The 72089-nt window shown below is 44.1% G+C and overlaps 2 protein-coding genes across 2 annotated transcripts; both read right to left on the bottom strand.

Annotated features, from left to right (window-relative positions):
* Positions 1-12281: 12281 nt before the first annotated feature.
* On the bottom strand, positions 12282-67364 carry olfml2a (olfactomedin-like 2A). The gene is made up of 8 exons (XM_015971819.3): positions 65668-67364; positions 32999-33262; positions 30972-31079; positions 29957-30133; positions 27016-27259; positions 21389-21679; positions 21134-21319; positions 12282-14727 (listed from the first exon to the last, which is right to left on the bottom strand). The coding sequence occupies exons 1-8, from the start codon at positions 65734-65736 to the stop codon at positions 14123-14125; spliced, it is 1944 nt and encodes a 647-aa protein (XP_015827305.1). The 5' UTR covers positions 65737-67364; the 3' UTR covers positions 12282-14122.
* On the bottom strand, positions 43338-58772 carry LOC139063788 (histone-lysine N-methyltransferase 2D-like). The gene is made up of 3 exons (XM_070546604.1): positions 58422-58772; positions 48047-58379; positions 43338-48007 (listed from the first exon to the last, which is right to left on the bottom strand). Exons 1-2 carry the CDS (start codon positions 58770-58772, stop codon positions 57096-57098), a joined length of 1635 nt encoding a protein of 544 aa, XP_070402705.1. The 3' UTR covers positions 43338-48007; positions 48047-57095.
* Positions 67365-72089: the final 4725 nt, after the last annotated feature.

Here is a 72089-nt window from a genome sequence, read left to right as displayed (position 1 = left end):
TATGGAATATTACTTATTTGTAGTAATTTTGGGACATCTGTTATTCTCTGATGGGCTAACAGCAACACAACTCTACCACTGACTCAGTTAACCTCCTTATTGATATTTCCTGGCACAGTGGCCTTTATTATGGGGCTCTTAATTGGCAACTTTTCAGAGCTCCTAGTCCATTGTGAGCTCCAACGTTTCAAATGCAATATAGTGGCTCAAAGAACAGTTCCCAACTGTAAATCAGAAAGCTTTTTAGGACATCTTTAATCATTCGTACTTGTTTTTCACCATGGTGAAAAGCTGCAGGCCGTGGTCTGAGTTGGAAGTTTGTTTTTTCCTACTTCTCTCTTTCTTTGTCCGGAGAAATGAAAGTGTTCCTCTTTATTTAGGGTTTTATTTGTCAGCAGAGGAGGACATTCCCTCTTGGAGCACCACAGGATTTCTACACACTTTTGGCAGTTTTAACCGGATTCCACGAGAGTTGTGAAAGTCCTGGCGAGCCAGACACACGTTTCTGAGGAAAAAAGAGAAAAAATGTGTCAGCATGTGGCTGTTTGGAGATGATTAGTTGATTTTTCAAAGGCTATCTTAAAATAACCTTTTGCACAGTCTGAAACTAGTCTTTCCTTCTGACTCCCACTGGCATTCATCTTCTTGAGGCTGTGAGCCAGCGTGCTTGGGAGTGAGATGTTTCACTCACTTCCTGTTTTAGAACATGCACATCTAGCCTACATAGGTCTATCTTCTCTAGCTTCTAACAGAACAAATGATGTCAGCAGGGTTTTACAGGCGCCTGGAATCCTTAAATCATTGCTCTGAGCACATGACCTGTTTCTGTGTCCAAGGCTGAAAAATCTTGAAACCTGACCTTGCAGGTCCTTCTGGGTGTCAGTGTGTTTCAGCCCGTTGTTTAATAATCATAGACTCAGTCTGTTCTGGCTTCTGATCGGCAGGTAGGTGCTTTCGCTCTGAGCGAAGAACCTGCGAACCGGTTCTCTGATCTGTGTTAATGACCCGAGTCAACAACTGTCTGACTTACCGAGAGCGAGAAAACAGCTTCATTAAAATCTTTTGAGCACTTGAGCAGGTTAGGAGTTTATCCTGAAGCGAGGACTAACTAGATTTAAAGTTACAAAAACGCATTTGGCAGCCGCTGACCATGCAAGGTGTTCCACTTAAAAATGATCTGTAATTTGCATTCCTAGAACACCATACCCACGGTGAAGCATGGGGGTGGAAGCGTCATGCTTTACGGCTACTAAGGGACCCGGACGGCTGATCTGTATGAAGGAAATGATGAATGGAGCCATGTATGGTGAGATCTTTTTCCAGACACATTAGCCGTTCCGGATCAGCATGGAGGTCCAGCAGGAGTTTGGGTCCAAACTAGAACTGATGTGTTTTCAAAGTGTTCATTTACTCTTTTTCACTGAGGGAAAGGATGACAGACATGTTGGGGGGGGGGGGGGGGGGGGGTGTAAAGCAAAACCAACATAAACACCAAAACACCACCAGACCCAGGCACAGAACTGCAACATGATGGCAACCACAAACAAACACATTACAAGAATCCGAAGACCAGAACCAGAACTTTTCTTCCTTTCAACATATTTTCTGATTCATCAAAGAAACTCAACCTCCTGCAGCTTGTTCTTCCACACAGAGATCAGAGTTCTCATAGCTGACTTTATATTCACCTAAATATCCTGTAATGTTTATGTTATAGAAGCCAGGAGGCTGCTGATCAAATCTGACACCACGATCACCTTCTCTCCTGCTGCCATGTCCCAGCTCAGACAGGCCTTTGGTTCACGTTCTCGTCTCTACAGCTAAAATGCGGCCCACTCTGCCAACATCCGGCAGTAAATCTACTTTAATGTTCAACTCCTCACGCTCACCCCGCTGAGCTCTGCCACATGATCTCTGCGTTTGAGGGCAGCGGGACGGGACGGCCCTGTTGGTGCCGCCGGAAGTCCTGTCTCCATGGCTTGTCTGTGGAGGAAGAATCACGTCTAGTTTCATTTCTGGAGGTTGGATGAGAGCTGACAGCAGGAGATGTCTGTTTTTTAAGTTTTATAACCTAACCAATATCATGCCTACACCTATTTTGTAACTCGATGCTCTGCAGAGCTGAGCCACTACACATGTACACAGAGTCTCCCGTCTTGTTTACAACCTGTAACTTGTTGTTTTCTGCAGCTCTGCAGTCGCATCACTGCTGACTCATCATGTGGGAAAGGGAATTTGAGTAATTTCCATGGAGCTGGAGGCCGTGGGATCATTCAAATGGAGGGAAGTATTTTATCCCTCATGGGAACTCATTTAAAGTTCAATCTTACAGAACAAAAAAAGAATGAATAAAGTCTGATAATTCCTCAAAGGAATGCAAATCAGCCGCAGTCTTACATGTTACAGGATTTCAGCTGATGTGGAGGAAGGATGGAGCCATACTTGTTCTGCTGAAAATAGCTCACACACCCGGCTCCGTACTACTTATGCTTTGAAAATCATCCACATATTTAGAATTCCTCAGAGTGAACCAGGCCTGATCTAATTTCACACCCCGAGAAGAGCTAGCGTGGGTTTTTATGTTTTATGTTTATAAACAGAATGGTTCCTAAAACACGTGAAATGTTACATGTTCCCCATCAGGTAGCGTGTAGACTGTTGTTGTGACAAAGCTTCTAGTAAAAGCCTCTATCCTCAAACCGTCTTTCAGTTTGAGCCAACGGTTATGTGAAACCATGTTGTTGTTGTTGTTTACCTGAACCCACAGAGTGACTCGCTACTGGAGTCATCAGCAACTGTCTCTGGGGCAGCAGCACAGTTCCTGTGGGAATATCAGGATATTCCTGATGAATTCATGGTGTGATGTGGAATAAACGGAGATGTATGAATGAATGTTCCCATGACTCGCTGGGATACGGTAGACACGGGAGTTTTAATCCACTTTGTGACCTTTGTCAGAACATGAATCCAGTCCGAATTAAAATATTTCTTCCTCCATCTGCACTTTGAAAAGTCAGACGAATAATTTGTTTTATTACTAATAGACACATTCTTATTAATTCTGCATTTATTTGGTGTTTGGAAGTAATTCTTGAAACAGAAAGCACATAATTAATTTTATTGCTAAATCATCAGCTTCACAGCCCTGACCTTTTCTGTGACACATAAAATTTTTTAGATGTTTATAAAAAATAAAATAAAACGTTTCACAACCTTTCTAACCTCTCTTTGTGCTCTAAAAACTCCAAAAAAAAAAAACATTTTAAAGGTTTTAACCCTTTAGAATTAGAAAACAGATTAGATTAAATGCATCAAAATGTAGGAAACATTTAAATAAAACAAAGTTACATCATTTTAATGGATAGAATGTCACTTGGGGTTTTCAAACTTGAATATTTGATTCGAGAAGCAATTTAGCAGATGTTTGAAACAAGTTGTGACGCCAGCGTCACTTCGGTTCCTTAAGGGTTTAGGGGATAAGTCCAGGTTTGTGAACCAGTGCTCATCTCCTTCACACGTCAGCGAGCTGAAACAGGGACAGTCTGGTTTAGCTGTGCCTCAGGAAAGGAAGCAGAACGTTTGCTCTCTTTTCAAAACAGTTTTGACAGCTTTTCCTCAGATTAAAACACGAGAGTTAGTTTATGTGCAGAATCCCACAGAATATAAATGCTGTCAGCACATCCACTAAAGCTGTTCTTTCACACGAGTGAAGCCCGTGTGGGCCGATTTTATTCTGTCAGCACAACTCAGGAGGAGAAAACAGTTAGGATGCCTCCCAAAACACACACACACACACACGCACACACATACACACACACATGTGCACACATGCGCATACGCACGCACGCACACACACACACACACACGCACGCACACACACACACACACACACACACACACACACACACACACACACACACACACACACACACACACACACAAACACATGTGCACACATGCACACGCGCGCACACACTCACACGCACACACACACACACACACACATACACACACACACACACAAACACACACACACAGACAAATGTGCACACATGCGCACACACACACACACACACAGACACACGCGCACACACACACACACACACACACACACACACACACACACACACAAACATACATAAACACACGCACAGGCAAATGCTCACACGCACACACGCATGTATACATGCACGCACGCACACACACACACACACACAACATTTGATACCAGATCTTAATATAAACACAAATGTATTAATGACATAAAAACAATGACGCTAAATTATTAATGTGAATTAGAAGAGTTTTATTATATTGCCATATGTGTGAGAATCACAACATTAGGAAAACACACACACACACACACACACACACACACACACACACACACACACACACACACACACACACACACACACACACACACACACACACACACACACACATCCACACAGGTACAGGTATCAGGTACATTCTGAAAAATAGACAAAAATGACAACCAGATTATATTAAAACCTTCCTCCAAGACCCTCAGTGTCTACTTCTCTTCAGATGAACAGGACTAATAATCTCCCTAACCCAGTGTCCCGATGCTTGTGGATGATAATCTTTTAACTTGGATAACATGAGGCTATTAGCCAACAAAGATATAAACAGTCATGTTTGTCTTTTATCCAAAGAAGCATCCTCAGACCACTCCAACCAAAGCGGTCAGTAAGACACACAGAAGTTCCACAAATCTTGGAGAGCACATCGAAAATAGATCACCAATATCCTTGTCGTGTCAGGCAAGTCCCGAGCATGGAACGACGGCGTAGGGTTTAATACTGCTGCTTTTCAGCTGGATATACTACCTTTACTTATGACCAATAAGATGTGAACTTCTAGATAAATGTAGAATATCAACCTGCTCGGTCTTTGGAATCAGAAGATTCTAGGATTCGTTGCTTTTTCAGGGATCAAACACACTTCTTATCAATTCAGACAGTCAGGTTTATAAAAGTAAGAATTTATTTTCTAAACAATTAAAAACATGACAAGTGAACTAAGACTACTGTGATGGATGGATCTAAGTGGATGGGATGTGGTGTGTGGTGACTGAATGGTGTGTGTTTATCAGAACCTCGTATCTAGAAGATCTGAGTTCTGGGCGTGGAAAGAATTTGGTTTGCATTAAACTGTGAAGTTGGTTCTTATCAAAACAGCATCAGACGCAATCATGTGTGTCTGCCTCACCCTTTTTGGAGACCCTCTTCGCGGATCCGGAGGTCAGGGAGGTCGGATGACCTCTGGGCAATAAAATAAAACAATAATCTGTGCATCAAAGGACGTCTTTGTTCAATCAATACAGATGTGATCTGAAACAAACTTTAACATTTTTAAACTACAACTGACATCTGTTTGATGGAGCACACAATCCCAAAGATCTGTCACCACGGCAAAATGTCTTAATGATTCAAAACTAATGCCTTCTGAATGCTTTCACTTAGACAAGATAAGTAAATGTCACAGAGTCAGAACTGGTACACAGTGATGGCATTGGGCACATTCTACTGGGACCCCGACTCTAGCAGCTGGCATTCCTCAGGGCAGGGGCTTACCGCGGGGTGGAGCTGCATGTCAAGCTTGGTTGCAGCAAATTCATGACTGAAGTTTGATGACATTCTTTTTTTGCAGTTCCAGTTAAATTCAGTGTACCCTAGAGCAGCTGCGGCTTCGATGTAGCTCATCACCACCAGTGTGTGAATGTGTTTGTGAATGATTGTTTAGTAAAGTGCTTGCGCCTGGTTCACAACAGCTGTGAAGCACCGCCAAGCGGATTGCTCACGAAGTTTGCACACTGCCCGCTGCTCCTCTGTTCACATCAGGCAAGAATTTTCGATGAGCGCGACCGCTCACCCCCCCACCCCACCCCTCTGCCCTTGCTGTGTGTGTGTGTGTGTGTGTGTGTGTGTGTGTGTGTGTGTGTGTGTGTGTGTGTAACCAGTTTTCCCTGCTTGTTGATATCAGAAATTGCGCTGATCCTGCTGCTATTTCGTAGACCAGTTACTTTCTACATGGTTAAGTGGACAACCTAGTGTTTGTGGTGGTGTACAGTGCTATTGTACCTTTGAATTAAATGTTTTTGTTTATATTCACATTTATTAAATTCATCTTTTTCTGTAAACACTGGATTTAAGATGACTGAAACGCTATGTTTCTCCACAGGAGTGTGTGTGTTAGATACACAAAAATGATCACTTATCAATCGCAGTGTTTTATTTTGAAAAATCCCTTTATATTATTACATTTACTGGCCTGCTTCTTCTGTTTTGGTTTGACTTCCTCACAGAATTGACGCGGCTCATGAAAAAAATAGAGCACACGCCAAAATGATTGCCGCAAAGCGCGAGCCTTCGTTGCGTTTTGCGGCTGATGTGATCCCAGGGTAGAGTCCCTGTACTTGAGAAAGCATGATACAAGTACAGGTCGTTAACCATGAGAGAGTCCATCCTCTCGCAGGGCTGGGTTCCACAGCCCAGGTTCTACGGAAACAGCTTTAGCCTTTTTGGTGTTGCTTAAGCCCACATGGGTGTCAGTCTCAAGGATGGGACAGCCCACTTCCCAGATTACATGACTCTGTGTGTGTGTGTGTGTGTGTGTGTGTGTGCGCGCGGGCGTGTGTGTGTGTGCTTGCGTGCTCTATCTTCTCCATCCCCAGTGAGTCGTGGAGGATGGCTGCTTATACTGAGCCAGGATCCTCTAGAGGTTTCTTCCTGTTAAAAGGGAGTTTTCCTCTCCACTGTCGCTGCATGCTTGCTTAGTATGAGGATTACTGACATAAGTCAGTGACTCAATGCAATCTGTTGGGTTTTCTTACGTGGAAACCTTTAACTAATTGGCATAATGGACTGAACTCAGTTGGAATGTTGACTTTATGAAGCGCCTTGAGATGACAGTTCTTGTCATGAACTGGCACAGTAGAGAAGAAAGAAGGAAAGCTGGCGATGAGCCCAGGTAGAATTGGTGTCCTGTTTGCTGGACTGGGCCTGCTCAAAGACCAGGAGCTGAAACTTGATCAACAAGTGGTTGTTAAAGAGTGCCCCTCACAGGCCTCGCAGCAGAAGGGTGCCGTGGTCTCCCGGATTTAGAAGACATACTCGGTTGTTCGTGTGAGGCTCTGCTGAGGAATCATCTGTCCACTTCTGTAATCTCTGAGAAGCCCCTTACGGGAGCTGTTGGTCACAGAGCAAGAGGCGGGGCTAAATCTGAACATATTTACACACAAACTCACACCTAGGGTCCATTTGGAGTTATTGATTACCCCAATCAGTGTAGTTTTGATTAGTGGGAACAAACTGGTTTCACTGGATTAACACACAAGGAGACCTTCCAAACTCTAGTTGGTGAATTGGACCCAGGACCATCTTGCTGTGACACAAGCAGCTGCACCAATACAAAGTTGTCTGGTTCCCAAAGCTGGCCCTTTCCCACTATTGGCCCTGTTCCAGTCTTCTCCTCCACCCCCTGATCTGCCAGCCAGGACGTGTTGTCGATCACGCACAAGGCCTGCAGCTGATGAAATGTTTGGAATACTTGAATCAAATAGAATATAGCGGGATGAAGAGAGGCCCGCTGGACACTCCCTCTGGACAGTTGGAACATGGAGCCACAGGGGGCCACTGGGGTAAATACCTCTGTCCCTGATTTCATCTCCTCCCTGGGCCCTTTGCCAGTGATTCACCTGCTCAACAAATTTCCAGAAGGATCTTTGCCAACATGAGAGACAAAAGGGATGTTTCCCTTCATACACTGATGCTGAAGTACTGACTGAGAGTGTGCTGCAGGTAGAGCAGGATTTACCTTCACAGCATGGAGAACACAGAAACCACTGACTGGAGGACCAGATCTGGGGTGGCAGCTGGGATATGAGACATGGCTGAATGCTTAATCAGCTTTCCTGTATTCAAGGATAATATTTTACAATCCAGATGCTGTGTGGCTCCATTGTCTGTTAACAGACGTATTTCCTGACACAACAGCAAACAAACGGGGCATCCTTCCAAAATATCTTCATATTAAAAGAGACGGATGGACTCCTTTTGCGTTGTTCCCTGCAGTTTTCTACCTGTCATCTGTTATCTGATAGGACAGACATCAGAGTTAGAGCGAGCTTTGTCTCACGTTCATAAATGCTCTTTGTCTGGATTTGTTTGGGCCCTGCAGTCTATTGGCTCATTCATGTGCCAGAAGCAGTGGGTGGCTTGTGAAGGATTAGTCTGTGCCTCTGCTACAAAATACTGATGTGAGGTCCTGACACAGCAACTCTGCCCTGATTATTTCCTAAGGACTTCTTTGTATTTCACACAATGGCCGTCTTTGGTGTCTGCCTTGGTCGCTGGCCCAGACATCAGTCAGGAAAGCCCCATCTGCAAGGAGCATCGCTGCGTGCTTCTGAGACACCCTCAGCCTAAAAACACCAAAAACACATTTCTTTTTTGTGTTAGAACGTGTTTTACTCATGGGACGTCACACGGTTCAGGGAAGTGTTGCTGCTCCGATGTCCTGCTCAGCTAGAAAATCCTCCTGGCTGACTGCCCCAGGAAATAACTCCAAAGATCCTAACTGAAGTCCTCTGCCTTTGCTCTGCACAACACATGAGCTGTCCCATTCCCATTTCCGCTTACACATACTTCATTGTGTTCTCTGCCGGCTCTGCAGGATCAGGGTCCCAAAAGCCAAACTCTGCACATGCGCCCTAAACAAGTCTCTGCCAACGACGCCTTTTGGATGGATTTTTGGAAAACGGGCTGAGGTTTGACTAAATTAAACAGACATCATCTAAGTCTTCCTCCTGATCATTTTACTGGATAAGACATTAGCCCGCTGCAGAACAAAGGCTGCTCCTTTGATGCTAGCCTCCTCTGGGGTGAAGTCCTTCATTTCCTGTTTACAGTTTGACTCAGATGGGTCTTTAGCTCCAAACTGACCCACTCTAAATGTTTCTGTTGCGATTCCACACAGCAAATTAAATCAACCTCATTCTCTCAGATTCACTGAGATCAGCTGGTTTACATACTTGTGTGTTGTATAGCATACAGGAAGTAACGAGAATAAATATTTGAATTCTGCTCATCCCTCTTGAGTGTAGAACGGCTCACACAGCACATTCACCAACATGTCTGCCAGTTCTGTGTTCACGCACGCGGCCTCTTTTTGATTTGACACCTTTCCCTGCACACAGTGGCAAGGATTATCAAGAAAACGTGTTTGCTGTTCATGTCATACTAAAACAGATCTCCAAACCTCGGTTCACTTCCTTCCTTCCATTCTTCTTCTTCCTCTAAGCCCCACTAAACACCAGGAAGGCCGTCTCTCTCTCTCTTCTTTCAAATCACTGCTAAAAACCCACTTCTTCAAATTGGCCTTCCCCTAATACGAACCCAGTTTTGTTCATTATTTAACATTTTGTTTCATGATGTGTTCATTGCCTTTTCGTGAAGTGTCTGAGAGACCTAAAAAGCACTATATACGTTTGATGTATTATTATTGTTATTATAAACCCATGTGTGTTCTCCTACAACTACGGCAAGCCTCGGGGACAACAGACATCAGCGACTAAAGTATTCTGGGTTTTAGGACTCGAAGGTCTGGTGTGTTGCTATGACACACACAGTGTGCGCCTGGCTCAATAGTGAAAGAGGAGAGAGGGGAACAAAAGGAGACTTGTCTCTTCTGTATTGGAGCAAACTGATTGGTGTAGCGTTAAACCTTCAGAGTTTTGTTTGAGCCTGCTGTAGCGTTAGCAGGGGTATGCTGCCTGTTTTAGATGTTCTCCTGCTTCCACGCTGCATATTTGATTGAAACGAGTCATTAGCAGCTCCTGCAGAACACGAGGAACAGGGGCGCCTCCAGAAAAATTTGACAGGGGTGGCCAGATGGGGCCAAAGAAATTTTTGGTGTGGCACACCAAATTGGTCCTTGTGGTTACTGTGGGAGAATTTAGCCTGTGGCGATGTGTAGCATTGCTCCTTTATTCGTTTTATTTTAGAAAACAGTACGTTTCCAAAACATTAAACTTACATTTTACAAACACAAACATTTCAGAAAAATACATTTAGTTATATAAAATGTTGTTTCAAATGTAATTTTAAAATGTATTATTTTTCAGTTTATTTAACCCGTTGCTGTGTTCACAAAAAACTATGAAGAAAAACTTTTTTTAAATGGTGAGCAGCAGAAACATATGTATTTTTTTTATTCTCATTATTTCTTTACTCGTTAATTGTATTATTTTTATTTTGATTTACAATTATGTCTTCAATAAATACGATTAATTTACGGTTTGAGTGAACATTAATATGATTTATTAACACTGCCCTTTGGGGGGGGGGCAGCAATTTTCTATGGGTGGCCATGGCCACCCCTGGCCACCCCTTGGGGGAGCCATCGATGAGGAATTGGATTGGATAGGGAAATAACTCAGCAGTTAGAATCAGGTGTGAATGAGCAGCAACATGCGGATACAATGTCCCTCCATTAGCGCTACAATGTTAGCATGCGTGGTGTGAGGTTAGGGTTATGATGTTCAGTTCCTTCCAGAAGAGGAGGTGGAGCTATAATCTTCTCCTACTCTCCTTGATGATGGCATGCTACAAACCACAGCTTTAGCATTTAGCTAGGTGGTTGGCTGTTGTTTTTTATCATCCACCACCAAGAAGATAGAGATTCCTGTTCTTACGTGTCTGTGGGTTCATTTTCCAGCTACTGTTCTCACAAACCACTGAAAGGTTTATAATGAGTAACCACTGGATGAGCGTCTACAACTCAAACCCACTCAAGATGGCCACCATAGCTAATCAACATTAGCAAATGCTAAATGCTCAATTCTACAGATGTTTAGCTAGTATCAGATCTAAACCTGCCAACATGTCATCGGGCTCTCAGAGTTCAGGTCTGGTTCTAAAAGGCTTCTGTTGCTTCCATACCAGCCCGATCAGGGCTGGGGGGCGTCGGGTCCCGCACAGGTTGGGTTTCTTCACGCACGCTTCTCATGAACATGGAAATCTCTGAGCATGTGGGCGAGGCAAAAGATGCAGGAAAAAGTCTGTGGTGTCTCCCTTAAATCAAACAAAGGTGGCCGTGAGCAGTGTTGCTTTTGGAGACTCTGATATTGCATCCAGTGCCCTCCAGACAGACTGCTTCAGTCAGGTGTTAACTCCACAGTATTCAGAATGATAATAAATTATGTATATGGGAAGCCCTCGCTGGCTGATTCTACCCACCAATTGGAGGCCCCCCCTATTGGTTGGTGTGATATTGACCCAGCCAATCAGTCGGCAGCGGGTGTGTTGGGACATTTTAGCCTGAAGTGGACCACCTTGGGAACGGGGCTGAAAAAAATCACTGGTAGAGCACAGAAAAAACCCAGGCTTTCCAGATGTGAACACTATCTACCATACCTGGGAGGAGTGGATGTGGAAGCAGCCATAGTTTGCTGGAGGACATGCTGGCTCTGGCTCCTGAAATGACTAGATCTAGGATGGGTTGTGGCAGAGCTGAGTAGGCGACCCATGCATCAAAGAGAAGGCCCGTCTTTAGACTTCACTGATGCGGCGTCTTTAATGCTTTGCATGCTGATCACTGAGAGGACACGGTGGTACATGATGTGCACTGCATAAACAGAAGGCCCCACTGATGTGAACTGAGTGACAGCTTTGTGTTGACCCTGAGGTTCTGGGACTTAGGCAGCATAGGTCGTGTGAATTGTCAGCATTCATCAGTGCAGCTCATCAGAATGGGACTTCCCTGCTGCAACAGCATGCAGCCGTTTCTCCACTGGCCATAGTTTGTCTGTGCTCAAAGCCTTAGTTTCATTTCCCAGCTGAATGTAACACACCTCTCAACTACAAAACACTCCCAGCTTGTTTTATAAAGGACAGATTTAAGTCAAAATAAAACCCAATGTACTGACTCAGAGGTACCACGCCCTCTGTTCAACTGTGGCTCTTTTTCTGTCTGCTTCTGCAATCGGAACATTTTGAATCTGCCAAGATGCATCCTTGCCTTCATTATTATTGTTATCATTACCCCAGGCTGCTCAGTGTGTATTTTTAGGATGGCGATCAAGCAGAATGCTGAGATCTTAACCTCAGAACCAAACAGCTCATGAGAACTTTGCTGGCCTAAAGGCAGAAGATCTGACTCACTGACTCTTTAACACAGAAGAGACAAAAAGAGAAGCAGCATCAACCCAAAATGTTCACTGGGTCTGACCCTTGGCACAGCTCGCATCACAGCACTCTCTTATAACAGAAACTTTATTTCATGGCACAAGCACACACGTTTTCTCCCAGCGCTACACTTTCTGGCTAAATTTCTTTTTGACATGACTCAGAAATATGTTTAAAAAATCCTCCGGATATTTAAAAAAGAGCAAATACTGTATGTTTATTTTGCTGACTCACGTCGAAACCAGAAGCGATCTAATGTATGTAAGAGTAAAAGCTTCTGATTCTCTCTTGAGCGTGAACAAGGAAGCAAACAACTAGCTAGACATGGACTGGTCCCAAATGTTCAAATGCTCCTTTGTAACACATGCAGTGGTCATTCAAATGGTATTAATGTGCTGCAAAAGTCATAAAAAACTCATTTTAAACAAGAATAATGCATTGATTTACAGAAATAAAACTGTTGTGTACACAGGTAAAACATTTTTACAATATATTCATTAGAGCCCTAAAAACAAAATCAGTGATGAAAGAGAGTAACGCGAGGCTGGGTCGCTGCAGACAGGATGGAGAGATAGTAGAGCTCCTTTCTCAGAAGCCAGCCTCTAAGTGGTAGGCTGGTGATTGGTCCAGGTGTGGCCCCGCCTCTCACCTGATGACTGCTGGAGATGAACACCAGCTCGCTGAGAGCCTGGACTACACTTGAAGCAAAGCTGTGAGGGTCTGTTTAACATTTCTATGGCCTACTCTAACAGGACATCTATTGCAGGGTACACCAACTCCATGCCTCCAGAGCTACCATCCAACAGGTCTTCCATGGTTCCTGCTCCAGCACACCTAAAGACAATGGTTGGATCACCTCCTCACCTTGTTGAGTTTGATGGAGCCCTGTTGTTGATCACTAATTCCTTTGAAGTTCACTGAGAAACGGTTTTATACTTGTTGTTTGGGGAATTAACACGCAGCCTGAATGTGAAAATAGTCTTTGACCCCAACATTTGCCGCTGACAGACGAGGAGATGCTTGGTTTAGAAAAGCCTCTAAGATCAAAATCACACTGGAAATTTGCATTCATGGATTCGCCCATTTTGGCTCACGACGGGGACGGTTGTTGCTGGAGAGAGCAGAGAACGTCCTGACTAGTAGAAGCTAAACATTAGCATTAGCGACTAAACAACGGGGCAAACTCCTTCAGGCTTGAGTTATTTGTGGAGATAAAACATCAGCGTTGCAAAGCAACTGGAGTCAGTGGTAGAGTCATGTTGCCGTTAGCCAATCAGAGGAGAGATGTCCGAATATCAGGAAACAAGACTCCAAATCCTGCCGTCTGAAGCTGACCTCTCCTCTGGCTCAGTTTCCTGAAATAGGAGTGTGAGAGCTTTCCCCCTTCAGAGACCGACTCAGAAGGCATTCATTGATACTAGAGACCATAGCAAATCTGATGAAAAAACATTGTGAACTTGGTCTTTAAATGTGTTGGAGCTCAGCTCAGACCTGCGGTATGGTCGCCCTCGGACACCGGATCATCCTGTCAGCACCAGCAGGATGGTAATGAGATGGTCCAAATGAAACCTGAAAAATCTTTTTTTTTTTCAGTGTTTTCTTATTTAAATTTTTATGTGAATTTTAATTATCAATGTATTGTCTGCCTGCCAACAGAAATCCGTTAATGTCACAAAAATTATTTTCTTTAAGTTCAACTCAACCTGTGAGATTACTTCAGTTATTCTTGTCCATTTTATGATCAATGTACAATCATATTTCAAAACAAAAGCAAACATGTTCATTACAGCTAATTGAATGGCATGCGTTGGTACTAGAAAGCTGGTTGGCTGCTTAAAGGCTGGCAAATACTGAGAATGCTCTCATTGGGTACCTTACTGGGTGAGAGCTCTGTAGCAAGAGGTAACTGTTCATTCGTCAACAAAGTTCACCTGATAGGTTAGCTGATGGCCATTGTCCCAGGCATACAAAAGCTTTTCCTTGGGATTGTAGTCTATCTGGGTGGTAAACGAGTACTCGTTGGTGAAAGGCAAGCGTGGGATTGCTTCAGTATTTGTGTGGGTGTCATATGCAAAGTTCACTTCACCTTCTTTCTGGTTGTACACATCAACGGCATACAAGACACCACAGATAATGAAGCAGTTTCCATAAGACTTCCTCTTGAGGCTTGTCCTGTAGGTCGTTTCCTTTTTCAAGGACAGGTCGCCAGGATCCAGTTTACTGATCACAATCACCTCTTGCTGGCTGTAGTCGTAGTCCGTGGATGGGTAGATCACCCACAGGCCACTTTCATCTACTGCAAAGTCAATGTCCGAGTGGCCTCTCCACTTCCACGGGGTGGTGTCCTCGTAAACCACGTCATGAAGAAGGGTCCAGGCTGCAACATATCTCATTCTGAGATCGTATTTGATGATGTTCTTGGTGAATGCCCGGTTGTAGTAGAACGCTCCATTGTAAACCACGTGACCGGTTCCAATCCAGTTGTAAGGCAGTTTGTAGAGGTTGCTCCAGCGCCCTAGGATGAACAATGGTACAATTTTAAATAATGCTTTTTTAGAACAACCTACCAGTGATACATCATTTGTATTTCACTCAAAGGAACAACATGACACTTGAGATGTGGTTTGTATGGGTATCATCTCCTCCGACTGAGAACGGTATTGCAGCTTTCTCACGTCGTCTCTCCACTGCTAGGGGGAGTTGCTAATGCTTCCTTCTTTCATTTTCACTCTCTCTCTTTCTTTGCATTTTTTATCACAACTGTCTAATTTAGCTTATTTTAAAGACATTTTAAATCATTTTTTAAAATCTTTTTTAAATTTAAAATATTTTGTTTTTGTGAAGCACCTCATGATTTTTATCTTGAGAGGTGCTATAGAAAAGATTGTTTTATTTCATCCATCCATCTTCTGAACCCGCTTTGTCTGTGTGGGGTTGGGGGGGGGGGGGCTGGTGCCTATCTCCAGGGGTCAATGGGCAAACAGGCGGGGTACACCCTGGACAGAGAGCCAGTCCATTGCAGGGCAACACAGAGACACACAGGACAAACAATCATGCACACACACATAAGCCGGAGTACCCGGAGAGAACCCACACATGCACAGGGAGAACATGCAAACTCCATGCAGAAAGATCCCAGGCCAGGAATCGAACCTAGGACCTTCTTGCTACAAGGCAACAGCTCTAACCACTGCGCAGCCCTCTTTCTTTCTTTCTTTCTTTCTTTCTTTCTTTCTTTCTTTCTTTCTTTCTTTCTTTCTTTCTTTCTTTCTTTCTTGGCATGCTGCCTCCTTAACGTGTTGTTGGTAGGCTGTCCCCACAGGGTAAGAGCTGCACAATCAACACGATGTAAAACAACCAAACACCTCTTTAAAAAGATCTATGGGCACAGCTACTCATTCTAAATGGGCTGTGTGTCCACTCAACTGGTAATGTCCATTTCCAGCACCGAAATACCTGAAACATGCTAAAGAGTAGGGCTGACATTAATAATTTGATTAAACTGACACTAAAAAATGTTTGATTTATATTTTGTAAATCATTGTTTTTTTTAGTCATTCCCGAGTTGTATGATATCTTTCTGGTGTGATTTTGTGGTTAGGTGACTCTACACACACACACACACACACACACACACACACACACACACACACACACACACACACACACACACACACACACACACACACACGCACGCACGCACGCACACACACACACACACACACGCACCTGTTTTGCAGCTCCAACAAGTCATGCAGTTAGCAGAGTAAGCAACAGGGTGAAGTGATGACCACACCCAAAGAAAATGCCAGAAAGTTCCCGAAGAGCAGGAATATTTCCATCTCAAGCTGATGGACAAGACTGCTAACTAGTGTAAGTCTAGTTAGCATAACTCTTTTTAGCCTTGGCCTCCAAAATGCTTTGGAACAGCCCTGGGTGTGGGGCTGAGTTTTGAAGGTGATCTAAAATAGTATCAAATATATTACATGCTTATAAATTATTATTTTATATAGTTATTAGTGGGGATAATTCTACATACTTTATCTTTTCCAAGCAAAAGGGTTTGTTTTCTTGTTTTGATTTGACTCTTATCCAGTCCTTTCTGTCTGTCTCTGAGCTTCCTGCATTTTCTCTCAAAGCTTTAGTAAAAACTGCTGCCTGGCTTCCTACCTTTTCACCTCACGAGTTAAGTTTGAACCAATCAGATCAAAATAATCTACCGACTACAAAAATAGCAGAGTGCGCACTGCGCTAGTGAGGTAAATCACTGGAGCACGGGTTTTGAGCTCCGCTGCAGCACAGCTGATCAGGTACATAAGACAGAAAAAAAGTACCAGAGAGTATGAGCGTACATCATGGTCACATGTTGATATTCTACGTGCTGACGCCAGCCTGGAACAAACACACCGGCCCTAGAGAACGCTGGCCGTTCTGAGGTTCTCCAGAACTCACAGATGGCCAGTCTGCCTCTGCACACCACATAGAAATATCTGAGAATGTGGAAGTATCAGGTCAATGTTGGCCTAATTAAACTTCCAGGTGAGCCGGGCCTAAGTTGAGTTGGAAGTTGGATACTTCAGTAAAGAGGATCTGTTTAAGGCATAGCTAGATCACCATGGTAACAGAGACTTAATTGTGACAAAGGCAGTTTACAGAAGCGGTTGTTTACTATCCTATAAATCTAAACAGACGGTAGCAGAAGCAAAAGGATTTTGCTCGGCATGTCGGTCTAGCCACGCTCCACTGTAGCCTCAGCAGGTCTACAATTGGCCTGAGCAGTCTCGTGACTTGTAAATCACAGCGCTTTGTCGATTTGGTGGGCGGGATTAGCACCAGAGCTGCGACTGATATCTGTAGTGGTGAGTACATCACAGTGTTCGTTGTCCAGTAGCATGTGGGACAGTTTGAAAGACAATAGTAGATCCTGCCCCATGACTGAGATCTGTCTGTGGGTCGTGGCTAGACAATTTATTCGCATGTATAGGATGGCTTGCCAGGCTAGTTCGTTACAATCCCCGGGTAGGAAAAAAAAACAAGATTTAAATGTTGTCATAGTTAGAGTTAGGGTTAGGTCTAAACTCCACCGTCATCCTCTGAACACAGCACCGAGCTTTATCCATGCTGCTCTCGAGTCTGTCAGTTCTGATCCAAACTGAAAATCACCCCGTTTAATCAGAACTCACATGATTTTCAGCTTCACAAACATATGTGGAAATTTAAATCCACTCCGAGTCCCTGGGAGTGGATTTAAAAAAATCAGAAGTACAGACGAAACAGTTAATAAACCCTCAGAGTTTTAGTTTAAACTGGTGATTTTTATCGTTAGCCTGTTAGTGTTCTAATATCAGACTTAATGCATTAGAGCCCTGAACATCAGATTTAAGGAACATTGATTTATGTGATCAGTAAAGTGATTAATGAGACAGAATCAGTTTAAGAGATTTATTCTTTTTGTCTCTCTCTCCTGTAACTTTGTACAATCAGTGAATTTAGAGCAGTAAAAACATTAAATGTGTTTTTATGTGAGACTCAAGCTGAAATCCTGAGTTAGAAAACCTTCTTAATCATTGTCAGAGCAAGGTGGGGTTTCAGGTTTTCGTCGGACAAGAAGCAGAAAGCTTGTGCTTCGTACTAGAGCCACCAGGACTAGGCACCACTGGTGCTGTTGATCAGACAGGATTATTCTAACCCTAACTCCAAAGACCCTTTGGGAAAAACTGGTGTTTAGAGCTGGCTTGTCCCTGTCCACGGTTTCTGTCTGCTAAAATGGACAGACTGTGATGGGTAAGGTCCTTATTATGAAGAAAATCACTCCCTTCTGAACAAGAGATACGTTTTGTTTTACTTCCTGAGTTGCAAACATGGAGTTGCTCTTGCTAAGCCGGAGTTTTGACAGTGCCAGACTGTATGCGCACTAGCTTAACATGACAGCAGTACAGTTTGTGTAGGATTTTCTCCCGAGCAAACAGACTTTGTACATGCTACCTGTTATCTTAACCCTCCAATCTCAGGAAGTCTGATGTTGATACTGAAAAAACAAAACAACGCTGAAGCCCTTCCATCTCACATACCCCCCTACTCACACACACACCCCCACTAGCTGCTCTCCTAATCCTCCTCTGCTGTCCTCGGGTCAAAGGAAAGGCCAAAGCACATGTCAAGGAGCGGCAAGTATCACTGCCGTCCTCAGAGAGCTGTGAGCTAGCTGCACCACACGACACCTCACATGGAGCTGCACTTGGTAAGCCCACTGTCCAAACACGTCTAGATCAACAAGCCCAGTCCAACAAGTACAGCTCATCTGGACTATGGTCAAGAATGTAATTCAATTCCTCAGCTGATTTAGATGTGGAGGGCATGACCCCCCTCCCCCCACTCCAACAACAGAGCAGTCTCACACTTCTCCTCCATCTCACGGAGCTGATGAGTGGTCAGAGCCACTGATGTTATTGACGTGTGTGTGTTTCTTATCAAGGTGATAAGAAAGTCCGACAAATGATTCCTAGGCACACATCAGGAGTCATAGTGAGGACTCCAGAAGATGTGATGAAGAAAACAAAGCTCCTAGCCTATTTAGACATGACATAGGGCTTATATGTCCACGATGATGTATGTTACACGTTGGTACAGGCGTGGACCTAACGGTAATTAATGTAATTTAACGTTTCATCGCTGGCTGAGATGTATCTGTGTTGGTTTTACAGGAAGCCTTGGATAAAGGGTGAGAATAGAGTTATAGAGTTGGCTTACAAAGGCTTAGGGCTGTTATTGTAACTGGATCTGATATGAGCAGACACCACTCTGCTTTCCTTACATTCACATTAACATGCTTGTGTGTTGGTACCGGGCAAAAGCACGGAGAGAATCCACAATCTGCTCTTCAAGTCCGTGGTTTGAGTCCATGGACGTTTACTACATAAGTATTCATGTTTCCTAAATGTTCCGAAGCAATACGAAATACAGCCCAGCACCTACACAGTACTTACAAAGTACTTATGAAGTAGAAGAAGAAGAAGAAGAAAATATCATTTCTATAGCGCCTCTCAAGATAAAAATCACGAGGTGCTTCACAAAAACAAAAACAAAAAATATAAAAAATTGTAAAAAATATAAAAAAGCATTTAGAAAATGTTTAAAAATATATTTCAAATGAGCAAAAATAAGCAATTAGGATTTAAAAGAAAAAATGTTAAGAAAGAGAGAGAGTGAATAGGAAAGAGGGAAATCAGTGGATCCTGAGGAAGGTGGAATAGGTGGGGAGAGCAGAATAAAGAGAGAGTGGTGAAGAAGGTCACACAAAAGCCAGCTTGAACAAGTGAGTCTTCAGCTGCTTTTTAAAGGAGACCACTGAGTCCACTGATCTCAGGCTCAGGGGGAGAGAGGTCCAGAGTCTGGGGGCCACAGCAGCAGATGATCTGTCACCTTTGGTCTTTAGCCTGGTGCTGCACAACCAGTAGGCTTTGATCACTGGACCTCAGGGACCTGCTGGGGGTGTGGGGACTAAGAAGATCACCAATGTAAGATGGTGCTTGTCCATGTAAGGCCCTATAGCCCAGAACCAGGACCTTGAAATGAACCCTGAAGTTGACTGGCAGCCAGTGAAGCTGGAGGAGAAGCGGGGTGATGTGGGTGTGTTTGGAGGACTTGGTCAGAAGCCGAGCACAGGCATTCTGAACCACCTGTAGACGGTTCAGGGAGGTTCTGCTCAGACACGTGAAAAGAGAGTTACAGTAGTCTACGCGTGAGGAGATGAAGGTGTGGAGAACTGTCTCAAGTTCAGAGCGGGACAGAATGGGACTCAGCTTAGCAACGTTCCTGAGATGGAAGAAGGAAGAGCGAACAAGAGAACTGACATGAGAATCCAGGGTGAGAGCTGGGTCAAAGGTCACACCAAGATTCCTGACGGAAGGTTTGGTGTGGGAAGCAAGCTGACCAAGAGAGTCTCTGACTTTGGGAACCAGCTTGTCTGGGGCACAGATGAGGATCTCAGTCTTATCTTCATTCAGCTGTAGAAAGCTCCCAGCCATCCAGGCTTTGATAGAGTCTAAGCAGGTGTGTAACAGCTGCAGCTTAGACATCTCATGGGGCTTAAAGGAGATGTACAGTTGGATGTCATCTGCATAAAGTACACAGATGGTACCTGCAGGGTACTTACTCGGGGCCTTTAGCGCGGCCAGGTGACGCCTCCTTTAGGCGCACAGGAAGTGTGGGTGGAGTGACTCCAGCAGGGGTGACTTACTCTTTAAATATCTTCGTTTGTTAAATACTGCTGTTAAAGTTTTTAGACCAAAACATTGTGACTGGCCTGTGGTCCAGTTCCTCTCATCAGGAGACGGGCCACACGATCAGACCATGACGACTATTTCTGCTCTTACTGAAGGAGGAACAGTTTCCATCCAGGTAAAAGGCTGTCACGATGGATGAGTAAATAAACAGATAAATCACTGCATACATCATTTATTTCCATTTGTTTTGTCTGTTTAGCAGGTCGACTCTTTAATAAACAACTCAAGAAAATCTCCTTAGTTAAAAAACAAAGTTAAACTGTTTCAAATCCACAAAAATAATCATTTGACTCAAAATAACGGAATAAGGCATGTTTTGTTGTGTTTTCAGGGATAATTTAAGATTAGGATTGATCTGTGATCATCATCAATACTAAAGCTAAAATATAATATACGGTATAGATGATTAAGCAAACTTATTTTATTCTGAAAACACACTTTCTACTGTCTTGTATTGTTTCCATGGCAACCTCTATATTCCCAACACGGCGGGTGTAAGGTGTCCCCCTTTTTTTTGTCCCTCGAGTGTCACAGTGAGCTCAAGTTTACTTCCTAAGACAAATAGTTACTACACACTGACTACATGACAGTCCCATCAGAACTAAACGTGTTATTACACGGGAATACGACACACACCTTGTTTGAAGTTGTCCAGATTGCGAAACTCCACAAGGTTGTTGCCATAGTAATAGTTAGTCACATAGATCTTGGAGTCCTTGGCAAGAGGATCCTTCATCCAGGCTCCCTCGTTGCGCCCATAACTGTGTTGCTTGACGGGCTGCTCGATGGACGCCAGCGTTCCTTCACAGTTTAGGATCTTCCCTAGAAGAGAGCAGAACCTTCAAACCACACGTCTGGGAAAGCCGCACCTGTTGGACGTCGCGCCCATACCTGCTCTGTGGAGACTGGGTCGGCTGTTGTTGTTAGAGTTGTCTAGAACCAGTATGATGGTTGGAGCTGGTCTTTCAGAGGCTGGTGGGCTTTGGGTGGTGGCGGGTCTGGTAGTGGTTGTGGTTCCGATGGTTTTTGTGGTGGTGGTGGTGGTGGTAGCAGTAGCAGTAGGAGCTATGGTGGTGTCAGTGGGCTCAGCCACAGTGGTCTCCATGGTTTCCAGGATCATCTCAGCATCTTCATCCTCAGACTGGGTCTCTGTGATGTGTTCAACTGTTTTAGCAGACTGGTCTAAGAAGGAGCAGATCCAGACAGGACAGGAGAGAAAGCAGAGTTAGATCAGTCAGAATAAGTACAGCTGGATGTCTGGAGCTCTGGTGAGTCAGCGTGATGCCAGGGTCAGGTGGTCGGTCCTGCTGGCAGGTTTAAAACACTGTTCTACAGGAGCTCACGTTTAAGAACGTCTAAGGCCTTAAACTCTCCTGTCTAGGTGACCGTTCACCAATCCTGAAAGCTCTTAAAAGAAAAGAGAATTAGCTGATTTCTACATCTCTTTATAGATGAGTTCATGAAGAACGTAAATGAATTTCCTTCTCTCTAGAAGGCAGATGATTCATCTTCCTCTAATGAACCTCGTTGTAGACATCAATAAATAACAGTGAGAGAACATCCAAACAGCTGTGGCGTCCAGGGACTGGAGCTCCAAGCGTTAGTCCAGGAGAGCTGGAGGTCTGGAGCTCCTGGTGATGACGTGGTTCTGATGGTGACTTCAGTCATCAGCTTCTCTGAACCTGGGGGGATTCTGAGAATTCCTCATGGATGGACATTTGAGAAGAGGACTAAGGACAGCAGAGACCATGAAGAGTAGAACATCAGCCTGTGTTTCGCCTGCCCTTCAAAAATGTTTCGTTACTTAAACATTCTCATTACTATTTCAAGTCCAGACTTTATCTCTCACGCCTGCAAATAGACCTTCAGTTTGGGCTGAACCCCGTGGTGCCCAGGCTGACGCTACCTTCAGCTCATTTCCCTCTGTCGGGACTCCTCATAGCCCATCCAGGGCCGTTAGAACATGGGCCTGGTGGCTAACAGGACTGAGGTGGAGACGATCAGAGAAAGGAGCAGTTTTGTAAAAACTGAAGTTTTAGAAGACGTTTACAACTTTTAACAGAAGTTAATCTAAGTGAAGCTTTCTCTGGTGGACTCTGGTGGTTCGGGGTTCAGATGTTGTATCAAAGGCCATCTCAGACTGGACTAAGCTGCCAGGCAGATGTTCAGAGAGGTTCCAGCACCGCATCTCTCCACATGGCCTCCATAAATCTGGTAGAAAAACTCTATTATTTCTACTGTTTTTCACTCTGATCTGTTTGGTTTGGAGTTAGTTTATGGATACGAAATAAATTTACAAACTAATTACAGGAGAAACCAGCTGTAATGTGGAGCTGCTGAGAGACGGCTATATGAAGCATCAGCTGATTGTTGGTGGATGAAGCATCCGTTTGTCGTTAAGCACACATGGGATGCACATTTTAGAAACTCTATTTAACCCAATAGATCAAAGACTGTTTGAATAACTGTTGATATTGTGATAAAGTCATTTAAAGAGGGGCGTTATTCCTCCTGATTTGTCACACGTGTACAACATTCCAGCTGCATGACTCTTGGATTTATATTCTGTGTTTAGTAAAACACGTCTGATGTGGATTGGATGTATTACCTGTAAATACATTTATACTCACATGTATAAAATGGATATAAAAATCTAAAAGTGTAAAATGTTTAAAAGGAAAAATGCAGATGTATGCAGCTTGAAGTCACCTGATTTCTGAAGCACACGAGGTATTGTTCGTCTGTGCAGGGTGACACGTTCCTGCTGGATCTACTCCTTACCATTAATTCATTAAGTAAAATGAAACGTTAAACACATCTTATGGTGCTGCCCTCCAGACAAGGCTGCCTACTCTCACTAAACGAGTGTGAGACACACACTTTCACACGGCACCTCCAATTTCTCCAGCTGAAAAACAAAGTTCATCCAGGAGGTCGCGCACCATTAAGACCTGCTTCTCCTCTAAACTCACAAAGATATTGTCTGTTGACAATTTGGACTGAGGTTTTATTCAGAGATCCATCAGAATGTCTGTTGTCTGCCTGCAGGCACCGTTACTGGTCTGGGACCCGGAAACATTTTAGGTTAGATGATGTGTTGGTGTCGTAACGTTTGTGCAGCACTAAAGCACTCAGATGACATTCTGCTCTAACAGTGGTTTATTGGACTAGTCCAGTATTCACTATTATCATCACAATATTCATGAACCATTACCATGTTTAGAAATGTTTTCCGATGTTTCATAATAATTCCTAATAATGAGTCTATCTCTTTGGGAAAAAACGCATTTCTTTTGTCAGGAACAAGAATTCAGCGAGATGAGAGGAGAGCTTCAGACGACAGGATCTGGAGTCTTACTTCCTGATATCGGACACCTCACCTCTGATTGGATAACAGCAACTTGCCTCTACCACTGACTCTGTTTGCTCTCCACCACTGATGTTTTATCTCCAACACTAACACAAGCCTGGAAGAGTTCTGCTGTGTGGTGGAGTTGCTAATGCTAATGGTTAGCTTCTACTAGCTCATGCTCTGCTCTCTCCTGAACACTAAACCAACAACAGTGTTCCTTGTCACAAGGAAACAGGGGTGAGTCCAAGAATGTTATTAGGGAGTTTGTCTCCCCCTGCAGTCGGCTCATAAGTTCCCCGACTGAAAAATAATAAAGCAAATTATTTTCTAAACCACTTTGCCTTACGCCCTGAATCACACATATGCTGTACTTCAATTTGAGATCTCAGGGGTGAGGTGATGCTCACTCCTCACCCCTGCCACGTGGACCTCAAGGGATAAACATCAACCCTGCTCATTGGTCAACTTTCCTGGCGGGGTCACCCATGAAGACAATGGGAGGGAAACTTTTCTCTCTTGAAGGATTTGTTGTACACATCACATAATACCGATACTTGGTTAACCCCAAGATACACCTGATTGTGCAAAGTAAATGGCCTGTATTTGATGTAGCGCCTTCTAGAGTCCTGGAACCCCCCAAGGCGCTTTACAACACAATCAGGCATTCACCCATTCACACACACATTCACACACACATTCACACCAGTGGCGGCTCCAGAAATGTTTTTCTGCAGGTGCTATGAAGGAGCTAGTCTTTTTATTGAGGGTGCTATGAAGGAAGTGGTCATGCGTACCTATTGTTCTCTAAAACACCTTCAACACTAGCAGATACACATGCGTGCACAAAACCTCAACAACACCTGAAACAATCATTAATATACATCATAAACATATGAACAATCGCTGACTTTTCCATGAAATCATAAACACACACAGCCACACAGAAAACCATCTATAGTGTTGCAAGGTTAGCTAACGTTAGTGTTAGCATTTCCAGCGGCTAAACCCTGGACTGCTGCAGCGCCGTCGACTCTCTTCATCCAGATCCGTAGGTTTTTGTGGGTCTGAGATCCACGTCCAAATATTCTTTCCTTTCTGACTGAACCCGTGGAAATGTGGGCAACAAAAACCGATCCATTTCACCACTAGCTCTACCTTTCACTCGTTCACAGGTGGAAAATGAGGTCAAAGGTTAACATCAATTTCCTTTTTTGGTTTAAGTTTTTATAATAATAATAATAATAATAATAATAATAATAATAATAATAATGCACTGAACTTATATAGCGCTTTTTTAGACCCCCAAAGATGCTTTCACACACTCTCACATTCACACACTGCTAGTGATGGTAAGCTACTTGTAGCCACAGCCGCCCTGGCGAGGTCTGAAAGAGGCGAGGCTGCCATTTGGCGTCGTCGGCCCCTCTGACCACCACCAACACAGGCAAGTTGGATGAAGTGTCTCGCCCAAGGACACAACAGCAGGATACCCCTGGCGGGAGCTGGAATCGAACCCATGACCCTCCGATCATGAGGCAACCCGCTCTACCACCTGAGCTACTGCTGCCCCCTTTACTATCTATATGAATATTTACTGATTATTTTTGTTTTGTATGTTAAATATTATCACATCCACACGTTAGATTAAAATTAAATTGTAAAAACAAATCTAATATTTTCTTGGGGGTGCAATGACTAATCCAGGGGTAGCTATAGCGCCCCCTAGCAGCCCCCTGGCGCCGCCACTGATTCACACCCTGGTGTGCAGGTGCAAGTTCAAAGCCAGTCGTTGGCCAGAAAAGTGGTTTGGTCGTCCGCTCCTAGTGTTGAAGGTTTTTACTCTGAAAACGTAGAAGAGAACATACACATTGCTCTGATGTTTAGATCATTGGCTCATGCTCCAATTCAGGCCTCCAGAGGCTGTAAAGAAAACAAAAAGCAGTTCTTTATCTGAACATCTGAATGAGCCTCCTGATCTTTTCTGGGGAAAATCCTGACCCAGCATGCAGGCTTTGAGCTCATCCATGTCAGACCAAATCTGGGCTGTCGGTCTTCCCATTGTAGCGCTGATCCTGAAGCGTTCTCATGCTTTTGAGTTGGCTGCTTATATGTGTCTTTCTGTCCTGATTCTCTAGCATTTATTAGATTTTCTGTGCATTTAAAAGTTTTTTATGGTGCTAGCCTTTTCAGGCTGAGCAGAAGAACAGGTGCAGAGATTTAATAGGATGGCCGGTCTGTTAGATTCACATCAACGGCAGAACATCCCTTCTGACAACATTACGTCCATCTGCCCTCTTCAGACCTATTCACTCATCTAGACTCAAAGGGGACTGGAAAGAGTCAGGACATGTTTTCTCTGCTATGGTGAGTCTCCGTTTCAGGGGTGAAGCAGAAGCATGTCATGGACGAGACGGGACTGCTTTCAGACCACATTCCATTAGCTCCTGGCAGTAAAGGGTTCACATTTCCTGCTCATTACACTGACCAGCAGCCAGTTCCCTCATTAGACCAGCTACAAAGCATGTGAGCACCACCGTCTATCGTGTTCTTCACAGTTTAGAGAACAACTCAGATATAACGCATCACAGGTTTCTTGCCTTTTTTTATAGCGTCACTGTGAATAAACTCCAGAATATTCTAGAAGGATCAGATGGATTAGATTGAATTACAAAGTCCTTCTTTGACATAAAAATGAATTATATAAAAAAATCATCTTTGTTTGTAAAGAATATAGTGTCCCAAGTTAGGTAGCGCCACAATGTCCAGGAAACTCCCCAGACCTCAATCCCACTGAGAACTTGTGGTCCAACCTCCAAAGGCAGGAGAGCAAACACAACAGTGATGATGAAGAATGAGCTCCTCCATCAGTCAGCATCTGGACCAGCAGCTGGTTGCCAGCAGGTCAGGGTGAACTGTAGGGGTCTAGAAAGACCAACTCTGAAGATACGGACTGTTTCCATCAGCAACCTGCTCGGATGTTCTGATGAATGTGTGTTCTTTGGGCTCAGAGGAGATCACTAAATAAACAAATCAGGGTCATTTTTATCACACAGAAGTGGGCGAACATGTGAGATCATAAATTCAGCTCATGGATGTCAACTCTTTAGTAACATCCCACTTAGACTTGGAAGTCTGGGATGGTCTGAAGGAATCCCATAGCCCTCACCTGCTCGTTGTCCATCTTCATCCTTCTTAGAGGCCTTGTAGTAGGTCATGCTCTTCACCACACCTGGCTGATGGCCTCCCACCTTAACTTTAGCTGTTGGATTGGGTTTTACTGGTTTTCCAGGTTTAACAACCTCTTTTTTTGGCTTCACTGCCTTTTCTTTGTTGGGTTTGGGAAGGGGACTGGCAACTGGAGTCTTTTTGTTTGGCACCTTCAAAGTCTTGGTTTTCACATCACGAGTGTCCTGCAAAGACACATGCCAGCAAATGTGGCAAGAGAAGAAGATGCCAGATTGATAAAAACTACTATTTCATACAAAAGATGCAGTCATGTCCAGCAGTGATTCCTATCCACAGGTGCATACCCCCTAGTGGTCCGTGAGCACATTACGGGGGTTCACCCAAAAGTTAATATTTCGTTACCCAGACGACAACAACATTTGGTGTGCCATGGTAAAAACAGAACATCGGGCTGCGATGTGTTATGCTTAACGAATGCTCAAATAAACTGATGCACATTGATATATGGTTGATATGATGTTACCAATTATCAGTTTAGGCCAATATCGACTGTGTATCAATTCTGTCAAGCTGTAGCAGCTTTGGACTAGAGGCGAAGTGGATTAAAGAGATTACGGACCTGGTTTGGGTTTTAGGACCTGATGCTGAACAGAGAAAAATCCTCAGTAAATAATTCTGGTGACAGTGAAGTCATATCTGTGTTAACAGCTTGTTAACACGAATTCCTTTCCTGTTTTTAGCACACGATGAACTCAGAATTTCAGAACAAATAAGAACAAATTTCCATCCGCAGATGTTTCTTTCATTAATAACGCTCAAATTTTGTGCAGCATCTCTCTCTCTTTCTCTCTCTCACTGTGGCCGGTGCACGCCGCGGGTCTGACCTCTAATAACCCTAACCCTCAACCAGGGGCAGAGACCAAGGATAAACCTCCAGCCTTATTTAATACTGCCCATGAAAAACAAAGCAAAGCATCATTTTACCTGCAGTTATTCACTAGTGAAGCTTAACTTAACTTCTATGAGAAAATGAAAACCATGAAGTGATTGAATCAGGAAGAAATGTTTTTGACTTTGATAATTTTGTGTGTTCATCTAATTTAACGTTAAATATCTTTATCCTTATTCGTTTTATTAGGATTTTTGTGTTGCATTGTTTGGAGAACGAATCACAACGCAACATAAAAACTACTTGAAATGTAGAATGTTTAGAAGTATTTGTTCTGCTGGAATTCAAATGGTGTGAGAATGTAAAAATAAACTGTCATTTTGACATCAATGAATAAATAGAAGAACATAATATGATATGATGTAGATCTTAGGCCATGCAGCTCATTCTTACCCAAATGAATAATAAACCAGCTTTTATCAAATGCCCTCCTGTCCTGCATGGTTTCCATGGCCGTTACTTGTCCAAACTTGTGTACTAACGTCTTTGTGAAACGTCATCAACGACGGCCCAACGACTGTTCCAATCCTAAGTATGCATAATGGCAAGTTTGCTCAGGGTCCCTGGATGTATTCTTGCTCCGCCCATTGATGCATTCTTCTGCGGACTTGGGACAGCAAAGTTTCTCACAATGCATTGCGTCGCAAAAACATCTAAATGTCAGAGGAGAAAGCTAATAACTGTAATGTTTTATATTAGAAATGTAAGTTCAATAATATAAAGTTGTCTGTTATTGTAAATAATCGTGAGCAAACTGTAAATTTTGCTGTGTGTGTTTGGGTTTTACTCTTCACGATCCTTTAAACAGCTAATTAGCTAACCCACTATCAAAATAAAAGCATCGTAGCTCTGTTCTGATGAAAAATAAAGTGTTTTTATCCATTAAAGAGCGGGAAATATGAGTATTTAATAGTTTTGATCAAAGGTGGGTCAAATATAATACAAATAATACATTTTTGTTGTTATTTTGTTATTTAAGGAACAAAGTAGACTATTATTTTTATGTCAGGTCGTTTTTTAACTGTTGCAAGAAGCAACGCTTGTTGCCAGGGCACAACAGAGTACGGTTCTGTTCCAAATGCTGTCCTCATCCTCCCCTACTCAGTAGAACAGACTTTCTGGTGTCCTTGCCAAGAAGATACTTTTCTAGTACACAAGAACGTACTTTTCTAGTACACAAGAACGTACTTTTCTAGTACACAAGAACGTACTAGCATCCTTGAGTGTTGAGAAATTACCCATGTGTCTGTTTCACATGGGCATCTGTCTGACTTCCTTATCATATCTGCAGCGCCTCATCAGGAGGACATCAAGTGCTGCAGAAACCTGAAACTCACTCATTCATTTAGATAAGTGGTGTGGCAGCAGGGTAACACCTAAAACATGAAGGACCCGGGGGGGGGGGGGGGGAGGGGGGGGGAGGAACCAGGATAGGAAACACTATGAAGGAAAAACCAGAGCAGGGCTGCAGCTGCTACTGAGAGAGGGTCTGCCTCATTCACACACACACACACACACACACACACACACACACACATGCGCGCGCACACGCACACACACACACACACACGCACACACACACACACACACACACACACACACCTATCTACAGTTACACATTCGGATCCATAACTTTAAAGGCTCTGTTGAGATTTTCTGTGTCTGAAGCTAACTGGTTTTCACTTTCAGCTCAGTCGGGGTCTACAGACCTGCGCAGTCTGACCTCACACAGACTGAAACTCCAGTTTTTATGAACTCACAGGATCCTTAAGTATGCTTTCACTGTCCTTCTTCAGTCAGACAAACATGCAGCTGTGTTTTAACACCGTTAACTACCGATCTAGACTCTAGAAGTTTGCAGAAACGTTGTTGTGTTCAGAAAGTGATTTTTGGTTGATTGGGGGCGGGAGTGCATCAGAACAGAAAACAACATCTACAGCAACATGATGATGTTCACTGTGGTGCCTCAGACCTGAGCTTTGTTCTCTGAGGAGTCCTTCTGCAGCAGCTGTAGGCTGAGACTGGAGATTTCCTTCTTGATGCTCATCATGACACTTGAGTAGTTCTCATAACGCTTGAACTGGTTGGTAAGGCTCATCAAGCTGTCCCGCACAAATTCATTGTCTCGTGTAAGATTTGTCTTGATCGTCTGTAAATAAAACCACAAACATTTATGCCTCTATATCACCCATGTCCTGATAAACATTCTCCAAACATCTCTTGACTAGGGGTGGGAATCGAAAACCGGTACTTGTTGAGAACTGTGTCCAATTGTTTCAATTCCTAGGAATCGTTCGCCACCTTTGCAAACGATTCCCCTTATCAGTTCCAGTCGGCACAAATGACTTCACCACTCACGTTGCGTAGCTTACAGAAGCAAGAAACAAGGCGTCTATGCGGCACATATATATTTTATAAGAAACGGTGTCAACAGGGTTACTTGCAACAATTGGAAAGTAGATGTTTCATCAAAGGAAGGAAAGTTAGATAACTTAGAGTTAATGTTGTGTTTAACCCGCTCTGGACTGGTGAATTTCAACGAAGCAACAGCGGTGACATTTGCACGTCTTCTCCTGTTAATACTGCAGGTAACTGATCAACTAACACTGCCTATCATGCTAGCGTCGTTAGCCGCATATGCACACCTCCACACTAGCAGACTCCAGCGACTACAGTCTGATCTGTGGTGAGACTTTTCCCACTCTGCAGCAGCAACACTGCACCGAACAAGAAGACGACTCTGCCTTCACATGGATCTTTCTAACCGACACAGGTACAACTGGTTACTTATCATAAATAAACTGACACTTATAATGCAGGAGGTCGTGTGCCGTTAGATTTTTCCACCTGTTGAACTTCTCTGGAATTGATAAGGAATTAGACTGATGGACTGAATCTACTACACCACTGATGTTGATAACAACTTAACAATTCCCACCCCTACTCACGATCCTCAGACTCTGGTTAGAAGCAGTGGGTGTGTTTACCTCCTCTAGAGTGTTCATCTGAGAGACCACCTTGTTAATGTAGGAGTGGATCTTCAGCAGATCCATGCTGTAGAGGGTTCCCTCAAGAAGGTCCACCATCGACTGGAGCTGGTTATTCAGGTCATAGAAAGAGATGGCATTATTCATGTCCTAGTCCCATAGCATCTAGACCCAGACCATCTAGACTCAGAACATCTAGACCCAGACCATCTAGACTCAGAACATCCAGACCCAGACCATCTAGACTCAGAACATCCAGACCCAGACCGTCTAGATCCAGACTATCTAGACCAAGAACATCTAGACTCAGAACATCTAAACCTAGAAAATCTACACCCTGAACATCTATACTCAGGACATCTAGACTCAGAACATGTAGACCCAGATCATCTAGACCCAGAACATGTAGACCCTGGACATCTAGATCCAGAACATATAGACCAAAAACATGTAAAACCAGAACAAATAGAGCAATAACATCTAGACTTAGATTATCTAGACCCAGAACATCTAAACCCAGAACATATAGACCCAGAACAAATAGACCCATAACATCTAGACCCAGATTATCTAGACCCAGAACACCTCGACCCAGAAAATCTAAATCCAGAACATCTAGACCCAGATGATCTAGTCCCAGACCATCTAGACCCTGAACATCTAAACCCAGAACATATGAGGTGTTTGTCAATGTCAAGCAGTCTGGCCTTGCGAGGTGATGTCTTGAGGCCAGGCGCCTTGCTTACGAGGACGCTGTCCTTCCTTGGTCAAAGAAAACGATTAAATGGAACGGACTTGCGCGGCTTCCACGGCGGTCATGTAATGTCACGTGACAAGGGAAATAACGTTATTTTTATAGGTATTAGTATCAATACAAATATATAACTAGCCTTTAACTTTTTAAATTGTGTATATATTTGTTAAATTCAAAATATAAGTGAGTTACTACCCGCTAGCCACCGAAGCTGCAACTACTAAGCAACTAAACAACCATAGATGACTTCTTTGGATTAAAAAAAAAACATTTTAAATTAGTTGACTTACTTTTTTACTTGAAATTTTCCCCAAAAGTAGCTGCCGACTTCTAATCCGCCATCCTTTTGAAAATACTGCGGTGTGTTCAGGATAATTTTTGACCATGATTAGGCTACAAGACACCTCTTGTGTATCCTCGCTCAGCTAGCTAAATGACTAACAAACGGAGAACACACGCCTCGGTAGAACATGAACATTGGAACATGTCTTGGCGGCCCCCGATGACGTAACTCCTAGGCAACTTGGGCGGGGCCAAGACATCAAGGCAAGGTTCCGTGGTATTGAGAAACACCCCTAGACCAAGACCATCTAGACCAGGGGTGTCAAACTCATTTTAGCTCAGGGGCCACATTGAGGGAAATCTATTCCCAAGTGGGCCGGACCGGTAAATAAAAAAAAAAAAAAACTTCAGATTGTTTTCTTTGTTTTAATACAATCAATATGAAACAAGGCTGGAGCCTGAAGACAGTGTAGTACAAGTACAACACCTGAAGCGTACTTGAAAATTTGAAAAAAAAAAAAAAAATCAGTACATAATAACAAATTCCTTAGTGATTCAAAGAGCTTACAGATCACATGGCAAGATCAGTTTCATGCAGCACTTTAAGTATATTTGACTCATTTTACTTTACATCGTTTAGCTTTCACCAGCACATCAATATCAGAAGTCACATCTTGAGTGGCGGCCAACTTCAGGATGGGATTCAAGTTCTTGTGTGAGCCTTGAGCGCAGCTTTGTTTTATTTATACTCATTACAGAGAAAACTTGCTCACAAAGATAAGTTTATTTTCGCTCTACATTGTAAAGTATGAAAATAAAGTTTTCACAACCATCTCGCGGGCCGGATTTAACCCGCTTGCGGGCCGCATCCGGCCCGCGGGCCGCATATTTGACACCCCTGATCTAGACCCAGAACATGTAGACCCAGAACATCTAGACCCAGAACATGTAGACCCTGAACATCTAGACCCAGAACATGTAGACCCCTCACCTTTAGCAACTCAGGAGCCTGCTTCTTCAGCTTCTCCATCTTCCACTCATTTTCACAGGGGTTGAGGGAAGAGGGCGGAGTCGTGCAGGAGCACTTGCAATCCGATCCAGAGCTGACTGTCTCTACGGTATAGAAGTCCTCCACTCTCACGCTGCCACTCCGCAGTCGAAGGCAGGCATCCTTGCTCAGAGGACGCATGATGCACTTGCAGCGGCAGTCGGAACCTTCAGACGTCATGCGAACCGGCTCGGTCTCCCCAAAGATCTGTAAGAGAGAGACCAGATCCATCCTCTGAGATGTAAGGTCACATGTAGACCCAATACCCTAAAGAGCTGAATCTGATCTCTGTAAGAGTGTGGGGGTGCTGTGGGTCTGTGAGGGTGCTGAGGGGGCTCCCCTTAGCAGCCACTGAATTGGAACCTGTTTATAGCACAAGTACATTCTAAAAGCATGGCGTAGAGATATCTCTACATTATCCAAACACAGCGTTAAGATGCACCAGAGGGTGTGAAATAAAGAGTTCTGTTCCTTCCTCCACAAATACAACTTGAGGAGATTTTTTCAGCCATCCATGATGGGAAGGAAAGTGATTTACAAAACTAAACACATGCTTCCTGTTCTTTTGAATGTTCACTGGTGTGACTCAGAGGAAAACCTCTGAAAAAAAAAAAACCTCCCTCGCTCATCCACCAGCTGCCTCCGGGCTACCATGTACGATGACGGGGGCTTTGGCAGGCCGTGACTCTTCTCAGAAACAGGATGGCACAGGCTGCTCTACACGCCTCTCATCCAAGAATTTGGGCAGACAGATTTATTATATCACCCAGAATAAAGAAAGTGTTCAGGCTGGGATGAGTTCTGCTGGAGAACTCCTTAGATTTCTCCAATTTCCTCTGGGTTTATGTCCCAGGCTGAACTCTCCTCTGAACTCTGATAAGTTGCAACTGCTAATAAACATTTCTGTGCTTTACTGTTAATGATGTGGAACACTCGTTAACTCAATACATCTGCAGTGGTCTCTAGCAGGAATGAATGCCTTGTAAGTTGTATTCTGGGGGGAAAAAGCGCTGGCGCACCTGTTTCAGGAACTAGAAGTGAGCCATATCAGAGCTGAGATTCAGACGGTAGGATCTGAAGGCAAATTCCCTAATATTTTAACATCTCTCCTCTGATTGAATAACAGCAACGTAGTTCTACCACTGACTCCATTTGTTCTGGAACATTGGTGTTGTCTCTCCACAAATAACACAAGCTTGGAGGAGTTCTGCTGTGTGGTGGAGTTGCTAATTCTAACAGTTAGCTTCTACTAGCCAAGACGTTTTCTGCTGTTTCCTGGATGCTAAACCAACAACAGCCTTCTGAGTCGTGAGTCAAGATGGGTAAGTCCATGAATGTTAAGTGACAGTATGATGTAGATCTGTCAGGACTTTCTAATCCTAGAGTTTCTATTTTCTATCGGAGGCTAATGCAGGAGATAGGTGCAGGCAGGGGGGCTGCCAGAGATTTTGGGCCCCAAGAAAATATATCACGTTGGGCCCCCTGGCGGCTCGTCCATAGGGGGTGCTTTGGCTCCGCCCTCCCAGATGTGAAGGGAGAAAAAGTAAAAAAAAAAAAATATATATATACTTTGTATTAGTGTTTAAGTTTAGCTTAATTAAGTATGTCTACATGTATTCTTACTCATTTACACATCATTTTCACCAGTTGTCTCTTAAACTGTAATATTCCTTCAACAGAATTAGCAACATCCCTCCTCATCATCTGAGCTCTCCCACTCTCTCCCTTCTTCCTTTACTTCCAGTCTTCATCCTGACCAAACCTAACATTAGGAGAGTCCAGGCTCTGTACATGATGCACATGATATATGTGTTACAATCTAGGCAGCCATTTGTGATAAAATCATCATCAGAGTTACAACAGTCTTTAAAATTAATGCACACCAGGGAAAAAGCAGCACAGACTCCAGCAGGATATTAGCTGTAGTTCTCCATCATCAACACTAGAATTCATATTTCATTGTGTTCAGTGTTATTATATGAAGTTTATTTATTACGATTATGAAACGATTTTGTTTCTTTTTTGATCTGTGATTTTTGGTTTGTGTTTTAAACAATACATAAACAAATTACACCTTTAAAACCACCCATTTTTCAGGCAGCTTAAAACATTTCATTTTAAGGTATTTAGTAGAAGAAGAGGGTTTTTCTCTTATGGCGCCTTCAAAAAGGCACTTCACGGTAATAGTAATCTCACAGTAATTTCTGTAACATTAACAGACCAAATAACAATGCTTCATCCTGCCCAGCAGCCAAAACCACCTGTACATTTGTACTGATTGATTTCTATAATTCTCACGTGGAAAAACAATGTGCTTACCACCAAAAATAGCCTTTTTCTATTCCTTTGTAGTACGGATAGAGGAAAGAGACAAAATGAGTCCCACAGACCCCCTTTACTGCTAGCTAACATCACCTTCTTGAGGTTCATTGAGTTGTGAGGAGACACTTGTTGACATATCATCAGCTGCTTCTGGTTGGGACAAGGACAACAACCCATTTACCATAACTAGTTGAAACATAGTTCCTCTCACTGTGGATATCAAAGCTAGCAAAAAGGTTGAATTTAACCACTCAAATTAATTTGTCTAAAAAAAGTAGAGACCTCTGAACAAATATACTTTTCATTAGGACAAAAAGATTGTATGTTTAATAACTTATACTACAAAAAATACTGCTAAGTAAAGTACTTATTGATTTTTAAACTTTTTTTAAAATTCAAGTATGAAACTTTTTTGCACCCCTGACAGCCATGGGCCCTTAGAATCATCCTAACCTTTCCCCCTTTATGGCGCCCCTGGGTGTAGGAGACAATTTTCACAATCAGCCTGCATGAAAAACTCAGAGTAACAGAATAAAATCAGAAATAATCATTAAAACCTGTTTTTTCAGTGTTCGACACCTTTAACATATTCTTACGGCAGCTTTCCTTCAGATATTGTGAGATGAAGTTTAGCTCAGGGATCTTCTAGTGCAGCTCTGGGGCCAAATGTGTCTCTTCAGTCCCTCAGAGAGAACTTCTTTAACATCCACCTGACTCAGGTGACCTGAGTGATGTTCATGAGGAAAGGATTGTTTTAGCAGGATGACACTAATATTATAAGCTGTTGTGTTTATTGGTTTCAGAACCAGAACCTACATATGTTAACAAAGTATGTTTTAAAAGCAGAGATCAGGTTTACTGCTCAGCTGCTAGTTTGATAACTCCCGACACAACTCTTCTACAGTTGGACGTCTCTGGAGAAAAAGTTTACAATAAGGACATACAATATGACAAACTAAAACCACAGAGCTAGAAAATTACAGAAAAAAAGTATTGTTTGTTAAAATTTGGTACCTCTGAGTTATTTTTGATAGTTATTTACACATGTTACACAAGCAACTTTTCCTATTCTATAGGTTTGTCTCTAAAGCAACTTAATGTTTTATCTTATTAACTAATTGATCTGATCATTTGACCCAATGAAAGGATATGATAAGTGATAAATGATAATTGATGAATTACCCGCACTTGTATAACACATTTCAATGTCAGAGGACTCCAAAGCGCTTTACATTATAGTGTAAAGCAGTGTGTGACCTGCTTTCATCCGTTCACACACACACATTCACACTCTGGTGGGGACGAGCTACAATGTAGCCACAGCTGCCCTGAGGCACACTGAAGGAGGCGAAGCTGCCGAGCACAGGCATCACTGGTCCCTCCAACCATCACCAGCAGGCTGGGTGGTCTTGACCAAGGACACAGTAGCAGAATTCTCGGTCCAGAGCCGGGATCGAACCTGAAACCTTCCGATTAACGGACAACCCGTTCAATCTCTTGAGCTATACAAGGATACATAAGTAAAGTGTACTGGACCAAGCACCAAACCCAATCAGAAAAAGTAAGACTTGAACCAGCTTGCCAATGTTCCCTTGATCCCAGTATTACGTTCAAGCATTTTGGTCAACACGGCCAATTATTGTGCTGCGATTTACCATTCAGCATAGACACCAGGGGCCTCATTTATAACTCTTTGCTTAAAATCCTCACTAAAACTACTTAAGCTCAGCATAAAGTACTTACACAAAGTATTTTTCCGATCTATAAAACACTGCATACACACAGCTGCACGCAGTTCCTGTTTTATAAATCACAATCTTTCTATAACTGTGCTCAGGTGTTTCTGGAAATACTTAAATGATACTGCCCATATAAATAAACTGAATGGTTGATTGCAATCACAAGTAGGGGTGCTCCGATTGATCGGCCACAGATAATTATCGGCCGATTTTCCTGCAAAAGTGTGTGATCTGTGATCGCCGATCACTGCCTTTCATTTCCGATCTGGCGCTGGCGCTTACTCTTCCCGGCCGGTAGTTCACCCTTCCGCTTGTCCCCGCTTAGTGCGCATGCGCATGGCGGCAGACCCGCAAAGACAAACATGTCTGCCGTGTGGAACTTCTTTACGGTGTGCAAGAGTGATATTAAGTTTGCGTCTTGCAACACTTGCAACGAAAACATACCCCGCGAAGGAAGAACTTCAAAAAAATTCAACACAACGAATTTGATCTGACATTTAAAGACCAAACACTTGGCGGAGCATGGTGAGTTTTTGAGGCTCACCGCAGACAAGGAAAAGAAGCCTGCTAATGCAGCCACAGTCAGACGGCAGCTAACGCAGCCGACGCTTGGAAACACTCGCCCATATGAGCGTGACAGTCAAAAGGCTAAGCAAATTACCCGTAAAATCATCGAGTTTATTGGACTAGACGACCAGCCTTGTTCAGTTGTGGAAGACGCCGGATTCCGCCGACTACTAGCCCACTTGGAACCTCGCTACATGCTACCGGGACGTAAATATTTCGCCGACGTAGCCCTTCCAGAGCTCCACCAGACAGTGTATTCTTTCATCGAGGGACCCCTTAAAGAAAGCGTCTCATCCTCTGTGAGTTTCACGAGTGACATTTGTAGCTCAGATGTCAGTCCTGTGTCAATGCTGAGCTTAAAGCTCACTGGATGTATCTGAATGTATCCTTGGTTACTTAATTTGATTTAGGCGGTGATGTGATATTGACTTTTTTTGCACTATTTGTAGCCTAAAGAGAGCCTTAATGTTTTCAATTTCTTATAAATTGTTACTGATATTACATAATTTGAAGTGAAGTAAAACCATGTTTTTTCTGAATTAATATGTAACACATGCATTAGAACTCACCATAGCTAAATGAACAATTTACAGCCAATCTATGTCATTGGTATCGGTAATCGGCTGATCGGCCATGATCGGCCTCTTGGCTGATCGGTATCGGTGATCGGCAGATTAAAACCTGATCGGAGCATCCCTAATCACAAGGTCTAGAAAACACAGTTTCACTGGGATTGAAATCGGGGTGCTTGTGAGTGACGAAGAGGCACAGAAAACGTTTTTCCTGCCATAGAGCAGCGCAGCATTGTTGCAGTAGTGATCCGTGAGGCAAAGCCACAGAGCAGCAGACAAACAGTGAAAAAAACACACAAAAGAAGTGGTCAGATGGAGGCAAAGAAGAATATGGAAATAGTTACTGATGCATCTAACCCCAGCTGCACACTGAAAGCATCAGCGGCGCGGAACAGCAGCGGAACGGTTTACTCGCGACAATCACTGCACTCAAGTGCACACCGGGAGATCCTCAGCAGCGAAGCGGCTTCTCTGCCACACGCCTCGCTCAACTCGCCATATCACAAAAGACTTCCGCCAACCTCCTCATGAGATCATACAATCCCTCGAGACTTCAAAGGTTACAGTTTATTTATGCAATCCGCCATTAAACCAAAAAGAAGAAAATCACAGTGTTATTGCTATTTTCTCAACTCAACTTCACTTTTATTTGTATACACGTATATAGCTCCTTACAGGCAAAAAGGCATGCCACCATGGCGCTTCACAGATCAATAAAACATAAAAGCATAAAACACATTGGGTCAAATAAAAGAAGAATAAAACAATGGATGAGATAAACAGAGGAATTTGTTTGTCCACTAGGAGCAAACAATACAGCCTCTGTCTTCTGATCATTGAAGCACAAAAAGATGTTCATTCATCCAAGTCTTGATCTCAGTCAAACATTTCATAAGATTACAAACTGAGAGATCTCCTGACTTATCCATAGGCAAGTACAACTGGCAATCATCAGCATAAAGGTGTAAGTGAACTCCTAAATTATGACAGATATCACCCAGGGGCAAGATGTAAATAGAAAACAACAAAGTCCCTAATATCGAGCCCTGTGGTACACCCCAAGGTATGTTTTATGTCAAATTTGATGTTCGTCTCCACAGTCGGGATTAAAGCCATGAAAACACATTGCTGCACTTCTGGAAAGATGCTGTGAGCAAACAAACCGTTGGGTCGCACATAAGCTTCATAAATATTTAATTGCATAGCTGCAATACTTTTATTTTGAAAATTACTGGGGACTTTACACTGAAACTATATGTGATTTCACGCCTAGCCCTTTGTTAACTGCTGTAATTGATGCATCTCAGAAGCGGCTCAAGGAAAAAATAGAACCCAATCATTTCTTTAGCGGAGCGGTGTGCCGCTTCTGGGAATGCATCTGACAATTGCTGTGTCGCGGCTGGTCTGTTACACTCCATAGACTATAATGGATTTTATTTGAAGCTGTGCCGTTTATACCGTTCTGCACCTCTGTTGCTTCCAGTGTGCAGTAGGGGTTAGCGTCTGTGTTGAGATGTTTTTTCTCTTATCTGAGTGTTCCTTTCTGTGGCCGTCTCCAAATTTTGGTCTTCTTCCGCCTCCCTTGCCCATGGTGTCCCAAAAGGTTCTGTGCTGGGGACTCTAGTGTTCCACCTTTCGCTGCTCCCTCTCCAGCACTTGCTGTTTTATTTTTTCTAAGGAATCTCCTACCATCTTTAGGCATATGACATCCAAATATGCATCTTTATAAGCCTCATGAGATGTCTAAGCTGCAGCTGTTGCACACTTGCTCAGATTCTATTAGGCTGTAGAATTTAAAGCAACATTTCCCTGTTGCTGTTGAATAAAGACAGCTTAGGTGGTCAAATGTAACATGCCCAACAGTTAAAGCTGCTTGTGACCTGCTTTCTTTGTGAAGTAGAAATGTAAAAAAGGGAAGAGAAAAACTCCTGTTCTGAGCAAGGCTGTGATAACACAACACTCCTGCTACATTTACATGTTCAAGCCTACTTCAGCGTTAGCAGCATTTAAATGCTAGTCACAGCAACACAGCAGAGTCACAGTAAGCCGAGCCACTGTTAGCACCTGCCTGAACTGTTAGCTTCAGCCACTAGCTACAGCCTTATTGAAAGAGAGAAAAACAAGCATCACCACTCAGGTTCCAGAATAAACTGGTAAAATCCAGACTATAAATGAATGCCAGGTAGATCCACAGATTACGGTTCTGTACAATTCTTTTCTTTCTTGTCTGTTTGAGACCCACCTACAAGCAGCTGGATGTCACACTCCCCTTCTCTCACCACTCCTCCAGTCAACAATTCACCAACCAGAACTCAATCTCCCATCAGGCTCAGCGCCCCACATCATCACGCAAGTCTATAAACGGAAGTCAACCTATCTTCTCTCCCCTCAGTCATTGTTTCATTTGATGAATGCCATGAGTACCGAGCTCCCAAGCTCTTCCGACTGATGCTAATCTGACCAGTAAGTCTTTTACTTTCCAGACCACTTACACAATCCTGTTTCCCTTCAAGATGCACTCAGGCATTCTTAGATCCAAGCCATGTGTCCATTTCTTCCAGCGCTAGTACTTCTGCGTTTGGGTCTAACGCAGGCTAAAGCTCCACACCACTCAACACTACTGCAACTTGCTTTTCACGTGTCTGAGCAGAACCTCCCTGAACCGTCTGCAGATGGGTCAGAATGCTTGTGCTCGGCTTCTGACCAGATCATCAAAGTACACCCACATCACCCCGCTTCTCCTCCAGCTTCACTGGCTGCCAGTCAACTTCAGGGTTCATTTCAAGATCCTGGTTCTGGTCTATAGGGCCTTACATGGACAAGTACCATCTTACATTGGTGATCTTCTTAGTCCCTACACCCCCAGCAGGTCCCTGAGGTCCAGTGACCACAGCCTACTGGTTGTGATATAGAGCCCTGCACGGGCCTAAAATCTGAGCCCGTGTCCGGCCCGGCTCGAGGGGGTGGAGCCCCAGCCCGACCCGGCCCGAAAAGGTTTTCAGGATTCTCTGGCCCGACCCGAGCCCGGCTTTTTTTTTAACCAACTAAATGAAAACAAAGTGCGTCAATTCTGACCAATGTGTTAAAAGACGTGCAGGATCCAATCAATTTGTTTTTCCCTCGTTTACCGTCACGGAGATGACGGCGCACTGGCTCTGGTGGTAATCAAGTTAAATTTGATCTCTTTCCAACAATTTTCACAAGAAAACAGAACAGCTAAAAGCAGGGCTTGTGTTGTGTTGACCGGATAGTTCCTGTGTTTGACCGTTTCTTTTGACGGAGGAAGAATAGAAAGAATTACCCCGACGCATGCAGACGAACTGACATTTTATTCTACGCACATCGCAGATGTAGCTAAATCACCCAAGAAAAGATTTCCATCTGAACATCTGAGCTGCTCAGCACAGCTTGCTGTCAGCGCATGTGTGCACAGCGAGCTGAAGATGTGGAGATTGGCTTGGAGCGCGTCGCAGAACCAGAGCGCATGCGGGAAGATTCCTCCCACTGAAGCGAGTGTTTTCCAAACCCTGTCTCTCAGAAAGACTTGTCACTTAGAAAATGTTCCCTGATGATGAAACTTTGGCTGAATACCGTTTGTTCCTGTCTCCAATGTGGCGACACATCCAGGAGGAGAATCCCAGAATCTCTTCAGCTCAGAAAGCGCCTATGATTACGCACAAGCGTGACGCGTCAACCCGGTCTCACAGTAAGACCGGTTGGACCTGTTCAGGTTCACGCAGACAATCTTTACATAGAATTGATTTACAGATATAAAATTAATTCAATAAAATATAAAGCATTTTATTTAAATTTCCATTCATTATTTTACAAGCACAGAGACCCGCATCAGATGGATGGAAGAGCTGCGGGTTGTGACATGTTTTCTCCAGGACCAGAGAGGACGCAAACTCAATACATCTCTTTTATTGTGAGGTAATAATTTCTCCGAGTTTTGGTGTTGCAGGCGGGAGTGTAACACACACGTTGCGGTTGCAGGCGGTAATGGTCAGAAATTCAGCGGGAGCGGGCAGGAGCGGGATGAAGAAAACAGGGCTCTACTGCTGTGTTTGTGTTTCAATTTTTTTTATGAATTAGATAAAAAATAAAGGCGCCCGGCCCGGCCCGTGTCCAAGGTAATTACACAATCGTTGGCCCGAAGCCCGGCCCGAGGGCCTAGGGCTTCAGTGCAGGGCTCTAGTTGTGCAGCACCAGGCAAAAGACCAAAGGTGACAGATCATTTGCTGCTGTGACCCCCAGACTCTGGACCTCTCTCCCCCTGAGCCTGAGATCAGTGGACTCAGTGGTCTCCTTTAAAAAGCAGCTGAAGACTCATTATGCTCCGGAGGCCAGAGTTATCTTCCCCCTCCTGTTCTTCGTGCTGAGTACTGTGGGGTCTGTACCCAAGTCAGCATCATGACTTCAGTTATTATCCAGTCCAGCAGACAAGCCCATTTGGGCCCACCATGGGTTTTTGTGGGCTGTGACTGAGCTAGTGTGGGCAGGGCAAGCACACACTTACCCCGGTGTTCACCTACAAGGATCTTGTGTATGGTTGCATGAATGGGGCCCATATATGTTTTTCCATGTGGGCCCCTGTTAGATTTAATTAAGGGCAACCCACAGATTAATCTGCCCATATCCACCCCATGCTGAGCCCTTGTGGAGTGCGCTGGACCAGCCCAGTGGTTGTTTGCAATTGGGCATTAACTTTGATTATTTCTGTGGGCACGTCGCATTGGGATCGGCCCAAAAACTACCCACAGTGGCCCCTTTGGTGTCAGCCCGTGTGGGGAATCCAACAGTCTTCCCAGATTAATCTCTCACAGTGATTTCTATGTGCCCGAAATCTACCCACAGTGTGAGTGGGTTTTAGAGTTAACCTGGGCGGAGTGCAACACACCATACCTCTAAAACCAACAGCTAAGCTTTAAGAAGAGTGAAGACAAGAAAAATGTCCTCACATTGTTGGGAACAAAGAGAAAATGTAGCACGCATGCACATACACACACACACACACACACACACACACATACACACACACACACACACACACACACACACACACACACACACACACACACACACACACACACACAATAGTCTGTAAAATTGGAGGAGTAATACAACTTAACAATTGCTGGAATTTCTGCAGCACCTTCAGTCATCTCGTATCATCTGGATCTGGGGCTGGACAAGCTTCGTTAGGCTGGATTAAATACAATGTTACTGTTTTCTGCACGAAACATGAAGCTGGGAAACAGAACAGGGACGCCCTGAAGTCTGGATTCCATGAGAGTCCTACTGTCCCACCAGAACTCACCCATTAAATAATCAACATATGTAGCCTTTTACAGCCACTGAGACAAAACACTGAGCAGCATTGTGGGTAATGAAGCCTTGTTGGTGTATTATTTGACTTGTTCCCAGTCCTTGCTATGCTTTTGGTAGGGCAGTTGCAGGCTGGTAGGAGTTATGATGGAGGCGAAGGTGGTGGAGGCTCATTAGTGATGGAATGCAGGCAGAGTGATGGGTGGAGGGGCAGGGGTGTGAGGGGGCTTTTCCCTCTTACACACTAGGATGTGCGTGTGTGTGTGTGTGTGTGTGTGTGTGTGTGTGTGTGTGTGTGTGTGTGTGTGTGTGTGTGTGGGTGTGGGTGCGTGCGTGCGTGCGTGTGTGTGTGTGTGTGTGTGTGTGTTTTGAGTACAGAACTGAGCAAATCCTGACCTGAGTCAAGTGAAAAACAGCAGGTTAACAAATGTTCCAGCTGGAAAGATGGAGGATTAGCAGATTAAACTTCTTCAGATGAGGCTCCTCAGACCCGCTGAGCTGCTGGGTCTGGAGTCGGTCCAGGTGGAGCCAAGAACGACTCCGGCTCGCTTGCTTGTCTGCACAACAGAGATGTGGCAGCGGCTTAAAAGTGATAAATCTGAATCCTGGTGAGAATCAGAGCACTGTCAGAACAATAAGCCCTGGTGTGCAGAATGGATAGACCTGCTTCTCATGTGAAGCTGACCTTGCAGCAGGACAGCAGGCAACACAACAGCTACAGAGTATTTAACGCATGGTTTGAAATTTGACCTCTCAAGTGAAGTCAAGTTTTAGGTCAAAGAAGAACATGGCTCAAATGTGAACTCATGTCTGTGCAATTGGTGGAAGTGAGTCTGGATGCCACGGAGAGCTTTATTAGATCAACTGCTGCAACCATTAGCAACTAACGTGCCCTGACAGCGAGAATGTGAAACCCAGTTCTGTTCAGAACCGGTAAAATCAAGAAGTGAGCTACACACAGGCTCCTGGGTTCACCACTCCTTCATGTTTTTGAACGTCTGACCTCAGGGAACCTAGCCCAGTGGTGAATGCAGGTTCTGTTCAGCTCAGTTCTACTAGAACCTGCAGATTTCTGTTAGTTTCTAAAAGTGTCCAAGGTTAGATCATCAAACAGGACATTTTAGAAGATGGACAATCTATTGAATTTCACATCATTTCCTTCCAAAGACCAAAAGCAGCATTCCAGTCAACGGACTCCATCCGACTTGTACAGAACACATTGAACAGAACCTCTGATGAAGTCACACCATTGTCTGACCCATCCTGGAACTGGAATCTGGAGTTGTGACCTGGAAGTACGGAGTCTCAGGTGAAACCAGAAGAATTAGCACAGAGGTGATAAGAATCCCGGCACAAAGTGTTTCAAGTACTCGTTGCTTTTAGGGACACACATCTACATTCTTGTGGAGTCTGTGTGTGTGTGTGTGTGCGTGCGTGCGTGTGTGCATGTGTGTGTGTGTGTGTGTGTGTGTGTGTGTGTGTGTGTGTGTGTGTGTGTGTGTGTGTGTGTGTGTGTGTGTGTGTGTGTGTGTGTGTGTGTGTGTGTGTGTGTGTGTGTGTGTGAGTTTTTTGTCACTTCAGTAGCAAACAGAACAAAAACTCTCCGGCTTCATATTAATCTTCAAACTAACCCGAGAACGGAATAGAAGGATCCCTGATTGCTTAACGAAGGAAGGAAGAGGTTCAAACCGAATCCTGGATTACAGAAAACCCAAAGATAGGAATCAGGCTGTCGGTACGACTCCCTAATAAAAGCCACACTGTAAAAATCCACTCATAAGCACAAAGAGACACTTCTGTAATTATTAGTGTGTGTTTGTGACCTCAACTATGAGGGGAATGAGGGATGCTGCCAATGTCTTTTCCCCAGATGTGTTTTTGTGCAGATGTTTATTTGTGCTGATAAAATGCTGCAGAGCTCATCACAGCTCAAAAACGCAGTGCCTGGACCCTTAAGCCTGTCCTCGTGGATCAATAAAACACTGACTACAAAAACGTCAAAGACTTTTGGATGACTGATGGTGCTGATAAAGGCTGCTTGTCAGAACAAGGTGGGAATATTTGGCATTAGAATAGTTTTTATTTCCATAAAGAGGATCTGTCAGCAGCCAGAGGCAGGTAGGTACTTGTGATGATGCTCAGCTCTCTGATTTCAATCTGCTGTCTCTTATTGATTTAGTCACTCTAAATGATTAATCCCATTTTTGGATGGTACTGGAGCCAGTTTGGACCTCAAGATGAGCCAGAGCCAGGTTCTCTGAGTTTCTGTAGATGCCTTCAGGAAAACACAAGGTGGAAGAGTTTCTTTCTTTTCCTCCAAATGGTGACTTTATGCCAGCAGCCAGTTATAAAAACTGTTTCCAACCACTGACCAGATATTTATGTACACTGCTGCAAAAGGGATTTATTGGATGACCCTAATCACCTGCTTCTAAATGCAGACCAGACAGTGGTTGTGGTTCTCCAGACCTGAGCAGCTCAGGAACATCCCAATTACCCGTTTGCTCTGGATGGGTTGACCTTAGTCTCCATTCTTGAGAGTTACCTTCAAGTTGTTTTGAACAAAGATCTTCCTTCAGCTTCCATTACAGCAGTTCTCTATGGACTCCTTTTGTGTTAAATGTTGCCAAAATCAAGAATATTTTGTCCAAGAGGACAAACAGGGTTCGTGTGATTTGTTATCCTCCGCATGTCAGAAATGTTTTATGAAGGCACCAGCTGATCTCAAGAGCTGCTGTCAGAGTCCTAATAAGGTGTGGAACATAAATCACATTCCTCAAGTTTTACTTACTCTCTATTGACTTCTTAAAATTTAAAACTCACTATCATCATTTCTTCATGTTCACCAACACTACAGATGTTCACTAACTCTCCAGATGCTCACAAACACTACAGATTTTCACTAACTCTCCAGATGTTCACCAACACTACAGATGTTCATCAACACTGCAGATGTTCACAGACTCTCCAGATGCTCACCAACACTACAGATGTTCACCAACACTACAGATGTTCACTAACTCTCCAGCTGCTCACCAACACTATGTTCACCAACACTGCAGATGTTCATCAACACTACAGAAGTTCACTAACTCTCCAGATGCTCACCAACACTATGCTCACCAACACTGCAGATGTTCACTAACTCTCCAGATGCTCACAAACACTACAGATTTTCACTAACTCTCCAGATGTTCACCAACACTACAGATGTTCATCAACACTGCAGATGTTCACAGACTCTCCAGATGCTCACCAACACTACAGATGTTCACTAACTCTCCAGCTGCTCACCAACACTATGTTCACCAACACTACAGATGTTCACCAACACTGCAGATGTTCATCAATACTACAGAAGTTCACTAACTCTCCAGATGCTCACCAACACTATGCTCACCAACACTGCAGATGTTCATCGACACTGCAGGTTTTCACTAACTCTCCAGATGTTCACAAACACTGCAGATGTTCATCAACACTACAGATGTTCACCAACACTACAGATGTTCATCAACACTGCAGATGTTCATCAACACTGCAGGTGTTCACTAACTCCCCAGATGCTCACCAACACTATGTTCACCAACACTACAGATGTTCACCAACACTACAGATGTTCACTAACTCTCCAGCTGCTCACCAACACTATGTTCACCAACACTGCAGAAGTTCACTAACTCTCCAGATGCTCACCAACACTATGCTCACCAACACTGCAGATGTTCACTAACTCTCCAGATGCTCACAAACACTACAGATTTTCACTAACTCTCCAGATGTTCACCAACACTACAGATGTTCATCAACACTGCAGATGTTCACAGACTCTCCAGATGCTCACCAAAGCTACAGATGTTCACTAACTCTCCAGCTGCTCACCAACACTATGTTCACCAACACTACAGATGTTCACCAACACTGCAGATGTTCATCAATACTACAGAAGTTCACTAACTCTCCAGATGCTCACCAACACTATGCTCACCAACACTGCAGATGTTCATCGACACTGCAGGTTTTCACTAACTCTCCAGATGTTCACAAACAATGCAGATGTTCATCAACACTACAGATGTTCACCAACACTACAGATGTTCATCAACACTGCAGATGTTCACTAACTCTCCAGATGCTCACAAACACTACAGATGTTCACTAACACCACATATGTTCACTAACTCTCCAGATGATCACCAACACTACAGATGTTCACCAACACTACAGATGTTCATCAACACTGCAGATGTTCACAGACTCTCCAGATGCTCACCAACACTACAGATGTTCACCAACACTACAGATGTTCATCAACACTGCAGATGTTCATCAACACTGCAGATGTTCACAGACTCTCCAGATGCTCATCAATACTACAGATGTTCAACAACACTACAGACGTTCATCAACACTACAGATGTTCACTAACACTACAGATGTTCATCAACACTGCAGATGTTCACCGACTCTCCAGATGTTCACCAACACTACAGATGTTCACCAACACTACAGATGTTCATCAACACTGCAGATGTTCATCAACACTGCAGATGTTCACAGACTCTCCAGATGCTCATCAATACTACAGATGTTCACCAACACTACAGACGTTCATCAACACTACAGATGTTCACTGACTCTCCAGATGTTCACCAACACTACAGATGTTCACCAACACTACAGATGTTCATCAACACTACAGATGTTCATCAACACTGCAGATGTTCACTGACTCTCCAGATGCTCATCAATACTACAGATGTTCACCAACACTACAGATGTTCATGAACGCTTCTGATGATCACCAGTGCTATAGATAACCAGCAACACTGCAGATGTTTATAAACACTACAGATAATCAACAAAGCTATAGATGATCACCAACAATACAAATGTTCACTAACACTCCAGATGTTCACTAAGACACCAGATGTTCACCAACACTACAGATGTTCACCAACACTGCAGATGTTCACTAACTCTCCAGATGCTGGCCAACACTATGTTCACCAACACTGCAGATGTTCATCAACACTGCAGGTGTTCACTAACTCTCCAGATGTTCACTAACACTACAGATGTTCATCAAACACTACAGATGTTCATCAACACTGCAGATACTCATCAACACTGCAGGTGTTCACTAACTCTCCAGATGTTCACTAACACTCCAAATGTTCACCTACACTACAGATGTTCACTAACACTGCAGATGTTCACTAAGACACCAGATGTTCACCAACACTACAGATGTTCACTAACACTGCATATGTTCACTAAGACACCAGATGTTCACCAACACTGCAGATGTTCATGAACGCTACAGATGATCAACAATCTTATTGATGATTACCAACACTACATATTTTCACTAACACTCCAGATGTTCATCAAGATGCCAGATGTTCACCAACACTACAGATGTTCTCTAACACTCCAGATGTTCACCTACACTACAGATGTTCACTAACACTGCAGATGTTCGTGAACGCTACAGATGATCAACAATGCTGTAGATGATTACCAACACTACAGATTTTCAGAAGAAGAAGAAACAATCTTTTCTGTAGCGCCTCTCAAGATAAAAATCACAAGGTGCTTCACAAAAACAAAACAAAAATTAAGATATAAAAAAGAATTTAGAAAATGACTAAACACTACAGATGTTCACTAACATTACAGATGTTCATGAACGCTTCTGATGATCACCAGTGCTATAGATAACCAGCAACACTGCAGATGTTTATAAACACTACAGATAATCAACAATGCTATAGATGATCACCAACACTACAAATGTTCACTAACACTCCAGATGTTCACTAACACTCCAGATGTTCACCAACAATACAGATGTTCATTAACACTGCAGATGTTCATGAACACTACAGATAATCAAAAATGCTATAGATCAGGGGTGTCAAACTCAAACTCACACGGGGCAGAAATGAAAATCTGGGGCGAAGTTGCGGGCCAAACGTAATATTATTTTAAAAAGTGACGGCTAATTTGCACATTTTCTTTATCAGCATATGTGCAATTTTGAACCTTTAAATTTGGAAACAAACTTATTTTTGCATTAACACTGAATGTGGAATAACCAAATTACACACGAGCAAGTCCATTTTAAATAAAAGGCATCAGTGGTATTCATTACTTGTGGTATATTCAGCATTTTTAAAATCTATTCAGGATTTATGTTTTCTTGTTTATTCATTTTTTCTTATTTTTATACTCCTTTTTTTCTCCTGTAATAAGTGTCATCGCTGCTGTGACGTCTAGCTTTCCCCACTGAGGAACAATAAAGGGATTTTCTATTCTATTCATCTATCTGCAGCCTTTCCACTTCCCGTTTACTGTAGGTTAAATCTTTTCTCACAGGCCAACAACAAAATAAAAACATCATTTTATCTTAAATGTAAATGCAACATCTCACCTGTTAACTTTCATGTTTTGGAGCAGAAAAAGAGCAGAAAACCAACATATTTAAAGCTCAGTTTGTTCCACTGGTTTACTGTGATGCTCACCTGTTCCAGCCAGATACCTGCATCATGGGGTTGATCTGAGCTGAGGAGGAGACTCCTGTTGTTTTGTTCATCTTCATCATAATAATGACAACATTAGATGACAACAGGTGCTCACATAGGTTTGTGCTGATGAACATGTCTGAGCAGCTTGACCACGTTGTTGTGTGTCGGGGAGGAAACACAACGACAGCAGCCACAGAGTCATGCTGGTTTGAGCGTGTCCCTGCTCGCTGGAGTTATATCAGCTCTGTCTGGAAGTTAGTTGGAAAACTTTCTCTTTCAGTCGTGAACACATTACTGAGCGGCTAGAATCTCCGTTTCTGGGCTTCAACGTCAGAAAATAGCTGAGTGAACTTGGCGCTGAGTGAGAGGAGTGTTTAGTTTGTCCGAGACAGCGGAGCTGCAGACACCGGCAGCAGACGCTGGAAAAAAACGCAAAGGAGGGGGCGCTTCGGCTCTGCGCTAACACCGCAAAGCATCATGGGAGTTGTAGTCTTTGTGGTTAAATCGGCCAGCGGGTCAGTTTTAATATAATTTTGATATTTATTTCGTGGGCCACATAAAAATGCTCTGCGGGCCTTGTGTCTGACATGTGCTATAGATGAATACCAACGCTACAGATGTTCAGAAGAAGAAGAAGAAACAATCTTTTATATAATGCCTCTCAAAATAAAAATCACGAGGCACTTCACAAAACAAAAAAATTTAAATATAAAAAAGAATTTAGAAAATTATTAAACACTACAGATGTTCACTAACAGTACAGATGTTCATGAACGCTACCAATGATCACCAGTGCTATATCTTCAGCACATCCTGAGCTCCTTCAAAGGAATCTCCTACCATCTTTTCTCAGATGACATCCAACTGTACATCTCCTTTAAGCCCCATGAGATGTCTAAGCTGCAGCTGTTACACACCTGCTTAGACTCTATCAAAACCTGGATGGCTGGGAGCTTTCTACAGCTGAATGAAGATAAGACTGAGATCCTCATCTGTGCCCCAGACAAGCTGGTTCCCAAAGTTCCTGATGAACCTAATCGGTTGGGTAGATTACAGGCTTGTCTTGAGGACATAAAAAATTGGATGACTCTAAACTTTTTGCTTTTAAATCAAGACAAGACGGAAGTTCTCATCTTTGGACCAGAAATCCAGAAAAGGAAATTGCTTAGCCAATCGCCTGACCTGAATGGCATTACAATAATCTCCGCGAACAAAGCAAGGAACCTTGGTGTTATCTTTGACCAGGACATGTCATTCAAATCCCAAGTTTCACAAGTTTGTAGGATTTCCTTTTTCCACCTTTGGAATATTGCTAAGATTAGAAGCATACTTTCCAGGAGTGATGCTGAAAGACTAGTTCATGCATTTATTACATCAAGACTGGATTACTGTAATTCATTACTCTCAGGAAGTCAACAGAATGTAGTTAAAAGTCTTCAGCTTGTCCAAACTGCTGCAGCTAGAGTTCTGATGAGAATTAAAAAGAGAGATCATATCTCTCCTGTCTTAGCTTCCCTACATTGGCTACCTGTTAAATTCAGAATAGATTTTAAGATCCGTCTTCTCACATATAAAGCTCTTAATAATCAAGCTCCATCATACATCAGTAATCTGATTGTTCCATACGTTCCTAACCGAGCACTTCGCTCTCAGACTGCAGGTTTACTGGTGGTTCCCAGAATATCTAAAAATAGGATGGGAGGCAGATCTTTTAGTTATCAGGCTCCTCTCCTGTGGAACCAACTCCCAGCTTTAGTCCGTGAGGCAGACACTTTGTCTACTTTTAAGAATAGGCTTAAAACATTTTTATTTGATAGGGCCTATGGTTAAAATCTGATGTTAGCCTAAATCTGGACAAGTGGGGGAATAGAGGGAGGTGGAGTGTACAGTCGGTAAAGACAACTCTCCCTTGCCCTGCCTCCAACATGCCTCCATCTAAATAGGATAGATTATCCAGAGTTATCTCTGTAGTTATGCTGCTATAGGCTTAGACTGCTGGAGGACACACTGACCACTTTTCACACTCTACTACTTTCTTCTACAGTCTGCTCTTTAACTGTACTATTTTGTGCAATTTCAGCTGTTAACTTTATTTTCTCTGTAAGTGTTTTTCTCCCCAGAAGAAGCTACAATGATGTTCTGCTGAGCTGTGTTGGCCTCATGGAGGGGGCCATCGACTAGCACACTGCTGCTAACCACTTAAACATTCTCCCTCTCCTGATAATAACTTTTTGGTTTCCTTGACTTTTGATGTGCTAATACTAGTTTATCCGTTTAATTATAGATCCACTAGGATAAATACAATAGAGTTGATCTTTCACCAAATAGAATATTTACTAAGACATCGCAATATAACTATAGACACATTACTTGTGTGTGTGTGTGTGTGTGTGTGTGTGTGCGTGCGTGCGTGCGTGCGTGCGTGCGTGTGTGTGTGTGTGTGTGTGTGTGTGTGTGTGTGTGTGTCTGCTCTGTCTTTTCGATCCCCAGTGAGTCGTGGTGGATGGCTGCTTATACTGATCCAGGATCCTCTGGAGGTTTCTTCCTGTTAAAAGGGAGTTTTCTTCTCCACTGTCGCTAAATGCTTGCTTAGTATGAGGATTGCTGTAAAGACTCTGACACTAGTCAGTGACTTGATGCAATTTGCTGGTTTCCTTATGTAGTACACTTTTTACTGATTGGCTTAGCCATCTGGAGGCAGGTGTCGCAGATGGGCAACATTAAAACCTACCTACCTGGTTACTCCACTTACGTGTTTCATGAGCATTTTTTAACTCAGAAGTACCCCTGAAGGACTTAGCTGCTCATCCTTTTATCAAAACTTATTTTTAGCCTGAGAGGGTTGATGAACTGACCTGTATTGGAATGTTTATTATTGAAGTACCTTGAGATGACTCTTGTCGTGATTTGGTGCTATATAAATAAACTTGACTTGAATTTACACTACATATGTTTATGAACACTACAGATGATCATCAATGCTAAAGATTATCGCCAACATTGCGGATGTTCAGTAACAGTACAGATGCTCCCCCACACTACAGATGTTCATGAACACTACAGATGATCACCAACACTTGGTACGGATTCTATTTTATATCTATCTCACAACCTCCAGAAGCCCTCACCAAACAGCGTTAACTCATCACCTTTACAAATGGACACTTCTTCTGAGAACGGGCAGACATTCAGGCTCCCGTTAACCCTAACCCTCTCTAACAAAAACAAGGGTAACAAAAACAGCTTCTTGTTTTGTTTGCCATCATCGACCCACCACAGGGTGAACACATTTCCACCCACAGCATCAGTTTAGGATCACCAGCTAATCTGACCTTGATGTTTTGTGTCTGTAGCAGAAAAAGAGAAACTCCAACTGATTAATGCATTCAAACTTGTTGCTGTGAGGCAACCGTGATAATCATCTGGAGCAGTTACAGTTTCGGTTATATAAGTAGAAGTAGAAACATGTAACCTGTGTGGTGCAAATTCTTCAACTAAAAATGTAAAATCTCAAGTCAAAATAAATTTGGGATGGAAACTTCAAGTGCTGCAGCTCTGAAGTCAATCTATAAATAAAGACTTTCAAATGAACTTCCTCTAAATCTATGTGATTGTGAACTTTGGCACAAATGTCTGTTATGAAAAAAACTTTGCTTTTAACTTGAGCATTGTTCCTGTCAAATACAACACTTGATATATGTTTATTTGAGCTTAATGTAACTTTCTGGCAGGCTGGTAACAAGATGCATTTTCCAGCCCTCTGTAAATCTTAACAAAGAGATCCCTGATAAATATGACGTTCCCAAAATCCCCATATAATAGAGCATGACTAAACAATGGGATTGCTCAACTTTCAACACATCTGTATATGTACACGCTTGTGCAAACTTCCTTTACATGAACAGTTACAAAAAACGTATCATGCAGTGTGCATTTCATATATTTGCTTATAGATTTTATTTGTTTACTTGTATGCAATAGAAAAACAAAAAAAAGTAAACAACAACAGTAATATTCTTCTTCTTCTTCTTCTTCTTCTTCTTCTTCTTCTTTGTTATTGTAACGTCACCAAATGGACTGATTTTGAGATCCCACAGTTCACATGCACGGCCAGAGCAAATAACCCTGGCTGCACACGTTCTGCTGTATTTTACCCTGACAGGAGATGGAATGTCTGCACGCAGGCTCTTTAATCAGATGACTTCATCAGCTGAACTAAAGCTTCATCAGACATGAAAGATGACAGCAGCATTCGTTTCCCCAAGGTTCTGCACAGAACTCTTAGATAAATTTTTATTCCCAGAAGAAGATTTCATAACTAAAGTAATCATTTTATAATTCAAAATAATCATTGAAGAAAAGAAGATCTTATAACTATGATTTTATCATTAATAATCACTAAATATTGCCATGTATAATTATAAATGATGAAATGTTTCATGAATCTGTTACAATGATACTAAGTATGTTTACTGGATTAGGTCATCACACTTGCAGACCTGCAGGTTAGCTAAACACTCCGCCTGCGCTCTGGACCGTTCTTCTTCAGGACATTAGGAAAGGGAATGATGTAGTGATGTGTCAGTCGCTACAGAAACGGCTCTCAGAGCCGGCTCCCTTTTGGAGTAACCACAGTGAGTGACACACACCGTACCTGCGGACTCCTGAGCTGTTAAAAACAGCTAAATGTGCGGCGTGCTAAACACACGTGCAGCTTGCCCCTGATTGCTGTGAGACCGGGTTGGGGGGTGGGGGGTGCAGCTGTGGTTGGGACAATTATTACATTAACTGATAGACTTGTAAATAAATAGTTTATAAATAAGGTAGAAATAAGTTCCTCATGCTGATAACTAATAACTAATCTCTCTGAGGACACGGTGCTAGTGCCTGCTCCTACAGCACCTTGACACGACTAAATACATGTTATGCAAAATTTTGTGAACATCAATTTATTTGCATTAATTTGTTATAAATGCCACTGTATAATTCTTGCTGTCAGTATCTGCAAGATATTGGTATTTGGGTCTGTACTAGTAAACCAAGGTCTATAGCCCTTGGGTCATAGACTATGAGCTATAAGTATATTGGTCTTTTTATACTGGGAATCAGGAGTTATTTTAGTGATCATCTTGTTTCTTATTTATTTTGTCCTGATTGTGCCCTGAGCAATTTTATGACAGAATGAGAACAAATAAAATCAACATAAATTGAAAAATTGTCTTAAATAATCGAGATCTCAATTTCAGTCACAATAATCGTGATTATTATTTTTGCCATAATCGAGCAGCCCTATCAGGGAGTGATTAGGAGGACACCTGATGGAAGTCTAGAGAGGGCTGGGGATAATAATGGGACACAAGAGGAGAACCTGGAGTGAGAACAGGAGGAGGCTGGGGACAGAGGGACATAGAACGTAACATTGTTTATAATTTCCTTCCTTCTACTTGGAGAAATTTTCCATAAATTTAATGTTAGTTTTTATTGCTATGCAGATGACACTCTGCTCTACTTTCCACCAAGCCTGCCTTCTCTCCCCCTCCTTTCTTCTCTTAATGTCTGCAGGAACTTAAAACTTGTCTCTAGTAAGTTCCTTCATCAGTAATTTGTTGGTTTCAAGTCCACCTCAGCAAAGTCGGAAGGCTTCCTACTCTGTTACCTCCTCCATTAGTCCGTTACCTCACCTTAAGTGTTGGGGTGTTGTCCTGTTTGTTATCATTTCAGTCCCAAATCAGTGGCACCACTCGGGCTGCTTATGTGCATTTCTGCCATATTAATCCCCTCTGTCCACCCCTCACACCCCGATCCCTTCCCTGTTCATTAGTTACTATATTAGCAATGGAAAATAGGAAATGTCAACGACAGTTATCCAGAAAGTAGCTAAGGGTTACCAGAGATGTTTCTGAGGTGTTCGCTAGGTACTTTTAGGATTTAAAAAGTCAAGAAGGGGGTCTGAAAAGCTGTTGGAAATAGCATCAAAGTCGCTAAGTTGGCAACACCCTAGGAGGAGCGCTTCATTTGCAACTCAGGGCAGCGCAAGTGGGAGGAGCAAATAATCGGCTTGTTTTGTTTTTATAATCGTTCAAAACTCAGATCGTAATTGTGATTAAAATTTGATTAATTGAGCAGCCCTGCTCCCTGATAATTCCAAGTCAATCTTATTTTAGTCCTCCTCATCCATATCTAGTTATTAGTTGTTTATTTTTGCCCTCAGTCTTTAGGTTTAGTTTTATCCGTGTTTTATAGGTTCAGGTTTATCTGCCATCCTGCTTGTTTCTTTCCCCTCATTTAGGTTATTGTATGCACCTGCCTTCCCTCCAGAATCTCACTCCTCACATCTGTCACCTGTTCCCCTGATCACCTCCCTCTGTGTTTAAAAACCCTGTCTTTTCCTTCAGTGTTTGTCGGTTCATCGTTGTGTCTACATTGTTCTGTTCCCTCCCGAGTTTTGCCCGAGTCCATGCTCAGTTTTGAGCTTCTGTTTTGTTTTTGGACCATTGGATCAATCCTCCTCCTTTAAATAAAGGATTTACTTATTTACATCTGCTCCTGTCTCGTGTGTTCTGCGTTTTTGGGTCCTAACCTCCTGCTCAGCGTGACAGAATGGACCAAACTCACCTGGACCCAGCAGAATCCTGGACTCCACCAACAACACTCCACTACGGGTGCTGTGGAGACCCAGAGACTTGCTGTACCTACATCGAAGCTTGCGCTCGTTACCTGGACTTGGCTTCCTCGGAGCATGATAAAGTCTCCTTCATGGTGTCTAATTTGGGTGGTAGTGCCCTGGTGTGGGCCATGGACTATCTTGCAGAACGCCCATCCAGATTGGTGTCCTTCTGGGAGTTTGCCAGGCGACTGCAGGAGACCTTTGGCCTTGGTTCATCTCCTGTTCATGCCTCTGACTCCACACCCCCGGGACACCAAGTCACCTCTTCCATATCTACTCTGTCGGCCCCGAGTCATCATTACCCTCCTGCTACTATCAGATCTGGTTTGCTCTCCTCTTCCCCTGTTCCTGTTGACACCGTCTCAACCTCCACACAATGACGACGCCATAACCGTCGCCAGCAACCTCAGTCCAAGCTCCACCTGCCCGCTCCACATCCAGGCCCCGCGGTGGTCCCAGAGGACGCTCCACATCCAGTTCCGGTGGGGGTCCCAGGGGACGCTCCACATCCAGGTCCCGCGGTGGTCCCAGAGGATGCTCCACATCCCGTTCCGGTGGTAGTCCCAGGAGATGCTCCACATCCCGTTCCGGTGGTAGTCCCAGGGGACGCTCCACATCCCGTTCCGATGGCAGTCTCAGAGGTTGCTCCGCATCCAGGTCCCGCGATGGTCCCAGAGGATGCTCCACGTCCAGTTCCGGTGGTGGTCCCAGAGGACGCTCCACATCCAGTTCCGGTGGGGGTCCCAGGGGACGCTCCACATCCAGGTCCCGCGGTGGTCCCAGAGGATGCTCCACATCCCGTTCCGGTGGTAGTCCCAGGAGATGCTCCACATCCCGTTCCGGTGGTAGTCCCAGGGGACGCTCCACATCCCGTTCCGATGGCAGTCTCAGAGGTTGCTCCGCATCCAGGTCCCGCGATGGTCCCAGAGGATGCTCCACGTCCAGTTCCGGTGGTGGTCCCAGAGGACGCTCCACATCCAGTTCCGGTGGTGGTCCCAGGGGACGCTCCACATTCAGTTCCGGTGGTGGCCCCAGAGGACGCTCCGCATCCTGGTCCCGCGGCCGTTCCAGAAGACGCTCCACATCCAGGTCCCTCGGTGGTCCCAGAGGATGCTCCACATCCCGTTCCGGTGGTAGTCCCAGGGGACGCTCCACATCCCGTTCCGATGGCAGTCTCAGAGGTTGCTCCGCATCCAGGTCCCGCGATGGTCCCAGAGGATGCTCCACGTCCAGTTCCGGTGGTGGTCCCAGAGGACGCTCCACATCCAGTTCCGGTGGTGGTCCCAGGGGACGCTCCACATTCAGTTCCGGTGGTGGCCCCAGAGGACGCTCCGCATCCTGGTCCCGCGGCCGTTCCAGAAGACGCTCCACATCCAGGTCCCTCGGTGGTCCCAGAGGATGCTCCGCATCCATTTCTGGTGGTGGTCCCAGAGGACGCTCCGCATCCACATTTAGCGATGGTTCCAGAGGACGCTCCACATCCAGTTCCGGTGGTGGTCCCAGAGGACGCTCCGCAGCCAGTTCCAGCGGTAGTTCCAGCGGTCGCACCGCATCCTCGACTAGCGGCAGTCCCGGTCCAGCCTGTCCAAGAGGCTCCGCCTCCAGTCACATCAGCACCACGTCGGGCGCCTTCGTCCACGCCTGCTGCTGCAGAGTCCACTCCTTCAGAGTCCACGTCTCCAGAGTTCCCATCACATCCTCCTCCGCAGCTTCCAGAGTCCCCTCCTCAGTCTCCAGTGTCTCTATCTCCAGAGTTCCAGTCACATCCTCCTCCTCAACTTCCAGAGTCCCCTCTTCGGTCTCCAGTATCCCCGTCTCCAGTGTTCTCTCTTCCTCCGCCAGTGTCAACGTCCCCTCCAGAGTCCACGTCCCTTCCTCGTCCTCCTGAGTCTTCGTCCCCGCCTCAGTCTTCGTCCCTTCCTCGTCCTTGTCCAGAGTCTTCGTCCCTTCAGCCTCATGTGTCTCCGTCCCCTCTGACTCCAGGCCGGTCATCGGCAGTAATCACCGCCAGTCCGGTCCTCGCCCATTGCCGCCGGCCTCCAAGGGCCCTCCGGCCACTGCCTCGTCGCCGCTGACACCCAGAAAGCTTTGGCCACTGCTTCGTCGCCGCCGGCCCCCCAGAGCCCTCTGGCCACTGCCTCCCTGTCGCCGGCCCCCACGACTCCCCTGGTCCCGGCTCCTGGTTCCCTGTCGCCGGCCTCTGAGATTCCCTTGGTCCCGTCTCCTGGTTCCCCGTCGTCAGCTTCCGAGACACCCCTGGTTCCGTTTCCTGGTTCCCCGTCGCCAGCCTCCGAGACTCCCCTGGTCCCGTCTCCTGGTTCCCCGTCGCCAGTTTCCGAGGTTCCCCGGGTCCCGGCTCCTGGTTCCCCGTCGCCGGCCCCCCGGACTCCCGCAGTCTCGGCTCTTGGCTCCCATCGCCAGTCCACCAGACTTCCCTGTTCCCGGCTCCTGGTTCCCCGTTGCCGGTCCCCCAGGCTCCAGTTCCCGGCCTCTCGTGGTCCCTCATCGCCTTTCCCCCTGTCTCTCCAGGTCCCGGCCTCCCTTGACCCTTGTCGCGGGCTTCCCCGTTCTGTGTCTCCTCTTGTGTTCCATTATTATCCCCAGCCCTCTCTAGACTTCCCTCAGGTGTCCTCCTAATCACTCCCTGATAATTCCTAGTCAATCTTATTTTAGTCCTCCTCATCCATCTAGTTATTAGTTGTTTATTTTTGCCCTCAGTCTTTAGGTTTAGTTTTATCCGTGTTTTATAGGTTCAGGTTTATCTGCCATCCTGCTTGTTTCTTTCCCCTCATTTAGGTTATTGTATGCACCTGCCTTCCCTCCAGATCTCACTCCTCAACCTGTCACATGATTACCTTAATAATTTAGGGCAGGAACTTTGCTGAAAGAGGATGGAAATCATCAAAGTATTAGGCATGAGCACCAGGTTTCTTTACTGCAACAGATTTAAGAGAACAATACACGGAATAAGGGAGGACACAGTATTGTCAGTAATTTGAGGGCAACGTGAGAATGAAAACGCTAAGAAGATTTAACGTATCCCTGTAAATTCTGCATCCTTTTCAGTATTTTAACATGTTGTTTAACACTTTCTTTTGACCAAATCTGCTTCTTCACTGCAATTTACTGTTTGTTTAATGTTGAGATGTCTCGCACATACGGCAATAAAACCCTTCTGATCCTTGTTTCCATGGTTTGTTTACACTCATGAGGCTACCAACATGTCCACCACACCCCAGAATGCAACATACAATTACATATGATCATAAGCCCTATAGATCTTACTACAACACTGAAATACTAATGACTAAATATTAAAAGTTGTGTCCAATAGTTTATTATGAAAGTGAATAAAATAAAATAATACGAGAAGAAACTATGAATATGGAATATTACACTGACCTAATCTAATTAAATATCACTGTGTCAAATCAAACAAGACCCCAATCAAATAAAATGTATAACTGCAGATATAATTGTTCCTACATTCTCACCAGTAGAACAGGTGTCGTTCTGTGTCCCTCTGGTCCCCAGCCCCCTCCTGTTCTCACTCCAGGTTCTCCTCTTGTGTCTCATTGTCATCTCCAGCTTTCTCTAGACTTCCCTCAGGTTTCCTCCTAGCCTCTCCTTGATAATTCGTATTTGATTTTATATCAGTCCTCCTCATCCCTCTAGTTATTAGTTGTTTATATTTGCCCGTAGTCTTTAGGTTTAGTTACTCCGTGTTTTATAGGTTATGTTTATCTTCCCTCCTGCTCAGTTCTTTTCCCCCGTTTAGTTTATTGAATGCACCTGCCTTCCCTCCAGAATCTCACTCCTCACACCTGTCACCTGTTCCCCTGATTACCTCCCTCTGTGTTTAAAAACCCTGTCTTGTCCCTCAGTGTTTGTCGGTTCATTGTTGTTTTGTTTCCCCCGTGTAAACCTTAGACTCCTGCTCAGTTAAGTGACCTTCTGAATTTTTCGTTTGTTCCTGATACCTGGCTTGGCTTCCTGTCTGTGATTTTTTTGGATCATTTCCCAAAATAAAGGATTCTACCTTTTTTCAATTACTCCTGCCTCATGTCGTCTGGTGCTCTGCATCTTGGGTCCTACTCTTCCTGCTCCGAACCTGACGACAACAGGTGGACCTGCATGTGATTGAACTGCTCACAGCTGATGTAGAAAATCACTTTGTTCCTGAGAATAAGTTACTTTAATTACAGAATTGTTTCTGTCTGTAAACTAGGCCTTATGTACAACTGTGTTTTTTTATTAGCATTTCTATTACTCATTATCTAGTAACAGCATATCTATACATGAAAATACTTAAAGACAACACTAGAACAGGCACAAATCTGATCAAGGACCTACATTTGCAAACTAGAGTGACTGGTGATCCAGCATTCATCTTTGTTTTCTTCCTGTTTTCCTCTTGTCCAACAAGGTCATTGGTAGATCAGGCTAGCATTAGGTCAGGGGTGTCAAACTCAAACTCACACGGGGCCGAAATGAAACTCTGGGACGGAGTCGAGGGCCAAACTTAATATTTTTTGAAAAAGTGATGCAAATTTGCACATTTTCTTTATCAACATATATGCAATTTTGAACCTTTAAATTTGGAAACAAACATATTTCTGCATTAACACTGAATATGGAATAACCAAATTACACACGAACAAGTCCGTTTTAAATAAAAGGCATCAGTGGTATTCATTACTTGTGGTATATTCAGCATTTTATAAATCTATTCAGGATTTATGTTTTCTTGTTGTTTATTCATTTTTCTTATTTTTTATTCTCCTTTTTTTCTCCTGTAATACGTGTCATCGCTGCTGTGACATCTAGCTTTCCCCACTGAGGAACAATAAAGGGATTTTCTATTCTATTCATCTATCTGCAGCCTTTCCACTTCCTGTTTACTGTAGGTTAAATCTTTTCTCACGGGCCAACAACAAAATAAAAATATCATTTTATCTTAAATGAAAATGCAACATCTCACCTGTTAACTTTCATGTTTTGGAGCAGAAAAAGAGCATAAAACCAACATATTTAAAGCTCAGTTTGCTCCACTGGTTTACTGTGATGCTCACCTGTTCCAGCCAGATACCTGCATCATGGGGTTGATCTGAGCTGAGGAGGAGACTCCTGTTGTTTTGTTCATCTTCATCATAATAATGACAACATTAGATGACAACAGGTGCTCACATAGGTTTGTGCTGCTGAACATGTCTGAGCAGCTTGACCACGTTGTTGTGTGTCGGGGAGGAAACACAACCACAGCAACCACAGAGCCGTGCTGGTTTGAGCGTGTCGCTGCTCGCTGGAGTTATATCAGCTCTGTCTGAAAGTTAGTTGGAAAACTTTCTCTTTCAGTCGTGAACACATTACTGAGCGGCTAGAATCTCCGTTTCTGGGCTTCAACGTCAGAAAACAGCTGAGTGAACTCGGCGCTGAGTGAGAGGAGTGATTAGTTTGTCCGAGACAGCGGAGCTGCAGACACCGGCAGCAGACGCTGGGAAAAACACAAAGGAGGGGGCGCGTCGGTTCCGCGCTGATGCCGCAAAGCATCATGGGAGTCGAAGTCTTTGCAGTAAAATCGGCCAGCGGGCCAGTTTTAATATATTTTCCATATTTATTTTGCGGGCCACATAAAAATGCTCTGCGGGCCGCATCTGGCCCGCGGGCCTTGAGTCTGACATATGTGCATTAGAAGTAGCTTGGGCTAGCATTAGCAGTAGTCTGGCCTAGCGCTGTCCTGTTAGCAATACTCTAAAAGTGGGTGGGGACCATTTACTGGACATATAATGGAAGAGCCATCCGTGACATCACCCGTATGTTTCTGAAGAGCTAAACTGAAGCCCATTGGGTAGTTTCCACCACCGCCATCTTGGCTGTGTCGCGTGTTGTCACCCCTGGAAAATACTAAAAAGGAGCTAAGAGCAGGGCTGTGAGGATGGGGGCGGATGATCAGCATCCATCAACCTCTAAGCTAATGTAGCTACGAGCTAATCAAAGCTAGCAAGGTTGGCAGACAACCGCAGTTGAGCAACTCTTCTACCCTTTGCCTTCTGGGTTATAGCACTTACTTCAGGCCGAACCTGACGCCTTCTCTGAAGCAAGCAGGAGGACAAGCTGCTAGCGCTGACAGGTCATCTGCTACTTGTCAATCAAACAGACACACCTTAAGTATTCACAAGTATTCACTTTTTGTCACTTCCGCATTAGCTTCAAATTTGGCACACGGATTTCCCCCCTTGGTTGGGAGATTCCATTGTAGGGTGGTGTGTCCAAGCTTATGATATGTTAAACCAGTGTTTTTTAGAGTGAACCATTTCTCTGCAGCTACGACTGTCACCACCATTACAACATAGGAAATCAGGTTGGGAATGGCACAAGCTTTTTGGTGTGCTACATTAGACACTCCAAGCTGCCCTTGTTCAGCAACAGCAAGGTAAATGTGGCTTTACATCCTAGGATCCATTTAAAAAGAGTCGGAGATGGATGTGGTCTGTAATGTTGACATCAGTTGACCTAGCTAGACTATAGGATGTTGTTTGTCCAGTGGACTGTAGCGGAAGGTGACATGACGGTATTTGGTGTCAGTCATTAATGTTTCTGCAGGATCACCGTGGATATATTTCCGACGTGTTTGGGGGATGTCAGAAAACAGGTGAGGAGCTGATGGGAACAGGTTTCAACAGATGGAAGCTTTGTTGCAGGAATTGGACCAAATCAGAGGGACAGAACAACCCAGGCAAGAAGGCAGCAAACCGAGATGTTATTATTCTGATTAATCGCTGGACAGCTAGTGGTAGCAGAACAGATCTGATTTAGTGTTTATGCCCGTTTAACAGCCTGGCAAGCCATCCTGTGCATGTAATGTATCTTTTGTTTCTGCAAAGGTTGGTCAAGATCTCTAGGCTATGGTAGATCTAGATCTCTAGGCTATGGTTGGTCTAGATCTCTAGGCTGTGGTTGGTCTAGATCTCTAGGCTATGGTTGGTCTAGATCTCTAGGCTATGGTTGGTCTAGATCTCTAGGCTGTGGTTGGTCTAGATCTCTAGGCTGTGGTTGGTCTAGATCTCTAGGCTGTGGTTGGTCTAGATCTCTAGGCTGTGGTTGGTCTAGATCTCTAGGCTGTGGTTGGTCTAGATCTCTAGGCTGTGGTTGGTCTAGATCTCTAGGCTGTGGTTGGTCTAGATCTCTAGGCTGTGGTTGGTCTAGATCTCTAGGCTATGGTTGGTCTAGATCTCTAGGCTGTGGTTGGTCTAGATCTCTAGGCTGTGGTTGGTCTAGATCTCTAGGCTATGGTTGGTCTAGATCTCTAGGCTGTGGTTGGTCTAGATCTCTAGGCTGTGGTTGGTCTAGATCTCTAGGCTATGGTTGGTCTAGATCTCTAGGCTATCTGTTTGGTGCAAAAGCTTAATAAATCCTTACTGTATAAAAATCTGATCCAGGAAGCTTTATGCAGCGATTGAACTTTGTAAAATTAAACCCATGCTTGTTTACTCATGTTCTACATCAGACTGTGACACTTTTAAGGTCCCTCATCTGCTCATATTTTTGCACGATAAACGGAGAAAATCATGTTAAAGAGATGGAAAGAGAGGCCCAGGATCAGGAAGAAGCCTGGTGTTAGCTGATGCTGATAAACATGAATCCTACCACAGCAGTAAGAGCTTTAACCCTTCACTGGAGCTTCACTGAGCTGCTCACACACACACACACACACACACACACACACACACACACACACACACACACACACACACACACACACACACACACACACACACACACACACACAATGTAATATTGCTATGGACAGTAGTTTTACCCTCAGGCTGTGTGTGTTACTGGAGCTAAATCAGGATAGGAGAGAGTGAGGGGTTCCTGCAGCCCAGCAGCTGTCCAAACAAGGCTGACCCGATGGAGCTCAAAGCCCACTGGATGCCATCTTTGCTGGCACCTGGCCTGAGCATGCTGGGGGTGTAATTGTCTTCATCTTTGTCCCACAAGAGCTCTCATTGGGAGGATTAGCTCAAATCACAAGGAATGACACATAACCCGAACCATCTGCCAACCTTAGACAGAAAATTTAAAGGTGCAGCACTTGTAGTGGTCAAGAGCTTATTTGTCTGAAGCAGAGGCACCATGACGCTGGGAGGAGCTGTGGCAAACAGTTAGAGTTTACCACAGTTAGCCTCAAATAAAGTCAAACAAATATACATTCTAAATAAATGTACATTTAAATTAAAATGTGGTGGTTTTAACCTAAATCATGGGCTAACATGTCATTCTTTATAATGGAATCATACCAAAATAAAAGCTTTGTGAAGAGACCCTCTGTCTGGGTGCAGATGGGGAGAATGTCAGTTTAATAATGAATCATGGATCAGAGTCCAGGCTGTCACTCTGGAGTCAAACCATGCAGCAGCTTTCATAAAGCATGAAGGTGATTCTCGTGAACTAAAGCAAGACCCCATAACCTAACAGGGAGAAGTTACAGCTTCATTCTGGTGAGCGCACAGAGGAGAAAGTCGATGTTATCAGCACAAGGAGAATTCATAGATCACATGTTTACCTGCCTGTAGCAAAAACAAATCATGACAATCTATGTAAACAGAGAGGGTCTGTCACACAATCTGATCCTGAGACTTTGAGGATGTCAGCTGTCTCACTATTTACATTAATAATTAACATTACTTGGCCTATTCAGATTCATTCTAGCTTAGTATTTTACATTATTATTATTATTATTATCATTAATATTTGGATTTATATTTAAAAGTTTAGATATAAAATAGTAATTGATTAACTTTGTCACACAGATGCCACTAAATCTAGTTATTTATCGGTGTGTCACATTCCAGCACGCGAGCCGGTTCTGTTTTAAAGGTCCTACCTTGCTCTGTGAGGACGCGTCCTGACACAAAACCAGCAGGAAGGCGCACAGGTTGGTGTATCTCCACATGTTCTCAAGTCACAAGTCTGAAGCTTCACGCGCAGAAACCCAGAGCGACTCCACAGACCAGCTACTACGTAAGGTAGGTCCTCCTATTTCAGCTCCATCTCCGCTTCACGCACGTGAAGTTGCGTCTGAAGCGCACAGAGATGCGTGCGCTCTGTAGTGCGTCTGCGCTCAGACCGGCGCGGCGCAAAGCCCAAACAAGTGGGAGGGGTTAAAACACACACACACACACGCGCGCGCGCGCGCGCGCGCGCACGCGCACGCACGATGTAATGTTCACATAAAGTCTAACTGGAAACAGATGCTGTTTAAAAAGTTCTAAAAGTTGTAAAATCAGACAGCTGACCGGAAGAAACTTCAGAAGACATTTGGTGCCACCTACTGGCGCAGTGGGAATCTGCTGTTCCGGTCTTCTGATTGGTGTTTTGACAGCCAGGATGATCACTGGAAGGCAGCTACAGAGCATACTGAACTAAAACGATCCCAAATCCAGAACTCCAGAACAAGTGGTTCAAACTGTGGCACCACTAAATGGGGGCAGTAACAGTCGTAGTAATATCTGTTATTTTATAGACGTGTTGATTCAGTCTACTTAGTGTAATGTGTATTATCCAGTCTAATTTTATTTCTATGGCACTTTCTACACTGTCGACCAAAGTGCTGTACAGTTAAAAATAAACAGGCACAGATAAAACACTAAAAACACACCTGGAGAAGACACTTTCTGACTCAAGACCGTGATCTTTGATTTAGAGGAGCTGATTCTCATCCCAGCTGCTTCACATTCGGCTGCAAACTGCTCCAGTAAAAAGCCAGAGATCACCTTCTGATGAAGCCGACAGGACCACATCCTCTGCAAAAGCAGAAACTCTATTCTTGTGCCACCAAACGGATGTCCTCCACACCTTGGCTGCACCTAGAAATCCTGTTCATGAAGTTATGAACAGAATCAGTGACAAAGGGCAGCCTTGACAGAGTCCAACTCACTGGAAACCAGTCCGACTTACTACCAGCAATGGGGACCAAGCTCTGACACCGGGCATACAGGGACCTCACAGCCCTTATCAGTGGGCCTGGTACCCCATACTCCTGGAGTACCCCCCACAAGGCCTCCCAAGGGACATGGTTGAATGCCTTCTTCAAATCCACAAAACACATGTAGATTGGTTGGGTGAGCTCCCATGCACCCTCCAGGATCCCCCCTAAGGGTAGAGCTGGCACAGTGTTCCACAGCCAGGATGAAATCCACATTGCTCCTCCTGAATCCCAGGTTTGACAATCCAACGGACCCTCGTCTTCAGAACCCCTGAATGAACCTTACCAGGGAGGCCCACGAGTGTGGTCCCACTGTGGTTGGAACACACCCTCTTTCTAAATAGGGGGACCACCAACCTGGTCTGCCAATCCAGTGGAACTGCCCCTGATGTCCACGCGATATTGCAGAGCTGTGTGGGTGTCACGACGTGCGCGGAGTGAAGCGGAGCAAAGGCGAGGATCGAGACCGGGGAGGAAGCAGGCAGACAGGTAGGATGAATTCCACAGGTTTATTAAGTAAAGACGCATGCTGACACTGAAACAATGACACCACAAGGAACACGGAACAGCAGGGGTTTAAATACATGAGGAACGGGAGCTATGGTGATTGGGAAACAAGAGGCAGGTGGGAGCAATTAACGGAGACACAGACTACAACCTAGGAGAAGACAGGACAGGGTGTGACAGTGGGCCAACACAGCCCAACAGCATCCAGAGCCTTAAGGAACTCAAATCAAATCAAATCACTTTTATTGTCACGTCACATGTGCAGGTACACTGGTACAGTACATGCGAGTGAAATTCTTGTGTGCGAGCTTCACAGCAACAGAGTTGTGCAAAATACAGTAACATAAAAACAAGTAAAATATAAAAATGGCTAATCTAAGTAATAATATGTATAGTATGTAAGGTATATACGTTACTGAATGTGTGTACTAAGTATGTTTTCCTACGTGTGTGCATGTGAGTGTGTGTATAATGTGTATATACATATTTTACAAATGAATAAAGTAAACAATAAGATAAGAGATATAAATGTACAGAGGTTGGTATGTGCAAAACAGTGGCATTAATGTACAGTATGGAGTGTGTAATGTTGGAGTTTCAGTAGTGAGGGTGAGGTGTCTGCGCCGTGTTCAGCAGTCTGGTGGCCTGATGGAAAAAGCTGTCTCTCAGTCTGCTGGTTCTGGACCGGATGCTGCAGAACCTCCTTCCTGATGGAAGTAGTCTGAACAGTTTATGGCTGGGGTGACTTGAGTCCTTGATGATCCTCCCCGCTTTCCTCAGGCACCGCTTCCTGTAGATGTCTTGGAGGGAGGGAACCTCACCTCCAGTAATCCTTTCTGCACACCGCACTACTCTCTGGAGAGCTTTGCGGTTGTAAGCGGCGCTGTTGCCATACCAGGCGGAGATGCATCCAGTGAGGATGCTCTCAATGGCACAGCGATAGAAGGTCCTGAGGATGCGGCGGCTCATGCCAAATCTTTCCAGTCTCCTGAGAAAGAAGAGGCGCTGCTGTGCCTTCTTCACTGTATTTTCCGTGTGCACAGACCACGTAAGATCCTCTGCCAGATGAACTCCAAGGAAACGGAAGCTGCTCACCCTCTCCACAGCGTCACCGTTGATGGTGATGTCGGTGTGTATTCCTCTGCTCCTCCGGAATTCCACTATCATCTCCTTTGTCTTTGTGACGTTGAGGGTGAGACGGTTGTCGACACCAGTGGGTCAGGGCGCTGATCTCCTCCCTGTAGGCCGTCTCATCATTGCTGGTGATGAGACCGGTTGGTGACTCCAAGCGGATCCCAACCCACGGCCTTGCCTCGAGGAGCTTTTTGACCACCTCAGTGACCTCAGCCACAGAGATTGGAGAGTCCAACCTAAAGTCCCCGGACTCTGCTTCCTCACCGGAAGATCTACTGGTGGGATTTAGGAGATCATCAAAGTACTCCGTCCACCAGTCAACAACATTCCGAGGTGAGGTCAGCAGCATGCCGTCCCCCAGTATGAACAGTGTTGTTTATCCGGCGCCTCACTGGCCTATAATCAGTGAACCTACGTCCATCCTTACTCTTAAATAATGGAAACCCTTTAGCAGTTTTCCTTGAATTAGAGATGATTCCTGTAGAAAGTGACAGATTATAGATGTAAGTGAATAGTTCAGTAACAGATTCTGTTATAGTTTTAACAGTCGTCATGTCTAAGTCATCATAATCACTTGATCTTTTCTTTCCACAGTTTTTTACAATGTTTGTTATTTCTTCTTTTTCTATGTTGTCAAGGAAAATGCTGTTGGTATTACCGGTTAATGTATTCATTGCATCTTCAATTATTGGCTTACTATCCACCAGACTCGTCCCTACTTTAATAAAAAATGCACTGAGTTCATTAGAGATTTCTTCAACATCACAAATGTCTTTAATGTCCTTGAAAAAGTAGTTTGTGAGTCTTAATTTTGTTTTATTTCTATTAGACACATTATTTATTATTCCTTATGTAGCTTCTGTGTTATCTTTCTTCTTATTCAGTATTTACCATATTACCTTTTTACTGTTTCTTAATAATTGTTACTAATTTATTTTTATCCATCCATCCCTCCATCCTTCCATCCATCCTTCCATCCTTCCATCCATCCTTCCATCCATCCTTCCATCCTTCCATCCATCCTTCTATCCATCCATCCATCCATCCATCCATCCATCCATCCATCCATCCATCCTTCCATCCTTCTATCCATCCATCCATCCATCCATCCATCCATCCATCCATCCATATCCGCTTATCCGGAGTCGGGTTGCGGGGGCAGTAGTCTTAAGCCTGATTCATGCTTCTCCGTCAGCTCCAAAAGGGAGACACGCACGCACGGAGTGTTGCAAAGCAATTCCCCACCAGGACAGCAGAGGGCGTAGCGCTGTTCTGTGGTATCCTGTCATGTATCGGTCCAAGATAGTGCGTTTATATTGTGTTTTTGTACATACGAGACTTTTCAACAGACAAATTTGTCTCTCATTCTCCCCCACCTCTTCATGCGCTCACCACCTCTAAACCCACGTTTCCTGTCATTTCCGTCCACAAATAAAACGCTTGCTGCGCATCTTTTCACTCCTCCAGTCACGGGGAATTAAACGTTCATATTTTTAGAGTTTTTTCGCGAGGTATTCTTCAAGCTTCTCCGTGTCTGCCGCTACATATCCTCGGCTCTCTTTATGTTTTTGAGGGCGCAATGGCGGCGCTGTAGACGACAGCGGTGCCCTGACCAATCACAAGCTTGCGTTCTCTGTCTTGATGGAAGGATGTTTAGAAAAGAGAGCTTGACTCCGTACGTACTTGCGGAGCTCTCCAGCAGGCCCGCAAGGATGGATAATGGTGTTGCGTGTCTCCGCACTGACAGGGACGAAGAAGCATGAATCAGGCTTGTCGAGAGACCCAGACTTCCCTCTCCCCAGCCACTTGGGCCAGCTCCTCCGGGGGAATCCCAAGGCGTTCCCTGGCCAGGTGAGAGACATAGTCCCTCCACCGTGTCCTGGGTCTTCCTTTAGGTCTCCTCCCGGTTGGACGTGCCCGGAAAACCTCACCAGGGAGGCGTCCAGGAGGCATCCTGACCAGATGCCCATGCCACCTCAACTGGCTCCTCTCGATGTGGAGGAGCAGCGGGTCTACTCCAAGCCCCTCCCGAATTACCAAGCTTCTCACCCTGTCTCTAAGGGAGAGCCCAGCCACTCTTCAGAGAAAACTCATTTCAGCTGCTTGTATCCACAATCTCGTTCTTTCGGTCACTACTCAAAGCTCGTGACCATAGGTAAGGGTAGGAATGTGGATCGACCAGTAAATCGAGAGCTTCACCTTCTGACTCAGTTCTCTCTTCACCACGTCAGACCGGTACAACGCCCGCATCACTGCAGATGCTGCATCAATCCACCTATCGATCTCACTCTCCATCTTTCCCTCACTCGTGAACGAGACCCAGAGATACATAAAACTCCTCCACTTGGGGCAGGACCTCATCCCTGACCCGGAGAAGGCCTTCTACCCTTTTCCGAATGTATTTTTATATATTTTTATATTAATCTCCTGCTTCCTTTGTTTGTAACGTTAAGAAATTCCTACAGATTTTTTACACAAGCTCCTTTAGTCATCCATGGTTGGTTTTCCCTTTTACTGGTTATTTTAATGAATTTACACCAGATAATAAAATATTTCATTAGTATTTTCATGAGGGATGTTTATGCAGTGTTGACCTCACTGACACAGACTTCCTTCTAGTTCTGCTTTTTAAATCTTTATAGTGCCTGCAGGGCTTTAAATGATTCATTTCTTTTATCATTTATATTATACTTTATGGAATGTTTGCATTTAGATACAAAAATAGGTAAATGATCACTGACACCTGTCATCATTATCCCAGTTTTAATAACATCCTCCTTTTATTAATGAATATATTATCAATTTTTGTCTCACTTTGGGTTGTGATCCTGGTTGGTCTGTTGAGCAAGATGAATAAACCTGAACTATACTTAAAAACAACAAAATCGCTTAATGTTCTCTGTCCAGCAGGATGTTCAAAGTTAATATTAAAGCCTCACCCTCTGCTTGGACCTTGATGCCCCACTCCCTGCTGTTGTTCTGTTGTTTTAGTGTCCAGCAAACAGCAGAGCATGCCTCGGCTAGAAGCTAACCATTAGCATTAGCAACTCCACCACACAGCAGAACTCCTCCAGGCTTGTGTTATTTGTGGACATAAAACATCAACGTTGCAGAGCAAACAAAGTCAGTGGTGGAGTTGTGTTGCTGTTAAGCAATCAGAGGAGAGATGTCCAAATATCAGGAATTAAGACTCCAAATCCTGCGCCTGAAGCTACGTTCCCCACGGGCTGAATTTTCTGTGCTGAAAATGGCGCACCAGCAGGGGCGGATCTACAAAATTACTGATGGGGTGGCAGAAGAGGGGCAAACATTTTTCCATGGTGGCAATACACACACACACACACACACACACACACACACACACACACACACACACACACACACACACACACACACACACACACACACACACACTATTTCACTGCACTGAGATATTGTACTTTAGTTCTATTGTTCACTCAGAAACACGTTTTCCTTTTTCTTTTCCCAGTATTTACATATTCATTTGTTTTGGGTCCTCATTTAATAAGCTTAAAGGCCCATCACGAAAATAAAACACATTATAAAATAATATCCTTCCTACAACAGCTGAATGCGGCAGTTTCCATGTTGCTCAGCAAAACTATTTACACATTCATCAAGATCCAAAGATTCTGTCTGTTTTGATTCAATGCTGAGTA

The sequence above is a fragment of the Nothobranchius furzeri genome, chromosome 17, assembly GCF_043380555.1.
Source record: "Nothobranchius furzeri strain GRZ-AD chromosome 17, NfurGRZ-RIMD1, whole genome shotgun sequence".
Taxonomy (NCBI): Eukaryota; Metazoa; Chordata; class Actinopteri; order Cyprinodontiformes; family Nothobranchiidae; genus Nothobranchius; species Nothobranchius furzeri.
Note: the sequence above shows the minus strand (reverse complement) of the source record. Positions and strands in the feature narration are given on the sequence as shown.

Excerpts from the sequence above, each read along its gene's own strand:
- LOC139063788 (XM_070546604.1), bottom strand. The coding sequence starts at position 58,772 with ATGACCGGCCTGGAGTCAGAGGGGACGGAGACACATGAGGCTGAAGGG. Across the intron at positions 58,380-58,421 it reads AGTGGACTCTGCAGCAGCAG|GCGGAGCCTCTTGGACAGGC; the intron begins GCGTGGACGAAG and ends ATGTGACTGGAG.
- olfml2a (XM_015971819.3), bottom strand. The coding sequence starts at position 65,736 with ATGTGGAGATACACCAACCTGTGCGCCTTCCTGCTGGTTTTGTGTCAG. Across the intron at positions 30,134-30,971 it reads AGATGAACACTCTAGAGGAG|ACGATCAAGACAAATCTTAC; the intron begins GTAAACACACCC and ends TTTTATTTACAG. Across the intron at positions 21,680-27,015 it reads TGAAGATGGACAACGAGCAG|ACCAGTCTGCTAAAACAGTT; the intron begins GTGAGGGCTATG and ends GCTCCTTCTTAG.